Source organism: Oratosquilla oratoria, chromosome 33, assembly GCF_046742065.1.
Source record: "Oratosquilla oratoria isolate Oo_2021 chromosome 33, ASM4674206v1, whole genome shotgun sequence".
Taxonomy (NCBI): Eukaryota; Metazoa; Arthropoda; class Malacostraca; order Stomatopoda; family Squillidae; genus Oratosquilla; species Oratosquilla oratoria.
In genome coordinates, this window is record NC_134809.1 from 46316226 (window position 1) to 46378032 (window position 61807).

Genomic DNA, 61807 nt, shown 5'->3' on the forward strand with positions numbered 1-61807 from the left:
CTTCAATTTCTCATTCTCCTCCTTTACATTTCCTAACTGTCTTTTTAGGTCCTCTATTTCTTCAGTTAAGTTTCTGTTAGCCTTCTCTAGTTGTTCCAACCTTTCAATTCTCTGGAAAATTGAGTCAACATTACCTAACTTACGTTCCAAGTCCTCGATCACCTTATCAACTCTCTCCTCTAGTCTTATCAGTCGGGGGGGAGGGGGGGTTGTGTCCCCCCCACCCTCTTTAAATCCCTGGAACATATTCTCGTCACTTTCTACTGTATTGCTCCGCTCTATACTTCTAATCTTTACATTTTTATTAGACATTTCATCCTCACTCAGTCTTTTGTTTACCTTTCGCTTGTCTGGCTGGGCCAAGTCTACTCCCTCCTCATTTCCTTCCATTTCCCTCAGTAATCCCTCCCCTTTTCCTCTTTCCCTACTTTCCCACTACTCCACGAGCAATTTCCCCCCCACCCTGTAAAAACACTAGGCACTTCTCTTTGCGTTGGGATCCACAGACTTCAGTTTTCTTCAGAACGTCATCCAAGCCGTCCATTCGCTGAAGTGTGTGTGTGTGTGTGTGTATTTACCTAGTTGTATTTACCTAGTTGTATTTTACGGGAAGGGGAGCTATGCTCGTGAGGTCCCGTCTTCATATCTCATTTTATCTAAACTATTTTTAAATTCATGTATTGTTTTTGCACACACCACTTTCTCATCTAACTTGTTCCAACTGTCTATTACTCTGTGAGGAAAGCTGTTCTTTTTCAAATCTCTTCTATAGCTGTCTTTTTTTATTTTCTTTCCGTGTCCTCTTGTATTTCTGTCATCCCATTTTATCAGATTCTCTCTATCAATAATTTCTATGCCTTTCATGATTCTGTAAATAGCTATCAAATCTCCTCTCTCTCTTCTTTGCTCTAGTGTCTGTAGTTTAAGTTTTTGTAGTCTCTCTTCATATGATAGTTTTGAGAGTGTTGGTGCCAATTTTGTAATTGCTCTTTGTATTCTTTCAAGTTTTTTTATACATTTTTTTTGTACTTGGTGACCATATCGTTGCTGCATATTCCAATCTTGGTCTTATCAGGGTGATTAGGATTTTCCTCACCATTTCTTCATCCAGGTATGTAAATGCCACTTTGATTGTTCTTATTAAATTATAAGTTTCTCCAAAAATCTTATTTATATGTTTCTCAGGTGACATATTATTCATAACAATGACTCCCAGGTCCTTCTCATTTTCTACTTTTTTTATTCCTTCTTCTCCCAAATTATATGATCCTGTTATTCTGTTTTTGTTTTTTCCAAATTCCATTATACTACATTTTTATGTATTGAACTCCATCTCCCACTTCCTACTCCATTCTTGTACTTTATTTAGATCTCTCTGTAGTGATTCACAATCTTCTTCAGTTTTCACTCTTTTCAGTAGTTTTGCATCATCTGCAAAGAAGCTCATATAGCTTTCAATTCCTTCATCCATATCATTAATATATATTGCAAACATTATTGGGGCCAGAACTGTTCCCTGCGGGACACCGCTTATTACTTCATTCCATTTTGAGTGCTGGTCTCTTATCACTACTCTCATTTTTCTTTCTTGCAAAAAGTCTTCCATCCAATTTAGCAATTTACCTTGTATTCCTCCTTCATATTCTAATTTCTTAAGCAACTTCTTATGTGGTACTTTGTCAAAAGCTTTTTTTAGGTCTAGAAATGCACAATCAGCCCATCCATCTCTTTCTTGTATTATATCTATTAGCCTTGAATAGAAACATATTAAATTGGTGACGCATGATCGTCCTTGTCTGAATCCAAATTGCCTTGGATTTAGTACGTTGTTTTTTTCCAAGTATTTTACCCATCTACTTTTGATAATTCTTTCACAAATTTTTGCTATTGTACTTGTTAGAGAGACTGGTCTATAGTTGGTAGGTTCTTCTTTATTTCCTCCTTTATATATAGGTACTATATTTGCTTTTTTCCAATCTTCTGGAACTTTTCCTTCTTTTAAGGAACTGCTTATTATGCTATGTATTTTGTCTGCCAGTTCATTCCTGCATTCTTTCAGAATCCAGTTTGCTATTTCATCTGGTCCATGCGATTTTCTGACATCAAAATTACCCAAGTGTGTCAATATTTCATTCTTTGTTACTTCTATTTCTTCCATAGGGGGGACTTTTTCTTTCCACTCAATCTCTTCAGGTTGTATATTTTCCTTTGTAAACACTGATTTAAAATGTTTGTTCATAATTTCTGCCATTTCTACTTCCTCAGTGTATTCAACTCCTCCTTGTCTTAATTTCTCCAAGTCTTGTTTGTTTTTCAGTTTATTGTTTACAAATCTGTAGAATAGTTTTGGTTGATCTTTACACTTTTCTATAACATCTTTTTCATATTTTCTTTTTTCCTCTCTGCACTTTTGTACATATTCATTTCTATAACCAGTATATATTTTCCATTTTTCAGGTCTTCTGTCTTTTTTCCATCTGGTCCAGGCTTTGTCTCTTTTGTCTTTTAACTCCCTACAGCTTTTGTTGTACCAGCATTTTACATATTCTTTTTCTTGTTTTTGTCTTGGGACATACTTTTCCACTCCTTTTTTGTAAATTTTTGTCAAAATATTCCATTTCTCTTCCACTGATGTTTCTTCTTTGTATATTTCTTCCCAGTTTTCTTGTTGGAAGAATTCTCTTATTTTATCAAAGTTTGTTTTTTCATACATCATTCTTCCTTTTCGATATTGTTCATTTCTTTTCATATATTTTTCTTCATTAAGTTCCAGTTCAATCAATATGTGGTCACTTTTACCTATTGGTGTTTTATATTCAATCTTGTCCACTATTCTAGGTTCAGATGTAATTATTAAGTCTAGTCTCGATGGTTCTTCTTCATTTCTATACCTAGTGTTCTCTTGTATCCATTGTGTCATTGAATGGTCAGTAATCATCTCAAGTAGAGCATTTCCCCATGAGTCATCACCACTCTTTACTGTCATTTCTTCCCAGCAGATTTCTTTGCAATTAAAGTCGCCCATCATAACTATTTTTCCTCCGTCTTCCATTATTTTAGTTAATGTTATCTTTGTGTCCTCTAACATACTTTTATGTTCACTCTCCTCCCATGAGGCTGTTTTCGGAGGCACATAATTGATCACAAATTTTCTGCTCTTCTTATCTCGGTCTTCCACTTCTATCATAATCATCTCTACTGTATTCTTTCCATATATGACACCTTTCACGTTTATATCCTTCTTAGTCAGGAACATAACTCCACCCCCTTTTTTTTCTCTCTGTTTCTAATCCAATAATTGTATGCATCATGTCCTACACTGTTGGGTGGTAGTGGGCCTTTTAATTTTGTTTCTACAATTCCCATTATGTCCGGTTCTTTTTCTTTCAAATAATCATTCAGTTCATTCAATCCTGTTATTAATCCATCTATATTTGTGTAAGACGCTCTTAGTTTTCTGCCACTTCCATTGTGTTCTCTGTTTCCCTTATGTTTTTCTTTTGTATGTCGAACTGCTTTATTTTCATGTTCACTACTCTCTTTCCTCCTTATTCATTTCCCTTTTTATCCATACCTTTTTATATTGATCACTTGTTGCTAGTTTCCCTGTTTTGGATAGAATTTTCTCTGCCGTTGTTTGTGACCTGAATTTAATCTTAATTGGTCTGGTCTTATCTGTACTATATTTTCCGAGTCTGAAATTTTCCTCAATTTCCTATATAATTTCTGGTTCATCTTCCTGGACTAATTTTAATAAACTGCTTACTCTTTCATTTTCCTCCTTGATTCTTGCGGTTCTATCTGGGTTATGTTTCTCTTCCATTCCTGATATAATTATACATTTCTTTTTGTCAGCTAATTCTCTTACTATATTCTCCTTCTGTCTCATCACTTTAATAACTGAGTCTTCATTATGTTCTTTCAATTGCTGTTTGACTATGTCAGTGAATGAAACCTTATTCCCTTCTTGGGTTGTTCTCCAATTTTTAGCTTCTTTAGCTATTGTCTCTCTGTTTTCATTACTATTCTTCTTCAATTTCTCATTCTCCTCCTTTACATTTCTTAACTGTCTTTTTAGGTCCTCTATTTCATCGGTTAAGTTTCTGTTTGCCTTCTCTAGTTCTTCCAACCTTTCAATTCTCTGGAAAATGGAGTCAACATTACCTAACCTACGTTCCAAGTCCTCGATCACCTTATCAACTCTCTCCTCTAGTCTTATCAGTCGGGGGGGGGGGGGTTGTGTCCCCCCACCCTCTTTAAATCCCTGGAACATATTCTCGTCACTTTCTACTGTATTGCTCCTCTCTATACTTCTAATCTTCACATTTTTATTAGACATTGCATCATCGCTCAGTCTTTTGTTTACCTTTCGCTTGTCTGCCTGGGCCAAGTCTACTCCCTCCTCATTTCCTTCCATTTCCCTCAGTAATCCCTCCCCTTTTCCTCTTTCCCTACTTTCCCACTACTCCACGAGCAATTTCCCCCCCACCCTGTAAAAACACTAGGCACTTCTCTTTGCGTTGGGATCCACAGACTTCAGTTTTCTTCAGAACGTCATCCAAGCCGTCCATTCGCTGAAGTGTGTGTGTGTGTGTGTTTTCTCTCTTTGAACTGAGTTCTACTACTTTCAAGTATTTTTTTCACTGGCATTGCTGCTGTCTTTTTCTGAGAGATGATGCTTGTTAGTCGGAAGGTCCATTCCGTGCATTCCCCATTGAAAATAAAGTGCCAATTTGAGCTTCTCCGATTCGTATAGGTGCCGGAGGGCCAGCGCCGATGGAGTGCAAGTGGTCAAGGCTGCTTTCCGTTGCTGCGCAGTCCTGGCGTCTTCCGGTTGATAGCGCTAAAAAAATAAAAATAAAAAATAAAATAATAACAATAATAATAATAAAAATAATAATAATAATAATAATAATAATAATAATAATAATAATAATAATAATAATAATAATAATAATAATAATAATAATAATAATAATAATAATAATAAGAATAAAAAGGGGGGGGGGCGTCAGCGCCATAGATACCGTACTCGAAAGTGTTCAACACCTGTTCAGAGAGAATAAGAACAACACATCCTCCTTCGCGAGAAGAGAACAGGAGAGATGGTATTCTTGGTTTCAGCTCAGACTTTAGCCAAAAGGCATGTGGGGTGGTCACTCATGAACTGGTTTGGTATGTAACTGTCCTGCAATTCTGACTTGTGTACAAGTCGCATGTAGAAAAGAGTGTGGGAATAACCTGCGATCACGGCAATAGTAATGGTAAAAAGCAGTCAATTAATAAATCAACCATACCAAGTCCACTGCTGAACATAGACCTCTTTCATAGTATTCCATGACTCACACGACTATGCCAGCATCTACCACGTCACTCCTGTAAACTTCTCTATCTCGTCTCTCCACCTTCTGTCTGGTCTCCCTCCTTCACGGTTTCCATCTCGTGGCGTCCACTCAATAACACACTTGTTCCATCAATCATCAGTCGTTCGCGCTAACTTACCTGCCCAATTCCACTTCCTCCCTTTTATTGCCTCCACAATATATGTAGCCAAGCCCTTTCTTACTTAATTATTGTATATATTTATTGTATATGTATCTCCTTTATTGTATATGTCATACTTCATTATTATACATGAGTACTTAATATCAACATATATCTATTGTAAATGTTTTGTATAAGTAAGCCTATGTAGTCATTACAATATAAGTGTCCTATACATAATTATATAACCGAATATATATACGTCATTAGGCGTACGCTAAACGCGTATGCGTCTATGCCAATTGTACACGTCGTAGAATTAAGGAACTAAATATATGTTACCCTTAACCATTTTGCATGCATATTCATCATTATATGTAATTGTTCTCTTGTTGCTGTATATTTCTATGTATATACCTAGATATGTTAGTATGTATTGTTTTGCCCAATCTTTTTCCCGCCTGGCAACAAAGTAACAGAAAGTAGGCCACAGGCGCGTCTTATGCCCAGCTAGGCCCCCCAAGCATTCGCTTGTGACAGATCACTTCCTGTCTTACTTGTGTGTAGATCTCCGCAATAAACTTCTACCAAAATACTGCGTGTTTGGCACTTACCACAGTGGTGACCTCCTGGAGTGACAGTGCCCAAGTGACCCTAATACCCAGTGCTCCATACCTAAGTGATTTAGGGTCATACACATTACGTGGTTAAGTGCCTATGCGTATTCATAAACTGTGACTCGTCACGCGCACGGAACTACGCATTTACGAACTTCAAAGTGCGCAAGAAATAATCGGAGTGTGCGGCATTGTTAACAGTCCTGATCTACACGCAACACGTATACGATACGCAACACGTATACTGGGAAACATCCGACAACAACAACATGAATTCCCCTTCTCCGCCTACAACCACTGTAGCTACTTCAACAACGACAGCAGCAGCAGGAAGCACTTCTTCCTCTACGCATTCCACGACTTCCGCCGCCGTCGCTGTTCGACCCCCACCATTCGACGAAGCATCGCCGGCAAGATGGTTTACGTTGCTAGAGGCGCAATTTGCACTAGCTAACATAACCGTCCCCCAAACTAAGTTCAACCATGCACTTGCGAACTTAACCATCCCTGTGCTCAACCAGCTCGACGACGATGTCGTTACTTCCGGTGACTACGACCGCTTGAAGAAGGCGCTAATCGACGTCCTTACCAGGTCTCCGCCGGAACTCTTCGATGCCTTGGTCCACCAGAACAATATCATGTATGATAAGCCGACGACCTTCCTACGAGAACTTCGCACCATAGGTAAGCAACTCGGTGTCGACGACGACTTCATCCGCCTAAAATTTTTACGTGCAGTGCCAAGTGACATACGACCACTACTTGTTACACATGCCGGTTCCCTAGATGAGTTGGCCCGTGTCGCTGACACTCTCATGGCCCATGGCCACGGAAACAAAGGGATAAGTGCGTCATCGGTGAACAAGCCTGTGCCAAGGGCTCCACGTAGTGATAGTGTGCCAGTGTTTCGTAGTGGTAACCCCACTACACGTGTTTCAACACCCACTACCTTTCCACTCGGATTAACTCCCTTCTATGACGGTCAAAGACCACGAGTGTGCCGTTACCACCTCTTCTACGGCAACAGTGCTAGAGCGTGTAAACAATGGTGCATTCTATCCCACACTAGTGCTAACGTGTTACCTAGTTCACGCCCCAGTTCACGACCTAACTCACGTTCTTCATCCCCAGGACCTCAGCTTAACACGTCGGGAAACTTGATGGGCAGTCTGTAGAAGTATCCCTTGCAACCGCAGGACTGCCTCTCGTCATTAGTGCCACTATAGGTTGCAAGAACTATGAATTCCTTATAGATACCGGTTCTCAAGTCTCGCTCATTCCCTATGACCCAAGTTTAACTCCACTGCTCCGTTCCACGGTAGTACAACTTACTACTGCTTCCGGTACCCGTATTCGTACGTACGGCGAAGTCGACGTGGAACTTGGGATTCGACGTATCAGACGTTCTCTCCCATGGTCCTTCGTCGTTGCTGATGTTGTCCGCCCAATTCTTGGTGCCGATTTTTTAACCCATAATTCACTAGTAGTTGATTGTAGAAATCGCCTCCTCTCTGATCCTTCCACTGCATGCACCATTCCCCTTAAGGCTTCTCCTCTCCCTATCTCTTCACATGCGGTACATTATGGGGATATTGATTCAAGAGCCATTGCTCTTCTTTCAAAATTCCCCGTACTTACCGCGCCCCGACAACTGTCTGATCCTCCACCAGTAGAAACTACAACCTATCATCATATTGATACAGGTGATTCTTCCCCTATATCCTGTAAATTAAGGCCATTGACAGGTGAGAAGCTCAAAGCTGCTAAGGATGAGTTTCAATTTTTGCTTAATGCAGGGATCATACGACGCTCCAACTCACCTTGGGCGTCCCCACTTCATTTGGTTCCCAAGAAAGAACCACATTCCTGGAGACCTTGCGGAGATTACCGAGGTATAAACAATATAACTGTAAATGACAAATATCCCATACCACACTTGCGCTCTCTCACCATGTCACTTAAGAATAAGGTTATATTCACTAAGTTAGACTTACAACGTGCATATCTGCAAATTCCTGTAGCTGAACAAGATATTCCTAAGACTGCGATATGCACGCCATTTGGTTTATTTGAATTTTTGTACATGCCCTTTGGATTGAAAAATGCTGGAGCCACATTTCAGCGCTTTATAGATACCCTCTTAGCTAACGTAAACAACACGTTTACGTACCTTGATGATGTACTGATTGCTAGTGAGACCCTTGAAGAACATATTTCAGATGTTCAAACTGTTCTCTCTATTTTGGCTCAGCATAACATGCGACTTTCTCTTGACAAATGTCAATTTTTCAAGTCAAATCTTACCTTTCTCGGTTACGAGATTAGCTCACAAGGGATTAAGCCACCTAAAGACCGTACCACGGCCATTTCCGATTTCCCTTTGCCTCAGACTTCACAGGCTTTGCGCCGTTTCATGGGTATGATCAATTTTTTTCGGCCCATGATTCCTAATTTTGCAACCGTAGCCTATTCCCTTACTGAGCTTCTTAAACAATATCCTTCTTCAAAGTGTCTCACTTGGACTGACGCAGCAAAGGACTCCTTCAATAATTTGAAGCAAGCCTTACTGGACTGTCCAACCTTAGCTTACCCTTCCCTATTACCGACAAACTACCAACTCGTGACTGACAGTTCAAGCCTAGCCGTTGGCGCCGCTCTCTATCAAGTTATAGACGGCGAGCCAACGCCCCTAGGATTCTACTCGAAGAAACTCTCTGACACACAACGCATCTATTCCACCTACGACCGCGAGTTATTAGCTGCTTACCTCGCAGTTTTGCATTTCAGGACTCTCATTGACGGACATACAGTTACCCTATTTCTTGACCACAAACCCCTCGTAGCTGCCTTTTACTCTAAATCTCTTGCTAAAACTGACAGACAACAACGACAACTCTCTGTTCTTTCTGAATACGTTTCTTCAGTCGAGTACATTCGTGGCGAAACTAACGTCATCGCTGATTGCTTATCTCGCACGTCATGCGCTGTTACACTCGACGCTTTTGACTTAAGTGGCATAGCTCAAAGTCAGACAACAGATGACGAACTGGAAACTTTCAAGCCTAGACTCTCTAAATTCACTTTACCCTCTGATTTAACACTCTGGTGTGATACCTCTACTAACACTCCTCGACCTTTTGTTCCATTACCCTTACGTAATGACGTAGTCTCTTCTTTGCATAACCTTTCTCATCCTGGTGTTCAGTCCACCTCTAAGTTGGTCAAACAACGTTACTTCTGGCCACACATTGACAGAGATGTAAAGACATTTGTAAGACAATGCCTTAGGTGTCAACAGTCTAAGACTACCCGTCACACTTCCTCTCCTGTTTCTCCTATATCTACTCCTACTGACCGCTTCCAGTCAGTACACATCGACATTGTAGGACCGTTGCCCCCTGCTACTCTTCCTAACTATCCTTACCCTCTCCCTTACAAATACTTGTTGACTTGCATTGATCGAGCTACTCGTTGGACTGAAGCAATTCCCCTCATTGACACTACTGCCACTTCTGTAGCAATCTCTTTTGTGAATGGCTGGATATGCCGTTTCGGTGTTCCACTTCATGTCATCACGGATAGAGGTTCCCAATTCGAGAGTGAACTTTTCTCTAAGCTTTCATCTATCATTGGTTTCCACCATATGCGTACTACTAGTTATCACCCTCAAGCTAACGGCATGATTGAACGTTTCCACCGTTCTCTGAAATCAGCTCTCCGCGCTAGGCAAGATAACTGGTTTTACTCCTTACCTATCGTCCTTCTTGGCTATCGCATGACACCTCACGTCACCAAATTTTCCCCATTTACCGCCGTTACTGGCGCTCACATGTTATGCCCTTCTGTCGCCATTACTCAGGAACACACCCACTCCTCGGATGACACAACCATCCTTCGTCTTATCAAGGAAATGCAGTCTGTCAATTTCCAAGATCTTGCATCCGGTGACTGCCATACACCACCTCCACCCTATCTCCCTCACGACCTTCACTCTTGCTCTAAAGTTTGGTTACGAGTCGACAGAATTCGTAAGAGTTTGGAGGCTCCGTACTCTGGTCCATATGACGTCATTCGACGTGAACCTAAGTACTTCATCCTTAACCTACCTCAAGGCGAAACCTCAGTTTCCATTGATCGTTTGAAACCAGCTTTCCTCCCTGTTTCTCCTCGCCCTAAGACCCGTCTCCATGTAACCCCAGACATACCCTCAACACCTTCCACTCCTCCTCTTCCTACTTCATCCACTTCTGACACTTCAACTGTCATCCCACCGAATCCCATACCACCCACAAATGCCAATGACCTCGGCCACCCTATCACATCTTCCCCTCCCTCCCACCCTCATACTTCCGCTCTCCCATACAAAAGTCGCTCAGGCAGGGCAGTCAGATTTCACAATAAATCTGATTTTTACTACTACTAAAGACTTTCTTCACTGACGCTACTCTCTCAAGGGGGGAGTACTGTAGCCAAGCCCTTTCTTACTTAATTATTGTATATATTTATTGTATATGTATCTCCTTTATTGTATATGTCATACTTCATTATTATACATGAGTACTTAATATCAACATATATCTATTGTAAATGTTTTGTATAAGTAAGCCTATGTAGTCATTACAATATAAGTGTCCTATACATAATTATATAACCGAATATATATACGTCATTAGGCGTACGCTAAACGCGTATGCGTCTATGCCAATTGTACACGTCGTAGAATTAAGGAACTAAATATATGTTACCCTTAACCATTTTGCATGCATATTCATCATTATATGTAATTGTTCTCTTGTTGCTGTATATTTCTATGTATATACCTAGATATGTTAGTATGTATTGTTTTGCCCAATCTTTTTCCCGCCTGGCAACAAAGTAACAGAAAGTAGGCCACAGGCGCGTCTTATGCCCAGCTAGGCCCCCCAAGCATTCGCTTGTGACAGATCACTTCCTGTCTTACTTGTGTGTAGATCTCCGCAATAAACTTCTACCAAAATACTGCGTGTTTGGCACTTACCACATATCTCTCACTCAATTCTCTTCCGGTCTCTCAGCGTTATTCCTTCCTCTGTGCATTCTTTGGCTTGTCACTACCGATTGTAATTGCTTTTGATTTGAATATTTCTCTGGTTTTACTCATATTCATCTTCAAAACTACTTTGAAAAAAATTCCTAGCTCAGATCACAAATTTCCTTGTTCAGATCACTTAATTTTCTTGTTCAATGTTATAACGGAGCGACGTATCACTTACCTTGTCCGCGTTAATGCCTGGTTTGTCTTCTTTGTTTAATACGACATTCGTCTCTGGATATTCTTTCACTCGTATCGCCACCTAATCCTACGCTAGCTAAGTTCTAGCTACATATTTCTTCTACTGCGGTTTCTCAGTCGCCATGGCAACTAAGGACTTACCCTTCTGTGTCCTTGTGAGAAGTCTAGCACGGACTATTAACACATCCATGCTCGCAGACACATCATTATCTATTTCTTGTAGCCCAGGTGATACGTGGTCAGGGAATGCATTCACAAACACCATTCTGACTAATTGCTCTAAGCCTTGTCTTTAAATGTTAACAAGGCCGCTAATCTTCTAATTTCGTTGGCAAAAACGTTGACCCGTTCGCCAGCCCAGCGCATTCTTTGTGGCCGATTAAACGATTCGAACGCACCCTCAGCGGACGCTTCCTTCCCTTTCAACTTCTCTGCATCTGCTTGATCACTAATTTTTATTTCTAGGTAGATGGTCAATGCATTGCCTTCTAGGTTAAGGGCAATATAGCTCGCGATATCTGTGATACCGGTTAATGTTGCCACTAATTTTGTCTTTTTGTACCACGCGGCGACGTCTCCATTCCCATCAAACGGTTTTAGAGTTATGTTGCTCATTTTGAATGGTTTCTTCATGCCAGTCGTCTCGGTCATGCCTAGATAGCTTGTTATAACGGAGCGACGTATCACTTACCTTGTCCACGTTAGTTCCTGGTTTTTCTTCGTTTCATACGACACTCGTCTCTAGATTCTCTTTCACTCGTATCGCCACCTAATCCTACATTTTCCTTCTAGTGCACCTCAAATCACTGGCGCCTTCTCCTCATACAAACTGGCCACGCACACCAGCCAACGCCCCATTCGCTCTCCTTCTAGATTGTGACATATGACCCCGTGCCGGGGTGCCAACTGTACACCCGTACCACATTCAGATCACTTAACTTTCCTTGTTCAGATCATTCAGCCTATTTAGTATGTCTACTGTTTCTGAAATGAGAATGATGTCATTCGCAAATCTGTGTACTTACTCGTATATATTATTAGGTTTCTTCACGCATATAAGTGAGGTAGCCATACCCCCCTATCCCACTCCCATCCGTCACCCATTTCCCCTTCATCTTCGCTCCTTGTGGATGCAGGGTTGTAGTGACGCGCCGCTGGTCAAAACCAGACGCCGTCACACAACTTGAGCTTATCTTTTATACTCGCTGTAGTTGGCAAGCATATTTCGCAAATACGTTCCGGCTAGCCAGCGGCCAGCCAATCAGGAACTCGGAAAGCTGTCCGGGTTCCCACCAGCCTCCTTTAAAAGGTCAGCGCTCGCAGAGGTCAGACGTTCCTCTCCTCTCCAGCTCTCAACAAGCGCCCAGCAATCTTCGCCGGCCGGTGGCGGCGAGGAGACTTTTCTCCTTTGCTGCTGCCGATCTGGCACAAGGCTGACCTCTTCGTTGACGTCAGCAGGTGGGTTTACACCAAAAACAAATACACACATTTCCCAAGTCACGTAATTCTCTGATTTCCGCCCGAGCGGATGGTCTTACCTAGCTAGTCCACTAGTTCTCTCCCGGGCATAAATCCGAGCAGCAGTTCTCTCCAGCAAGCCGCCTTCGAGACTAGTTCTCCCCAGCAAGACGCCTCGGGACCAGTTCCATCTAGCAAGTCGCCTCATTCCCTCCTGTGGCCCTTCGGCCTTCGCCCACAGCCACGACGCTTGATGAGGCCCTCACTCCGGACCTTCTCCCAACGAGACCTCGCCCGTGACCTCCGAGCCTATTACCTATTTCAATTACACGGGAGGTTACGAGACTTCTTATAGAGCTCCCATCTCAACTCCAATCGTAAGATATGGATTAATAAATATTTTCCAATTTCTATTTCCGCAGTTTCATCATCAATGTCTCCTTTCATTCACTTACTTTCTTTTAGATGAAGATTTTCTTGTTAAAAAAAAAACTGATCCAGTTTGTCCTTAAAGGCTCCTATGGAGGGGGCTGTAACTACCTCCACCGGAAGACCATTCCAATCATTGACCACTCTTACACTAAATGAATTTGCCCTCACCAGAGTTCTCCAGTGGCCTCGTTTCTTGAGCATAACCGTGTTTGACCTGGTACTATTTTCATTATACTCAAAGAAGACGTTATAGTCCACATTCTCCATCCCTGACTTGTCCATAACGAACCAAACCACGACAGGGTCATCCCTGTACCCAGTCCACTGCACAAGTCAGAAACAATGCAACAAGAGCCATCTGCTTCATTTACATGACAACTCTCTCCTCGCTCCCTATTGCTAAAAGAAAGATTAGGAGAAACCATTTGGTCGGCGTCATTTTATATTGCATTCACACGTATCTCTTGCATTCTCCCAAATCTAAGGTTATTAGAGTACCCCCTATTATCTCCAAAACTTTCTCTTCTCAATTCAGTCCTGTGAAAGTATATTCTAAAGCATATTGCAAATAGCCTGAGTGAAATTGTATCTTCTTGTATCCTAAGTTGATTGTACCGTCCTATGTTTAGACCTCCTGTGTTGTGCTTCTCTATCCCGTCATTGCTTATCAAGCAGACTAAACGCAAAAGTTTTTACTACAATATACGACAGTGTAAGAATTTCCCTTACGCAATTTTCGTCTTGAGCCATTTGTACATAACAGTAGACACGGGAAGATGTTGCTGAACACTGGGTAGGTTGAAATTAATTGTAAATTTGTTCACTATATTACTTACTATGATGCATGCGAAATATGGGTAGATTGTCATATGGCACATGTATTTGTGAATTTACAGGCCAGGAAAAACAATGAAGACAGATAGACCAATGACTTTGTGGTCGGCGGTAGTTACTGGGTCATTGCCCACACCCACAAAAATTTAAGGGCGTGATGTTTAGTCGTATTTGTAGCAATTACTAAGTATCGAGTGTTATCATGTGTTGTTATACTATAAGATTACTCTATAAGTAAGCCGAGGAGCACACATTTGGTTTTAAAATATGAAGACTGGCTTCAGCCTTCATTAAGTTGAAGATGAATTCAATTCCCAGCATGATAATCATGATTAGGCCTCAGGCTTAGACTTGTTTGAAATAAATGTGAGAGTTAAATACGGCAGATATTTAGTTCGTAATGACTGTTTTGAGAATAATTGCAATTATTAAGTTAGAATTATTGGTATTTTTTAAGAAGTGCACACCTGTGTAATAGTTACATAAAATTGAATATTCATTTGTAAATTATAATACATCAATGTAACATGTTTTTCTTGGCAGAAATTAATAACAAATAGTTGCTAAAAGTGATACACTAACAAACAGTTATGGCATCTGCTTGAGATGCAATCTTTGATAGATGTAGAGGCTGAAGAAGTGTACACAACAACAACCTCTAGAATTACAGGTACTGCTTTACTAAATGCAGGTTAGGTAGGTAAGGTTAGGTCAGAATAGACAAATTTATCATACTTCAATTTCTTTAACCTCCACATCTATCAAAACAAAGATGACACACACACATGGCTAGTCTTACTAAAATCACAAGGAAGCCTTCTTCTCGTCATCACAAATGGTAGGGTTTGATGAATGCTGGGCAGCAGAGGTGGACTGAAGAGAACCAGGGATAGATTGGAGAGGTAGCGGAGGGGGGACCTGATCAACTGATGTAGGGAGGGCTGGGTGGGAGGGAGCGGCAGGTTTGAAGGAGCTGGAAATGGTTAGATTCAAACTGCTAAAAAATTTTAGAATAGATACTTGTGTATCTAAAATACCCAATTTTAGTAAAGCTCAGTTCATAGGATTATGTTAGGAGCTTCAGCTTACAGATTGGGAGGCAAAATTAATTGAAAGACCTGTAGATCAGATGTGGGAAATATTTCAAAATATGCTTACTAAGATGATTCATACTTGCATCCTGTTTAAGAAATACAAGTGCTCGGGTGCACCTAATGACTATCAAAGTTATGTAGTAATTCAGATTTAAAGACAATAAAAAACAAAAATGACAATACAAAATGAATATCGCTGATAAATCCAAAGAGAATTCCAATGAATTCTATAGTCACATTGGCCCACTATTATCTGCTGACAGTCAATTTGAGAATTCAAATGAAGGAATGTGTGATATTTTAAACAACTATTTTATCTCATTATTCGTAAACAAAACACTTCAAAATGAACTCCAAACTGAAACCTGTGAAAAATCTAGGGTGAATTTACTATGGTAAATATAACAAAAGAAAAAATTGAAAGTTGTATAGAGAAACTCAAAGATGATAAAACACCAGGGCCTGACGGTTGGCATCCAAGAATCTTAAAGGAAATGAAAAATGAGATTGTTGTTCCATTAGAAATTATTTTCAAAAAATCCATCATATACAGAGATGTCCCAAGAGAATGGAAGCTAGCTAACATTACTCCAATATTCAAAAAAGGTGACAAAAAGAAACCAAATAACTACAGGCCTATAAGCTTAACTTCATTCATAGGGAAAATGATGGAAACTATAATCAGAGATGCTATCAAACATCATTTAGAAAGTAACTGTGATAAATGATAGCCAGCATGGATTCAGATGGAAACATTCTTGCAAGACTAACTTACACAGTCATCTTGAATTATGACAAAAGAATATAAATTTCATATAATTAGACTTTGCAAAAGCTTTTGATGCCATCCCCATGAAAGGCTACTTACTAAATCAGCTTCACACGGAGTAAGTGGTAGCTGATTAAGTTGGACTAGTAATTAGTTGAATGATCAAAAACTGAGTTGTTATAAATGGCAAAATTTGTAGATGGAAAAATGTTATGAGTGGAGTTCCTTAGGGTTCTGTTCTTGGGCCACTTCTATTCATAGTATATATAAATGATATAGCCTACGGAACTAAAATCTATTGTCTCCAAGTTTGCTGATGATACAAAATTGCATAGAATGACAAATGATCACTTAAATCAGTTAGATATTCAAGAAGATTTAGATAAATTATAGCGATGGTCTGAAAAGTGGCTAATGAAATTTAACACAATGCAAGGTTATGCACATAGGCAAAAATAACAGTATGATTACAAGTTATTTGGAAATTAGTTAACAAAAGTGGATAGTGAAAAGGATCTCAGGGTAATTATCAGTAACAATCTCAAATCGTCCGATCAGTGTATTTCAGCCTCTGAGAAAGCAAGTAAGATTCTAGGACTGATTGCACAATCTTTTGACTTCACAAGTCTATCTCTCATTAACATACATTCGTATACCAAAGGATCTTTTCCCCCTTATAAGGGAGGTAGCCAAAAAACAAAGCCATAAAAACCACTCCTACCCATTCCATCCCTATCACACCCAAGTCCCCTCCACCCTCTTCCCTGCCTCTTATCTTGGCACCTCTCATTAACAAGCTATATAAATTGTTAGTTCGTCCACATTTGGAATATGCTGTTTCCATATGGTCACTGAATCTCATTAAAGACATTAACCCCTTCCATACGGTGCCGCATACGTAGGCGGCATGAGGAGCAAGTGGATATGCGACGCTGCCATATCAGCGTCTTGATTATATTTATTGTAGTTGCCCCTGCGTTTTGACATTCTCCCTAATCTGCCCTTAATCACATTCTCTATGGTTTTCAAAATTCACGGGTGAAAGAAAGAACGATCGATATAAGCGGTGACTATATTTTATGATGCGAGTATTATTGTAACACGTCGTATGGCTGGCATGGGCTGCTGCCCGCGAGATTTAAGGCCCATACTGAAGAGGTTAACAGATTGGAAAAAGTACAATGGCAAGCCACAAAACTGATTCCAAATACATACATTAATGCTCTATCTATCACCCATCTACCACCCTCTCCCATGTGTACTTATGTTTGACTTTCTTCCAAAACACTGTATTTGCTATCATCAACTCTCTCTCTAGACACATCTCCACCATCAACTCTCCAATACGATTCTTTCCTGGAACTCCACATTTCCCAACCACTCCGTCAGTTGGTTCATTTCCTACCCTAGCATTAACCTCTTCACTCCGGGGCACATCGCACGTCTGGTAGCATTAGCTGCCCGACATGCGATGTTGCGTCATAATAATAGCATTATAAAAAATAAAGTCAGTGCTCAATCGTTTCTTCCCTTTCACCCGTGTATTTTGATAACCATAGAAAATTGATGAAGCCAGTTTAGAGAGAATGTAAATTACGTAAGTACGACTACAATAAATATAATCAAGATGGCGACATCGGCATCATCACGTACCCACTTGCTCCTCATGCCACCTACATAGGCGTCACCGTATGGAAGTGGTTAAGGTCTCCCAATACTATTACATTGACATTTCTCCCTAATCCCTCTATGCATACATACATACATGTACCAAAGGCTTTTTTCCCCTTTACACGGGGGGTAGCCAAAAAGAAAAAGGCATAGAAATCCCTCCCACCCATTTCATTTCCCATATACTCCACTCCCCTCCACCCTCCTCCCTCCCTCCTATCTTGGCACCTCCTGGATGACAGGTCATCCCTGCATCCTGTCCACTGCCCTGGGTCAGAAGCAGTGTCGCAAGACACAGCACATCCACAACAAGGCCGCTTCATAAACTCGACGACCCCCCCCCCTCCGTCCCCTCATGCAGAAAAGGAGAAGACGGGGAGAAATCCCTTCGGGCTGCATCAATTTTTTTTTCTCATACATACATACTTCCTCATCCCCCACCCACTCCCCCTCATGCATCACAGCCTCATCTATACACAACCCTTCTCCATTCACCCCTATCTTCTGTCCTCTCCCTCTATGCACTCATTTAAATCTATCCAAAAAACCTCCCTTATACACTCTTCTCACTACCAGGCCCATATGCACTTACAAAAACCCACATCTCCTTTACCAGTTTCACCTTCATCTACATTATCCTTGATTCCAAATATCAAAAATAAATCATACGAAATCGACTAAAACATATGAATCTATTTTCCATACAAAAGCTTAGACCCAGAGGTGACTTGATACAGGTCTTTAAGATTCTAAAGGGGATTGACATCAAAAGTGACAAAAATTTTATATTGAATGAGAATCTGACAAGAAATAATGGTCTCAAACTGTCAGGAAATAGATTTAATTTGGAAGTGGGTAGAAACAACTTTGCCAACTGGGTAGTTAATAAATGGAATAGACTTCTGCAGAGGCAGTGCAATGTAGTTCAGTTCGAAGCTTTAAGATTCGTTTAGATAAACATCTAAGCAAGATGCTGTAATAACTGCCATTTATTTCTTATTATTTGTTTTGTTATTATTTGTCTGTTTATTTACTTGATTTTTATTTATTATTAGTTATCTGTCAAATTATTATTTGCTATTTACTTGTTTGTTATTTAACTATACATAAGCATTTATGTATTTTATTTATTACCAGTGTTATATTATCATTTTTATTTTATTTATTTAATTTATTTTGTATTTTATTTATCATTATATATATATTTTTTCACATCCGACCAAGCTATGGACCAAAAGGTCTCCTGTCGGCATGCTCAGGCTTTGTAATCCTTTTTTTTTTTTTTTTTTTTTTTTTTTTTTTTTTTCCTCCTCCTCCTCCTCCTCCTCCTCCTCCTCATCCTCCTCATCCTCATCATCCTCATCCTCATCCTCCTCCTCCTCCTCCTGGCCCCAAATATATTTCTGTAGACCTTGAAGGCAATTGTTCCACTTCATGCTGGGTTTGGGTCCCTTTCCTTTATTTTTTTATGGTTGCATCTAGGCCAGAGAGTGTATAATCAAGTGCCTACATTGAAAAATGCATGTGTGATATCAATTCAAAAGGATCATTTAAATGAAATATTGGACATCGAACCATTGAATAGTGAGGGAAACCTGTAGTCTTGGGTATTTGGGTGTGAATGTGGTGGGAAAGGGAGGAGTGGAGGTAGAATGTAGATTGAGAGAAGCAAGTAAATGCCTTGGGTGATTAAAAAGTGTAGTGAAAAATAGATATTTGGGAATGGATGCTAAGAGGAGATTGTATGGAGCAGTGATTGTACCGACAGCACTGTATGGGGCAGAAACATGGAACATAAGAGTGGAAGAGAGAATGAGTTTGAATGTGTTTGAGATGAGATGCCTGAGAAGTATGATAAGGGTTACTAGACTGGATAGAGTGAGAAATGAGGAGGTGAGGAGGAGAAGAGGGGTGGAAAGGGAGTTGGGAGATAGGGTTGATGAAAGAGTAATGAGATAGTTTGTACACATGGAAAGAATGAATGAGGAAAGATTGGTGAAAAAGGTGTGGAAAGCAGAGATGGAAGGAGTGAACATGAGGGGACAACCAAGGATGAGATGTATGAATTGGATAAAAGGGGCATTGGGAAAGAGGGGAATATCTGTTGAGAAAGGATGGGAGAAGATAGGAGTGAATGGAGAATGGTTGTGTATGCATGAAAGGGAGTGGGTTGGGGATGGGAGGGTGAGGGAGTATATGCGAAAAATAAAATGACGCAACCTGAAGGGATTTCTCCATGTCCTCTCTTTTTCTGCATGAGGGGAAAGGGAGCGGGGGTCACTGATTAAATGAAGTGGCCTTGGTGTGGATGTGCTGTGTCTTGTGACAATGCTTCTGAACCAGGGCAGTGGGCAAGATGCAGGGATGACCCGTCATCCAGGGTGAGCCAAGATAAGAGGGAGGGAGGAAGGTGAATGGGAGTGGAATATGTGGGAATGGAATGGGTCAGAGTGGATTTTATGCCTTTGTTTTTTGGCTACCTCCCTTGTAAGGGGGAAAAAGACTTGTACATCACATAGGTGTGCACTTCTAAAAATTTACCAAATTATTTTCCTGAAATGTCCTTCACATTAATGTGACTTCCATTTTTAGAACATATCACTTGTTTTAGAGATACAGACCATTATACTATCATTAATGTGGGAAGCATGGGAGACTAGGGTTTTTGGGGAGAACATGTGCTCTTCTGGCAGGATGCCAGGCAAAGCAACTACTGTCTAACCCAGTGTCCAACATAGTTGCAACTATGCAGTGATGTAGTTGCAGCTGGGTTCAACCAATCATTGCAGTGGTTAGTTGGATCCAATTATCTGCATACCACTATATGGTGTAAGCTAGATGTATAGATCCAACCAATCATGGCTATTGTTGGTTGGACCTATCCTTTGGGCAGTCCATACTGTATAACTGTCCCATCAGGCCACATGATTTGCTCCCCATCCCCACCACTCCTGTGTTAAGTTCAGTCAAATAGATTGTTAATCCATTATAAAGGTAAATTGAATAATTTGTGATAAAAGAAATTGTTGGTGATGTATTTTCCTACATTTAGCTGAGGAGGGGTTTGGAGTGAGCAGATCTTGTATCTAGACAACCACTATAATGTAAGAGTGCCTGATTGTACAGGTGGCTCTTCCTGAATGCCATTCTTTTCAACAGACCACAGCATATTGGGGCATGAAATACAAGTATGTTTTATCACATACTACCCCCCATCCATCAAAGTAGTAGTTCAGACTTCCATGCAACAGCATTTCTAATATGCTATGTTTGGCTTGAAATTATCTTGTTCAGAATGGTCTACTGTGATCATTGGTGATCATAGATATGTATAGGCTTGTTTGTATTTTTTGCACTTACCAAAAGTAATTTGAAGAAAATTTTTACCCATGATAAATAGTAGGGAAATAGGAAGTGGTGATTCCCACCCTATGACCTGTCATCCATGTACCCTAATAGTACTGTGTGCTTATCATACCTGGTCTTAAGGTTTGCTATTGATGGAACCATTACTACACACTCTGGTGGTGAATTCCAAACTAGTTCCCCCTCATCATGGTTCTCCATTGGTCAGATTACTCAACTTCGTGGAATGGCCTCAAAGGTTATTTCTGTTCAGCTGGAAGAACCTTGTGTAGGAAACGTCCTTGTAGCCTTGTAGGAGCTTGAAGGTCTCGATCATGTTGCCTCTCATTCTCCTCTTCTCAAGGGGCTGTAAGTTAAGACAGACAGTGCAACATATAGGGGAGCTGGGTGAGGCCCAATATCATTTTTGTTGCCCTCTTCTTTACTCAGTCCAGAGCCTGGATGTCTCATTTTAAGTAAGGAGACCACACCTTGGCTCTATAGTCCAGAATGGGATGAACCAGAGAGAGGTAGAGTGGCAACAAGATATCCTTTGTGAGCACACGAAAGTTCCTCTTGACGATGCCCTCTCTTCTGTTTGCCTTGGCCTCTACTGTTACTACATGGACTTGAGGTCGTTGGTCACAACTATTCCAAGGTCCTTTTCCTAGGTTTATTTTTCCAGCATACCATCATTCAATTGGTAGTGTGCTTGTTGGTTACTGTGGCTTATATGTATGATCTTACATTTGTGTTAAATGTAAGTGGTCACTTACTGCTCCATTCCTTCAGGTGTTTCATGTCATGTTAGTAAGCCTCTGCATCTTCCTTGGTCTTCAAGGTTCTGTATATCTTTGCATCATCTGCAGACAAACTGGCTGTTGACTCAAGGCTTTTAACAACATCATTGATATACACCAGGAAAAGGGCTGGTTTCAGGATTTAACCCTATGGTACTCTACTTAGCACTGGCAGCCAACCCGAACACTCCCTCCTGATGCATACCTGGTGAAATCTGTCTGTGAGAAAGCTCCTGACCCAGTCCAGAACATTGCTCTCCACTCTTAAGGCTCCTAATTTGACTAACAACCTCACATGGGGAATTCTGTCAAACACCTCCTCACAGTCAAGGTAGTTCACATCCACACACTGATTGCAATCCACAGCATTAACCATGTTGTTCAGGTAACACAGCATATTGGTCAGACAGCTCCTTTTATTTCTAAAGCCATGTTGTTGATCATTTAGAAGTGCATTGTCTGTGAGGTGCTGCACAATACTTGCCTTGGCAATCTTTTCCATGACTTTGGGCACTGTGCTGGTCAATGACACTGGTCAATAGTTTAGTGGATTCATCCTGCATCCTTTCTTGTGTATAGGTGAAATGTTGGCCTTCCTCTAGTCATGTGGTATATCACCAGTCCTCAGGTACATTGAATGTATATCTAAGTGATGCACAAAATGCGTCAGCACACTGCTTCAGTACATATGGCAGTATTCCATCAGGTCCCGGAGCTTTGCAGTCATTTAATTCAGAGAAGTCTTTCCTGACATCTTTCTTTGTTATACTGATGTCACATAATTTGGCTCCTGAGAACACTTGGCTTGGTTCCTATCGTCCAGAAGTAGCCCCCAAAAAAAGGGGGGGGGGGATCGTGAATGGGATTGGAGTATGTTGGGATGAAATGGGTGGGAGTGGATTTATGCCTTTGATTTTGGCTACCTCCCTTGTAAGGGGGAAAAAGCCAATGGTCTGTATGTACAATCATGTTATGATTGAAAAATGGATCTAGGGCTTTCTATTATTATTGTTGTGATGATGATGATGTTGTTTCCCATTTGTTTTTAGTCATTCTAACATGTAAATTACATACATATACCAAGGCTTTTTTCCCCCTTACCAGGGGGGTAGCCAAAAAGGACAAGGCATAAAAACATTCCCACCCATTTCATCCCCGAAAACACTCCACACCTCTCCACCCTCCCTCCCATCTTAGCACCTCCTAGATGACGGGTCATCCCTGCACCCTGTCCACTGCCCTGGGTCAGAAGCAGTGACGCAGGACACAGTACATCCACAGCAAGGCCGCTTCATTAAATTGGCGACCCCCCCCTCTCCGTCCCCCCATATAAAGGAGAGGACGGGGAGAAATCCATTCGGGCTGCGTCAAAATTTTTGCTCACACACACTACCTCACCCCCATTCCCCCGTCTAATCCACCTCATGCATCACAACATTTTCCATATACAACCATTCTCCATTCACCCCTGTCTTCTGTCCTCTCCCGTCCTTCCTCAACCGACATTCCCCTCTTCCCCAAAGCCCCCTTCACCCCATCCATCCATCTCATCCTAGGACGTCCCCTCATGTTCACTCCCTCCACATCTGCCTTCCATACCTCCTTTACTAGTCTTTCTTCACTCATTCTTTCCATGTGTCCAAACCATCCTAATACTCTTTCATCCACCCTATCTCCCAGCTCCCTTTCCACCCCTGTTCTCCTCCTCACTTCCTCATTTCTCACTCTATCTAGCCTAGTAACCCCCATCATACTTCTCAGACACTTCATCTCAAACACATTCAAGTTCCTTCTCTCTTCCTCTCTCATGTTCCATGTTTCTGCTCCATACAGTGCTGTTGGCACAATCACTCCTTCATACAGTCTCCTCTTAGCATCCATTCCCAGATTCCTATTCCTCATTACACTTTTTAAACCACCAAGGCATTTACTCGCTTCTCTCAATCTACATTCTACCTCCACCTTCACTCCACCCTTTCCTGCCACATTTGCACCCAAATATCTAAAACTATCCACTTCCTCCGGTTGCTCTCCCTTAATGCTCATTTCCAGATTACTGCCACTTTCACCCCTTGTACATCTCATCACCTTACTTTTACCCACATTTATCTTCAGCTTTCTTCTATCACACACTCTCCCAAACTCTGTCACCAGCTTCCTCAATCCCTCCTCCGATCCTGCCACAAGCGCAGTGTCGTCCGCAAACAACAGCTGGCTCACCTCCCACTTTTCTCCATTTTCCTTAACCATCTCCAATCCTTGACCCACTACCCTTGCATTCACCTCTCGCACCCCTCCATCCATGTATAAGTTGAACAGCCAGGGTGACATAACGCATCCCTGACGAAGTCCCACCTTTACCTCAAACCACTCACTCTCTCCATTTCTAATCCTGACACAAGCTCTACTACTCTCATAAAAACTCTTGACAGCTCCCAGAAGCTTTCCTCCTATCCCGTATATCCGCATAACCTCCCACAGTGCCTTTCTGTCTACCCTGTCGTAAGCCTTTTCCAGATCCATAAAGGCCCAGAAAACATCCTTCCCCTTTCCTATAGCTTTCTCACATATCTGTCTTACCACAAAAATCTGATCTACACAACCTCTACCTATCCTAAACCCACACTGTTCCTCACCAATTACTCCCTCTGTTCCTCTCCTAATCCTCTCAATCAAGATCCTCCCATAAGCCTTCCCAACTACACTTAACAAGCTAATCCCTCTGAAACTACTACATTCACACTTGTCCCCCTTTCCCTTGGAAAGTGGAACTATAGAGGCACTCCTCCAGTCCTCTGGCACTCTACCTTCTCTCCAGCAAACATTAAATAACCTCACCAACCAGTCCACCATCACTATACCTCCTTTTTTAAGACATTCTGCATGGCATCCATCCAGACCAGGTGCCTTACCTGCTTTCATCATCTTAACTGCTGCTTTCACTTCATCCTTCCTTATTTCTCCTCCATTTTCCTCACTCATCACTCTCATTTTCTTAGCATTTCCCACTGCAACTATCTTTCCCTCCCTATCCTCCTTCACATTTAGCAACTCCCTAAAATATTCTGCCCATCTTCCCCTTACTGCCTTCCCCTCCAATATCATCTCTCCATCTGCACCTTTTACCTTTTCTTCTCTATTTGATTTGCCTCCTCTTCCTCTCTTAATTTCTTTCCAAAACATCTTTTTATTACTTTCAAAATTTTCTGTCATACTCTTACCCCATTTTACATCTGCTCTCCTCTTTGCCTCCTTTACCTTTTTCTTTACTTCTCTTTTCTTTTCCCTGTACTTCTCATATGACTCCCTCGTCCTACTTTGTAACCAATCTGTGAAAGCTCGCTTCTTCTCTTCTACAACCTTCTTTGTTTCCTCATCCCACCATTCACTACCCTTCCTTCTATTTCCTCCTGACCTTCTTGTTCCACACACCATCCTTGCACACTTTGTGACTCCCTCCTTGAACCATCCCCATTCCTCCTCCACACCTACCTCCACTCTATCCTTCACTCCCTCCCACTCCTTCAGCTTCCTCTTGTACTCCTTCTCCTTTTCCTCTTCGTTTAGAGAGTTCACTCTAAGCACCTCCCTACCTTTTGTCCCTTTCCTCTTCCTCCATCTGTCCTCCACTCTCAACTTACCTTCCAGAAAATTATCTGATATTCCCCCACCCTCTCCCCTTAGCACATGTACATCCCTAACTCTTCCTATCATAATCCTATTTACCACTACATAGTCCATTAAAGCTCTATCTACCACCTTTCCCTCCACCACCCTCTCCCATGTGTACTTATGCTTGACTTTCTGTAAATTACAGCTGACTTAAATCTCCAAGTCTATGAAAACCCAAGAAACATCCATACCTTTTGCTAAAGCATAGAATTCATATGGCAACAGTTTTCTAGAATGTGTCCCTTGCATACATGGAGGGATTGATGTACCTTTTCCATATCTTTTTACCTTCCCTTCCTGTCTATGATTTTACCGCCCTCCTGCCAACCACCTTTTCCCCTCAACCACCCTTTATACCTTTACTCCCCTCCCTCTCATTTATCTTACTGTGCAGTTCCTCTCCCTCCCTCCCACCCTCCTACCACCTTTACCATCTACCATCGTGCTGCTAATCTAATGTCTCCCTTCACCCTACCACACTAGTCCCAAGTTAACTGTATTTTTTTTTTCTTCCTTTCCAGTCATTGGCTACACCCACCAACATATTAGTAATTTCCCCCATTATAAATTTATATATATATATTTATATATATATTTATATTTATATATTTTTATATTTATATATTTATATATATTTATATATTTTTATATTTTATATTTATATGTATATTTATATATATAAATTTATATATACATGCACTGTTATGAACAAGAGTATATGTATTTTGTTAGAAGTAACCAGTGCTTCTATCCTAGTGGACAGTATCACAATGAAGAGGTGGAGTCAAAGAGATGGTAAAGGAGAGATTTAAGTAGGATAGATGAGTGGAGGTATATTAAAAGTTGAATGGTATCATCATTCATTTTTAAGTGGAGGTTAGCCTCCAGTCACAGAGAAATGCAGCATGACTGAGTTATAAAGATGACTTAAAATCCCTAAAATATTGACTGAATTATACAACAATGCAACAGGAGTGGGATACTAGGATACTTGTTAGCTGTCAGTAAGTCATACCTAAAACATGAAGTCGCTAGAAATTGAGGTTAATGGGCCTCCTGTAAAGATAGGAAAGCATGTATCTTTGAGATAAGGATGATAAGGACAAAGGTTAAGAGGCAGTGATGATCAAAATACATTGTGGCTCTTTACAGGCCTGCTTATGGATACTCTCTTAACTCTTTCTGTTTCCCTTTCCTTCCTCAGTCTCTCCCTCCACACCTACTCTGTCACCCTTTGTAATAAACAAATGCAGGACTTCATACCTTTTGAAGGTATTTGTGAGTTGAAGCTGAGAAGTATGATGTACCAATATACCATTTCTTGTTAAAAAAATAATAAAGAAAATATATATAAAATCATGTTTGTTTTAAATTGAGCCACCAGAATTCTCTTATCTTCTCGTTCCCGTAGGGTTGTTCCCAAATTATGGTTTTCCTCTTCCTGGAAACCTGCAGCCCCAAAGTGGGTGGCATTGGTCTTTAGGCCCTCTCATAAATTTCTCTGGAAAGAAATATTGGGCTCTTACTTGTCTGGTATTATTGTAATACTGTTTCTTTGTCACCTGCTTATAATGTTAGGTGGGAGAAGTCACCAATTGTCAGCTCTCCTTTGTGAAAAGATAGAGGAAATATAGTCAGAGTTGATAAAAATCTTGGCTTACCTGAAGCTCAAGTGTCAGTTCTTTGGGGCTTCACCTCTAAATGTTTGTGGGAGGGTGCTGGGTTTTGAAGATGGGTGGTAGGGTGATAGTCTGACATCCACCATTTGACCACCACTTGGAGTTACCTGTCATCAGCCCACACGATATACAGGTCTCATTATTCAGGTAGGGTAGTTATCATTTAAGAACTATTATTTATGAATATTTTCTGCATTTTCATTTGCAATTGAATATTTCAGAATGGGAGCATATGTATTTTATAATTATTACATTTTCATTCTTATGAAGTAAAGTATTAATCTGTACTTTCCTTCCTCACCTTCCCTTTCCTCTCCCCTGTTACACCCTCCAACAGCCTTTACAATCTTATCTCTCCATAAGTCTTGTAGTCTCAACAGTGTGTGACAAAGATAAGATCATGATAGAAAACACAGGGTAAGTGTAGTGTTTGCTCCAATTTAAGAAAACTAATTATTTTTCTTTTTTTGCCAGTGATAAGATTTACTTAAAGCCATTTATTTTTTATTTTTATAAATGTGAATATGTTTTGCAGTGAAATACAGTGCTCATCACGGCATTATGCCAGGTGAGCGCTGCAGCATAATGCCATGACAAAAATCAATGTCTTACCATACAGAGAGGTCTTTTTCCATCATGGCATTATGCCGGGTACCAGCCATTAGCATGACATTACTGCTTCCCAACAAACACCACATACTGACTCAGTGGCTACCGTGATGAGAGGAAGTGTTATGTCTTTGTTCTCTCGTTTGCCCCATCTTTTGTCTAGGTTTCCTTTGGTTTCTGGGCTATACCTTGGTGACTATGGGTAAAAAGAAGTCATTAATGCCTGAAAATATAGCTCAGATCGTAGGGCTTCACAAAGATGGACTCCAGATAAGAGAAAAAGTTGTAAATGTTGGTGTGAGTGAGCAATCTGTGAGAAACTATGTGAAGCATTTCAAGGCCAATGGTAGTGTCAAGTTACTGTCTGCTAAACCTCAGGCTGGCCTTTCAAAGAAGACATCCATATGTACTTTGAGTGCCCAAAGAAACAGCTAGAGAGTAAAATTACCTTAACCCCTTCCATACGGTGCCACACACGTAGGCGTCATGGACTTAGATCTCGGTGGCAGCAGCCAATGCCAGCCGTACGACGTGTCGTAATAATACTCGCATCATAAAATATAGTCACCGCTTATATCGATCGTTCTCTCTTCACCCGTGAATTTTGATAACCATAGAAAATGCGATTACAAAAGAATTAGAAAGAATGTCATTATGGAGGGGCAACTACAATAAATATAATCAAGACGCCGATATGGCAGCCTCGCGAATACACTCGCTCCCCATGACGCCTACGTGTGCGGCACCGTATGGAAGGGGTTAACTGCTAGAACATAAAAAAGAAAAAGAAAACACGTCTGCTTTCTGAGGTTTCCATAAGAACAGTCAATAGGCAGATGGCTGAGCTGGGCTACAGTAGCTATTGGCAAATTAAGAAACCCATCCTTACCAAACAGCAGAAGAAACAGGCTGGATTTTGCTCTTAAATATCGTAGTTGGACTCCTCATGGAGGGACGAAGCCACCTTCACTGTCACCTGTAACCATGGCAGACATGTGTACCGGGCCAGAGATAACCCACTAGACCCACAGTACACCTGTGGGACCAAATACCCAGACTCGCTCATGGTTTGGGGGTGTTTCACTACTCAGAGTGTTGGTGAACTCGTAGTGCTCCCCAAAAACCAGTATATGAACCAATATGATTATCTGGAGGTGTGTGATAATTTACCTGACGCATTTGACAAGTATGGGGTACAGTATTTATACAGGATGGTACACCGTGTCACACCTGATCTGTAGTTGAGTGGCTTAAAGACTGTGATGTGAGCATCTTTAATGACTGGCCAGGCAATTCCCCTGACCATAACCTTATTGAAAACCTGTCGTCAATAGTGAAGCGAAGTTTGATGGGCAAGGATATTAGAACTATTCCACAGCTCGAGTCTGCTGTACATACAGCATGGATTAATATACATCCCCAGACCCTCAGGAATTTGTGTGGAGTCTTCCTAAATGGCTGAGAGAAGTGGTGAAGTGTAAGGGAGGCAGCACCAAGTATTAGAACCTTGGCAACTGTGCAAATATATTTTTATGGTACGTGTTTGTGTTTTGGTAAGTGTGTGTGGGGTGGCTGGCATAATGCCGTGATGAGCACTATACTTGTTTTGTAATTTTTGGTTTAGTTTGTATGAATGTCTTTCTTCTGGTACTTAAAGATTAATGGAAATTACTCGAACAAATACAGTTATTGTTTAATTCCCATGTTTAAGAGAGTGTTCAAGAATTATGAGTTTGAGAGGGTTATATGTAAAGAATTTGTTTGATGTGTACTAAGCATGTACTTGAGTGGAGCAAAAGACAACACATGAATTTAGAATAGAATTAAATTTATGGCAGTAAAGGAAGGTGGGCATGTGATTTTGAAGCGTTGTAATTGGAGGAGCCAAGATAAGAGGGAGGGAAGGGGGTGGATGGGAGTGAAGAATGTGGGGATGAAATGGGTGAGAGTGGATTTTATGCCTTTGTTTTTTGGCTACCTTCCTTGTAAAAGGGAAAAAGACTTTGTATTTACCGGTACCTAGTTGTATTTTACGGGATGAGAGTTATGCTCATAGTGACCCATTTTCGTATCTCTCCGCATCTGCATCCAGTTTATTGTATGTATGTATGTAATTTGGGAATGTAATATTTAGTAGATAGATATAGCGTTCAATACATAAATGGCTCAATTGATTGCTATGGTTAAGAGAAGGATGTTGAGGATGCTTTCTTGGAAGACCCCTCCTTGTTGATTGTATGGAGAGCACAGGGATATTCGTGTGCATACTTGAAAAGTTATAAATTCTTATTTTTGTGCTGAAATTAACACATGTCCCTATATCTTGGTTTAGAAAAATATGTGCATACTGAAATTTGCAGACTCAATTTATTGTGCAGAAATTAATGCAAGTTGTATTCCAGATTTTTATTTGAAAAAAGTAATAGTAACCCCATAAAAATAAAGAATTTCATGCTCCCAGTCACCTGCTCCCACAGGACTTAGGAGTGTATGTACTTAGTTGTAGTCAGACACAGCCAGGATCAAGTTGTTTGAGGAAAGAGAGAAAGTTTTTCCCAATTTGGGATGGGATTCTTGGCAATTTTATAATAGGATTAAGTGCATGAGTGTTTGGGTTTGTAGGATACAATTGTTGATATGGGCTGTTTTAGTGGAGGTTGATGGAGAAGGAGTGGGTCACTGTCATCAGGGGTCTTTTGGTGACTATGGGGCATAGTCAAGTTTGGTTTTGGAAGGGACAGTGTATTTTTGATGAAGGTGTATTTACCTAGTTGTATTAAATGGGAAGGGGAGCTATGCTCGTAGTGACTCGTCTTTGTATCTCACAACATCTAGTTTGTACCACTCAATGTGGAAAACTGTTCTTTCTCAGATCTCTTCTACAACTATCATTTTTGAGTTTCTTTTCATGTCTCCTTGTTTTTCTTTTATCCCACTTTAATAAGTCTTCTCTGTCAAAGACCATGCCTTTCATGATTCTATAAATGGCTACTAAATCTCCTCTTTCTCTTTGTTCCAGGGTTGGTAGTTCCAGTTTAACCAATCTTTGTTTGTATGTCAATTTTGAAAGTGTTGGGGCCATCTTTGTCATTGCTTTTTGGATTCTTTCTAATTTCCTTGTATTCTTTTTTGTATTAGGTGTCCACAGTGTTGCAGCATACTCCAATCTTGGTCTTATTAGTGTGACTACTATTTTTTTTTACCATTACTTCATCCAAATAGCTAAAAGGCACCTTTATTGATCATAGTAAATTGTATGTTTTTCCCGACTATTTTGTTTATATACTTGTCTGGGGACATGTCTTTAGTGGTAATTACTCCTAGGTCCTTTTCGGAACTATCTTTACTTCCTTAGTACCAATTCTATATTATCGTGATTTTCCCACTTTTTCCAAACTCCATTATACTATGTTTCTTAATGTTGAAGTTTATTCCCATTTATATATATAGCAAACATCGGAGCCAATACTGAACTCTGAGGGACTCCACTTATCATTTCTTCCCAGGTTGTTTTTTTTTTAATCTCTGAGCACCACTCATTTTTCTCCCATGCAAGAAATCTTCATCCATTTCAGTAATTTTCCTTGTACACCTGTTGTTTCAAGTTTTCTTAATAGTTTTTTGTGTGGTACTTTATCAAACACCTCTTGTAAATCCAGGAAGGCACTGTCTGCCCATCTGTCCCTTTCTTGCATTATATCTATTAACCTTGAATAAAAACGAATCAAGTGTGTGGTACATGATCTTCCCTGCCCAAAACTGAACTGTTTTGGATTTAGGATATTGTTCTCTTCCAGATGTTTAGACCTACTTTTGATTACTTTTTCACAAATTTTAGCTATTGTACTTGTAAGGGAGACCAGTCTATAGTTTGTTGAGTCTTCCTTGTCTCCCCCTTTATATAATTGGCACAATATTGGCATTTTTCCAGTCTTGTGGTACCTTTCCTCTGCTGAGTGAGCAATCTATTGTCATATATTTTGTCTGTTAGTTCATCCATACATTTTTTTAGTATCCAGTTTGCAATTCTGTCTGGGCCATGTGATTTTCTGACATCAAGGCTCATTATTTGGTCCCTTATTTCTTTCTGTGTCACAATTATTTCTTTTATTGGGGGGATCTTTTATCCCCCTCCTTTATCCCAACTGTGTCTATTTTCATTTGTGAATACAGATTTGAAATATTTGTTCATAATTTCAGCCATTTTTACATCTGTATGTTTCATATTCCCTTGATGTTTCACTATTTCCAGTTTATTTTTTTATTTACATATATGCAGAATAATTTAGGTTGATCCTTACATTTGTCTATTATGTCTTTTTCATGGTTTCGTTTTTCTTCCCTGCATATTTTTACATAATCATTTCTTAGTTTGATATATTTTCCTTTTTTTTTTTTTTTTTTTTTTTTTTTTTTCCATCTTTTCCAAGCTTTGTCTCTTTCTTCCATCTTTTGCCTCGCTACATTTTTTGTTGTACTAGCACATGTATAGCTTTTCCTGTTTTTGTTATGGTACATATCTATCCTGTAAATGTTCTAGCCGTAGGTGGGGAAAATCAAAATCCCAAAGACTTATCGAGAAGTCTATTTCGAAAATGATTCCTCTGGCAGACCTTCCTTGTCTGCTTTCCTACCACCTCAAAAGACTGACGGCTGTCGCCTCTCTCGGGTGGTGTACATCTCCAAATTTCTTGCATCAGCAATAATGAATGGTGCACGGTATCTAATATCATTACATTTATTACAGTGATATAAGTCTTGGATACTATTTTATTTTACAATGGTTAGAATGTTTAGTTCTTTCTGCTCATAGATATATTATGGTTATTAATATAGGTTACATAGTATATTGGATATGGGTAAAAGGTGTTCTTAGGAATCAGGGGTTCTTCACGGTTTGGTCAAGTGAAGGAAGAGGTTGGTGGTGTGTGTGTATGTATATTCGTATGTGTGTTGCTGTGTAGTTTTCCATTGTGTTGTAATCTGTGAGATTATGGTTACAATCCACTCCATTATAAATTTCTTTTAATATCATCCATTTCTCTTTCAACTGTGTTTCTTCATTAAAGAAGTTTTCCTGGCTCACTTTTTGAAAATTTTCTGAGTTTCTCAGAATCCATTTTGTTATACATCAGTCTTCCTTTTCTGTGTTTCTCATTTCTTCCCAAATTTATTTCCTCTTTTATTAATAATTCGAGCTCAAGTAGTATGTGGTCACTCTTCCCAGTTGGTATCTTGTATTCTATTTTATCCACAATTTCAGGCTCAGACATAAATAATAATTTTAGTTGTGACATTCATTATTTCTATATCTCGTATTCTCTTTTACACATTGAGTCATTATGTATTCAATGGTTATATCCAGTAGTATGTTTCCCCAAGGGTCCTCTCCACCTTTCATTGTCATCTATCAACATATTTCTTTAGAGTTAAAGTCACCCATAATTACTAAGTTTCCTCCTTTCATTATTTCATTTAATGTAGGCCTTGTGTCTTCCAACATTTTGGAATGGTCACTCTTTCCAATAATGTGTTTTCAGGGGCACATTTATCACTACAAATCTTCTACTTTTCATGTCACTATTTTCAACTTTTATCATAATCAACTACACATTATTATTTCCTTCTGTAATCTTTGTCACATTCAAACCTTTTTTAGTAAAAAACATGACTCGTCCTCCCTGTTTTTCCTCTCTATTTTTAATCCAGTGATTATATACACCTTGTCCAATACTATTTCATGGTAGTGGACCTTTTAATTTGTCTCCACAATTCCCATTATATCTGGTTTTTCTTCTGCCAGATAATTGTTTAATTCGTTTAATCCTGAAATGTCATATGTATAGGTTACTTTTTTTCTTCTTTTTCTGTTTCCTGTGTGGTTATGTGTAAGGGGGATGATTGATGGTCTGTTGAACATTTTAATTTTATTGTACTCGCCAATAATGAATGATTATGATGATGAAATTTGCTGCACCATACAATGAGGATAATTATGGTGACACTGATGTATGGCACAGCTTAACTGCTGCTTTACAGCAGTTCAGGCAATTCCTCCTCTTCAGGCACTTCAGGAGGAGGTTTTGTTTCTTCAGGAGGAGGTGTTGTTTCTTCAGGAGAACCAGGAGGTGGTGTAGTATTTTCTTCAGGTGTGGCTTGGTTACTTTTCTTGACCTTCATTAGGAACATAGTTATTGGCATCTGGCTTCGTTGTTTTTTCATAGTGGTGAAAAGGGTTTTGTATGTTAACATGGATGAATCAATTGCATTTGAGAACTGTAGTGAATGAACCATGTAAGGGTCCCATGATTTAGCTTTCTCTTGCAGTTCCTTTGCTGTTTGCATGAGTTCAGCCAACTGTTCCAGAGTCAGATCCTCATCCTCTTCCTCTTGTAATGGGTCTTCCTGGTCTTCTGTTTCTTCTTCTTCTGCAGACTTCATCAGCTCTGCCAAATCTTCATCTGTCAGAGGCTGAGAGTGGGTATCAATGAGTTCATTGAACTCCTTGTGAGTTACATCATCAAAGCCATCACCCCCAATTAACTGTGCCAGTTCTACCTTCTCATGCAGAATCATAACCTTTTTCTGGTGCTTAGGTTCCTTTCCAGAAGCTGGAGAAGATGCAGGGTGTTTTGGTGGCATTATAGGGTGTAAATAATACAGGGGTACAGTAATTATGTATATGTAACACACCAAAAACTTAAATTCACAATTCAAACAATCACTTATAGGGTGTAAATAATACAGGGGTACAGTATAATTACATATAACACACCAAAAACTTGAATTCAAACAATCACTTTGAAAACCTGTGCACAACTGAGAGAGAGAGCTGTTTAGCCTCTCGTGCATGAAGATGCTTGTGATGTCATGTCGTCTGCAGCCAATCAGCAGGAAGGAGAAACGAAAGCTTGTAACTGACATTGTTATTTTAAAATTATTTACCAGTTATGCTGTATCGTCTCTCTTTTGTGATTTTTTATTTACTGACATTGTTATTCTAAAGTTATTTACCAGTTATACTGTATCATCTCTCTTTTCTAATTTTTTATTTTATATTTACTGACATTGTTATTCTAAAATTATTTACCAGTTATACTGTATCATCTCTTTTCTAATTTTTTTTTTTTTTATATTAACAGACATTGTTATTTAAAAATTGTTTACCAGTTAGGGTGAATGTGAACATTTTTCTGCTAAAAAATTGCCTAAGAAATTCACGAAATTGCCGAAATTATGAAAAAAAACACTTTGAGAGCAAAAGCCGCGAATGGTGAACCGCGAATAATTTGAGGGTATACTGTATATATATATATATATATATATTGGGGGCTGTATTTTAGAATGGAGGGGACTGGAGAGAATGAGAGTTTATGTGGTGGGATCATGGGATTATAAAATGATGTGGTGGGCTAGTGCAATGTAGGACAGAGTTGTTTTAGAATGTGGAGATCAGAGAATGGGAGGTTGTGTAGTAGGCTTTTGTAGGACTTGCAGATGTAGACTCTCAAATCAATTGTCTAAATCCAGCCTGAATGGTACCATACAACTTGAAAATACTGAATGATGTCTAAATGAGTCTCTGAATGTAAATTATATTTTTGAAAAATGTGACAGTTCTTAGTTTTATGCAACTTTTGATTTTCATACTGTTACTTTAATTTCTGATCTGCTACATTGTACATGTTGTATATTGTTATAGTTTTTGGAAGTACTAGATAACTGGTAGTTTCCAGCATTTAGTCAAAAGGGCCTAGAGCACCTGATCAGATGTATTGTTTATACAAGTTTTATGTTTTGTTGCTTTATGTTAATCCAAATAAATGATAATGAAGCACCTTAATCCCCAATGTATTTGGACCAGCACATATGCCCTGAACTATTCTAGATGATGAAAGTTGAAGCAGCCTTGGTTGGTCAAGAACAGAGGTGAAAATTACAAATTGCTTTCAGGAAACTTGCAGGGAGGACGCTGTTCATCACAGGAGCTAGCCGAGGTATTGGGAAGGCCATTGCCCTTAAGGCTGCTCAGGATGGCGCCAATATTGTTATTGCAGCCAAAACAGCTGATCCACACCCCAAGCTCCCAGGCACCATTTTCACTGCTGCTGAAGAGAGTATGTGTGCTTTGTATTTCAGTAAGATTAGGACAGTGTATAAAACATGCATTGATGATTAGAAGTTTGGAGTTAATATAAAGTAAATTTATATTTTTTGAATACATAAAAGGTAAAGGGAATATGTGTTTATAATACAATTGCAGTAATGCCTCCTGCATATGCTGTATCAGTAATCTCCTATATATATATATAATATTTTTACTGATATCATTAGAATTTTACCCATAAAAAGTGGCCTTAACTAACTTCCCCAGTTGTGGGACCCCTCAAATGTAGTAATCTCAGATTGCCTGTGGCTTGAGACTTCCAGTCATAGCTATAAATCACCCACCTACTAACATTTTCAAACGTTGGCCACTACCTAGGATCAGTTCCTGCTTTATCATTACAGTGTAAACATTGTGTGTGCACTGCATTTCTCACTTATGCTGTAGGCCATGTTTGCTTTTGTGGTGGTGCCCTACATAGAGCAGGCCTTGCCATTGCTCTGCCTGTTCATGTGCATTACCATGAGCCCACCTCCACTCAAGAAGAAGAAGAAGTGGGTAGAGATGGAAGGGTGTAAAAAGTGCCATATCTTTCATGGAGTTTTCTTTGGCCCAGTTAGAACTGAATCCTTATAAGCCCTGGAGTGCTGATGGTGTGATCAAAAGTGTGCTGGTCTTGAACTCGCTTAATTGTGGGTTCAAATCCCACACTTTCTGATTCCTAACAAGAACTGTTACCTGCTCCAACAGTCCAAGTGCATTGGGCAAAGATGATGGCTTCGGTTACAGCTACCCACATCCTGGCATAGGCTTCTCACCTTCTATGTCATTTATTGTAGATTTTTGTAATTAATTTGACAAAGGAACTTTAGGAATGAACACATGACTGTAGTGAACAGTTTAATTTTGTATATTTTGAAATTAAGACCATTGAACCTTTTTGTTATTTTGACAGTTGAAGCTGTTGGAGGGAAGGCTCTTCCATGTGTTGTTGATGTACGAGATGAAAGCTCAATTGCCTCAGCAGTGGACACTGCTGTGAAGCAGTTTGGTGGTATTGATATTGTCATCAACAATGCAAGTGCAATTAGCCTTACTGGTACACTTGCCACCCCAATGAAGAAATATGACTTGATGCATCAAATTAACACTAGAGGAACATATCTTGTGTAAGTTTGCTTTGTTGTTTTCATGTCAAGAAGGGTTGTTATAGGGATGAGAAGAATGTTAAACTTCAATAACTTCCATCTGGCATTAGTCAGAACAATTTTCTTACATAAACCAAGGGCTCAGTGACCTCAGCTCACTCTGCTCAGTGACGTCAGCTAGAGTCTGCTCATTGACCTCAGCTTGAGTCTGCTCAGTGACCTCTGCTCAGTGACCTCAGCTCAGTCTGCTCAGTGACCTCAGCTCAGTCTGCTCAGTGACCTCAGCTTGAGTCTGCTCAGTGACTTCAGCTCAGTCTGCTCAGTGACTCCAGCTCAGTCTGCTCAGTGACTTCAGCTCAGTCTGCTCAGTGACCTCAGCTCAGTCTGCTCAGTGACCTCAGCTCAGTCTGCTCAGTGACCTCAGCTCAGTCTGCTCAGTGACTTCAGCTCAGTCTGCTCAGTGACCTCAGCTCAGTCTGCTCAGTGACCTCAGCTTGAAAACTCGTCTTCTGCCGAGGCACCAGCTAGTGAATACCTCTTAACCCCTTCCATATGGTGCCGCCTACATAGGCGGCATGAGGAGCAAGTGGATACGCGAGGCTGCCATATCGGCGTCTTGATTATATTTATTTTAGTTGCCCCTGCATAATGACATACTCTCTAAACTGTCTTCATCACATTTTCTATGGTTATCAAAATTCACGAGTGAAAGATAGAACGATTGATATAAGCGGTGACTATTTTTTATGATGCGAGTATTATGACGAAACATCGTACGTCTGGCAGCTAATGCTGCCCGCGAGATTTTGGCCCGTAGTGAAGTGGTTAAGTTTATTACTTTTTGTGAAGTTTATATCTTCGAATAGTGACAAGTGATTGTGTTGTGTTTTTGTAGTTGTATATGTATAGCACTATACAGTTACAGGTATAAGATAGTGTAGTGTTCTAGTAATTTAGAATCAAAACAGTAGTCTGTTGCTGTACTCCAAAGGTAGGAGTAATAGTATAAGGTAAGCAGAGTAAGCTTTGTGTATTTAGTTTATTTAGTAACCGCTTTTATTTTCTTTTGTTGTTTTGTATTTTCTCTTCGTTGTTTGTATTGCCGAAGGATAAGCAGAATGGTTTGTAAATGTTGTGTGAACCTGGAGGACCATCTCAGGAAGTGTGAGGAGGAAATTCGTCTTCTCAAGAGTGTGCTCTGTGTGCAGCCCTGAGAGCATTCCACCCCTTCTACTTCTGACACTGCCATGAGCGAGTGGGGCTCTGTGGGGTCCCGTTTGTTGAGCCTGCATTTGGTGAGCGGGTGCCCTGCAGAGCAACTGCTGGCTCTAGCCAATTGTTTTACTCTGCTGAAGGATGAGGTGGCTGAAAATCAGGAGTTCTTGGTGGTGGGGGACTGTGGTGCAAGGGTATGACGACATCCTACAGCAGAAGCCTAAACGATGTTGCAAACTTGTATGTCAACCGGGCCATGGGATCGCCGATTGTACCCAGACCATCAGGGAGCAAAGGCGGACGAACATGGTTACGATTGTTCATACGGGAAGTAACAATGTGGGTAGGGTGAGATCAGAGGAACTTGTTCGGAATTACAAGGTCCTTCTTCAGGAGATGAAGGAGCGTGGGAGCCATCACGTAGTCTGTGGGATCCTTCCAAGGATCTATGCTGGCATGTGTTGGAACAGTAGAGCCATAGGGATCAATGAGAGGATATCACGATTGTGCATGCAACTGGGATACCACTTTCTTGATCCTTGGTATCTCTTTTCCAGGCGTCATGACCTTTATGCTTCTGATGGGATCCACCTTACTCGCAGAGGCAAAGATGTTCTTACAAACCTTATTGTCTGAGTTTGTAATGAACTAGTTCCTTTTTTGGGATAGGAACTCAAAGGGAAGGGGAAATAGAGTGTATTGGGGAAAATAGAGTAGGGTATAGTAATAATGTAGAGCAATATGTCAGTGTAGGACAAAATATTTTAGGATATAATGTTGGTAGAGGACGAAATATTACACTAGTATGTAATGTCAAAGGACAAAATATCACTATGAGATGTATCAATAGTGGAGGACAAAATATCAAGATGGGATATAATGATAGTGAAGGGAAAAATATCACAGTGGTATGCAATGATAGTACATACATTTACATATACCAAAGTATTTTTTCCCCTTACACAGGGGGGGGGGGGTAGCCAAAAAGAAAAAGGCATAGAAACCATTCCCACCCATTCCATCCCCTACATATTCCACTCCCCTCCATATTCCACTCCCCTCCACCTTCCTCCCTCTCATCTTGGCACCTCCTGGATGATGGTCATCCCTGCATCTTGTCCACTGCCCTGGGTCAGAAGAAGTGTCACCAGACACAGCACATCCACAGCAAGGCTGCTTCATTAATTCAGCGACCCCCCATATCTGTCCCCTCATGCAGAAAAGGAGAAGACAGGGGGAAATCCCTTTGGGCTGCGTCAAATTATATCTCGTACATACTTCCTTACCCCCCATCCTCCACCCACTCCCCCCTCATGCATCACAGCACCATCCACACACAACCCCTCTCCATTCACCCCCATATTCTGTCCTCTCCCGTCCTTCCTCAACAGACATTCCTCTCTTTTGTAATGCCCCTTTTACCCCATCCATCCATCTCATCCTAGGATGCCCCCTCATATTCACACCTTCCACCTCTGCCTTCCACACCTCTTTTACTAATCTTTCTTAACTCATTCTTTCCATGTGTCCAAACCATCCTAATACTCTTTCATCAACCCTATCTCCCAACTCACTTTCCACCCCAGTTCTCCTCACCACCTCATTTCTCACTCTGTCCAGCCTAATAACCCTTATCATACTTCTCAGACATCTCATCGCAAACACATTCAAACTCCTTCTCTCTTCCTCTCTTATGTTCCATGCTTCCACCTCGCACATTGCTGTCGGCACAATGACTCCTTCATATAACCTCCTCTTAGCATCCATTCCCAGGTGTCTATTTCTCATTACACTTTTTAATCCACCAAGGCATTTACTCACTTCTCTCAATCTACATTCTACCTCCACCCCCACTCCCTTTCCTGCCACATTCACACCCAAGTATCTAAAACTATCCACTTCCTCCAGTCTCTCTCCCTAAATGCTCACTCCCAGCCTGCTGTCACTCTCTCCCCTTGTACATCTCATCACCTTACTTTTGCCCACATTTATCTTCAGCCTCCTTCTTTCACACACCTTCTCAAACTCTGTCACTAACTTCCTCAATCCCTCCTCAGATCCTGCCACAAGTGCAGTGTCGTCAGCAAACAACTGGCCCATTTCCCACTTTTCTCCATTTTCTTTAACCATCTCCAACCCCTGACCCACCCCCCTTGCATTCACCTCTCGCACCACCCCATCCATGCATAGATTGAACAGCCAGGGCAACATAACACATCTCTGATGAAGTCCCACCTTTACCTCAAACCACTCGCTCTCCATTTCTAATCCTAACACAAGCTCTACTACTTTCATAAAAACTCTTGACTGCTCTTAACAGCTTTCCTCCTATCCCTTATATCTGCAGTACCTCCCACAGTGCCTTCCTGTCTACCCTGTCATAAGCCTTTTCCAAATCCATAAAAGCCCAAAAAACATCCTTACCTTTTCCTATAGCTTTTTCACATATCTGTTTTACCACAAAAATCTGATCTACACAACCCCTGCCTGTCCTAAAACCACACTCTTCCTCACCAATTACTCCCTCTGATCCTCTCCTAATCATCTTAATCAAGACCCTCCCATAAGCCTTCCCAACTACACTCAAGCTGATCCCTCTGAAACTACTACACTCACACTTGTTCCCCTTTCCCTTGTAAAGCGGAACGATACAGGCACTCCTCCAGTCCTCCAACATTCTACCCTCTCTTAAACATACATACATACATATACCAAAGGCTTTTTCCCCCTACATGGGGGGTAGCCAAAATGAAAAAGGTAAAGAAACCGCTCCCACCCATTCTATTTCCTATATATTCCACTCCCCTCCACCTCCTCCCTCCCTCTTATCTTGGCACTTCTTAAACAAACATTAAATAACCTTACCAGCCAGTCCACCATAACTGTATCTCCTTTCTTTAGACATTCTGCATGGCATCCATCCAACCCAGGTGCCTTACCTGCTCTTATCATCTTAACAGCTGCTTTCACTTCATCTTTCCCTGTTTCTCCTCCATTTTCCTCACTCATCATTCTCATTTTCTTAGCGCTTCCCACTGCAACTACCTTTCCCTCGCTATCCTCCTTCATATTTAGCAACTTCCTAAAATACTCTGCCCACCTTCTCTCTGCTTTCTCTTCCATTATCATCTCTCCATCTCCACCTTTTACCTTTTCTTCTTTACTTGATTCACCTCCCCTTCCTCTCTTTATTTCCTTCCAAAACATCTTTTTATTACTTTCAATTTTTTTTGTCATACTCTTACCCCATCTCACATCTGCTCTCCTCTTTGCTTCCTTTATCTTATGCTTAACTTCCCTTCTCTTTACTTCGTACCTCTCATACGATTCCCTCGTCCTATTTTGTAGTCAATCTATGAAAGCTTGCTTCTCTTCTACATCCTTCTTTGCTTTCTCATCCCACCACTCACTACCCTTCCTTCTATTTCCTCCCACCCTCCTTGTTCCACACAACATCTTTGCACACCTTATGATTCCCTCCTTCAATCATCCCCATTCCTCCTCCACTCCTAGTTCTAATCTATCCTTCACTCCCTCCCACTCCTCTCTCAGCTTCTTTTTATACTCCCTCTCCTTTTCTTTCTCATTTAAGCAGTTCACTCCGAGTACCTCCCTACCTTCTGCCATTTTCCTCTTTCTCCACGTATTCTCTACTCAATTTACCTTCCAGAAAATGATCCGATATTCCCCCACTCTCTCCCCTGGTCACCACTATATAGTCCATTAACGCTCTATCTGCCACACTTCCCTCCACCACTCTCTCCCATGTGTATTTATGCTTGACTTTCTTTCTAAACACTATTTGCTATCATCAACTCTCAAGATACATCTCTACCATCAATTCTCCACTACAATTTTTACCTGGAACTCCATACTTCCCAATCACTCTGTCTATTGGTTTGTTTCCTACCCTAGCATTAAGGTCTCCCAATTCAACTACATTGACATTTCTCCCTAATCCCCCTATGCACTCATTTAAATCTACCCAAAAAGCCTCCCTTTCCTCTATGCTCTTCTCACTACCAGGCCCATACGCACTTACAAAAACCCACATCTCCCTTCCCAGCTTCACCTTCATCCACATCAACCTTGAAGAAACCTCCTTCCACTCCACTACATGCTTACCTATCTCTTCACTTACTAGTATAGCCACCCCTTCTCTCCCTCATCCCCTCTTCACTCCTGAGAACCTCCCAACTACACTCCCAAACTCACACTCGCCTCTTCCTTTCATTTTAGTTTCACTCAAAGCCAGCACATCCATCTTTCTCCTCACAAACATACTGCCTATCTCTTCCCTTTTACTCTCATCTGTACCACATCCATGCACATTAAAAGACCCAAACCTTAGGGTACTGGTTAGAAAACTCCCAGACCCTCTTATGCCTTTACTTTTTTAGGAATTTGTGATAGTGGAGGACAAAATATCATGGTAGGATATAATGTCAGTGGAGGACAGTATATAATTTTAGGAAGGGATGCTGGACAGAATGTCAGTAAACAACAGGTGGCTGGTGTGGAATGCGGTGACATAGGGGGGAAAAGTGTACATAGGAGATAGAATGATCATGAGGGACCAGATCTCTGTGATGGGGCAAATGTCCATGAGGCATTGAATGTCAATGAAGGACCAAATCTTAATATAGAGCAATGTGTCAATAAAGAACAAAATCATAATGTAAGGTATGATGTTGAAATACAAAATGTTTCAAAAAGAAATAATCATGAGTTTCTTAATACCATGTACTTTAATGCTCATAGCATGGTTAAATGGTAAAGAGTTTGAAACTGGATTTAATATTGCTGGATTTAAACACTTTCATCAGAACAGAAACCACAAGAAAGGTGGGGGTCTTCTCTTGTACATTAAAAACAATGTTCATGCCTGTGTTTTAGAGAAAGTAAAACAAGATACATATGATAGTTTGTGGGTAGAATTAACCCAAACAAATGGACAAAAAATGAATGTAGATGTAATATATAGGCCAAAAAAATTATCATTAGCAGATGATAAACTGTTGTTTCAAGAACTGTCTAGGTTTTGTAACCAGGACTTATTGATAATGGGTGATTTCAATTTTACTGACATTGATTGGATGACCCTTGAACATGGCCATATAAGTAGTCACTTGATAGATTTTCTTGGTGACAATTACTTAGTTCAGCATGTAAAAGAGCCCACAAAGATAAAAGAGACAAAGATAGAAGAGACAAAGCTTGGAAAAGATGGAAGAGCCAAAAAAAGGCTAAATGGCAAACATACATTAACCCCTTCCATACGGTGCCGCACACGTAGGCGTCATGGACTTAGATCTCGGTGGCAGCAGCCAATGCCAGCCGTACGACGTGTCGTAATAATACTCGCATCATAAAATATAGTCACCGCTTATATTGATCGTTCTCTCTTCACCCGTGAATTTTGATAACCATAGAAAATACGATTACAAAAGAATTAGAAAGAATGTCATTATGGAGGGGCGACTACAATAAATATAATCAAGACGCCGATATGGCAGCCTCGCGAATACACTCGCTCCCCATGATGCCTACTTGTGCGGCACCGTATGGAAGGGGTTAAACTGAGAACTGAATACGTAGACATACGAAGAGAGGAAAAAAGAAACTATGAAAAAGATATAATAGCAAAATGCAAAGATCAACGTAAACTATTTTACAGATATGTGAATTTTTACACTGAATGAGAAATAATGGTCTCAAACTGTCAGGAAATAGATTTAATTTGGAAGTGGGTAGAAACAACTTTGCCAGTCATGCAGTTGATTAATGGAATAGACTTCCTGCAGAGGCAGTGCAATGTAGTTCAGTTCGAAGCTTTAAGATTCATTTAGATAAACATCTAAGCAAGATGGTGTAATGACTGCCATTTATTTTATGTGGATAGGAGGTAAAGGGAACACAGGCTGAGGGAAATACTTTTATTCCTGACTAGTTTCGCCTGAGTGGCTTCTTCTCTGAAGAAGCCACTCATTCAAAACTAGTCAGGAATAAAAGTATTTAACTCAACCCATGTTCCCTTTACCTCCTATTCACATTTGTCACAATGTATACACATTTATTTTATATTATTTGTTTGTTATTGTTTGTCTGTTTATTATTTGCTTGATTTCCATTAATTATTATTTATCTGCCAATTTATTATTATTTACTATAGTCGAACCTCGAAAGCCTGGACCCTCATATGACCGGTCAAAATGAACAAAGGGCCGACTTTTCAAGCAAAGTTCCCTATTTGTCCGGTAGGTGGCAGCGACGGCCGTACATGTGTACTCAAACCCTGCCCAGTCAAGCCGCCACTAGGGCTACCATTTCATAGAATTTTGTACCAAAACGTAGTAAAATAGCGGCATGTGGCAACTGCACAAGGACATGAGGAATTTTTTTTCTACATATCAGCGGGCTGTTAAAAACATTCAAAAACTCAAACTTTTGTTTAAAAATCATAGAACCAGTTATCAAATAATAAATGGTACATCAAAATTACTTTTATTGGTAATTGTGTTACTTATAAAATATTATACCCCAAAAGATATGTTTTTACCATGTAGAAAAAAATTCTACGCTAAAGTTTCGGCTTTCTTTTAGCGATAATAATATAAAAAAAATTATATCTTACTGAATATGTTAGGGCATGGGGGCCTTACATACATTCAAGAATAAGAAAAAACTAGAACCAGTATTTTGTCAAAGTTTGACAAGTATATCTTGCTATGAATGTCTGCACACGCCCGAGAAAAATGTATGCTCCGGTATGGCAACACTCCCATTCTACATGGCAGTGTAGAAAACGCGGCAACCCTGGCTGCCGCCACTGTCCCGCATGCATACCTTCCGATATTTACAGTGTACGGAATAAAAAATAGAGTACAGTACACTGTATATACAGTACATTTACATGCCTGTATTACAGTTGTTATTACAGAATTATTAGTATTATAGCATTATTATTACAGTATTGTTATTATTACAGTGTTAGAGTATTATTCTTATGTGTTTCTATGCCATATCATACATTACCTATACGTATACCGGAATGGAAATCTACGGGTGTTAGGGCGATATTTTCGATGACCGGACTTTTGGCATGACCGGACCACCCTTTCCCCCAATTAGTCCGGGCTTTCGAGGTTCGACTGTATTTACATGTTTGATTATTATCCAACTATACCTATGCATTTAATTATTTTATTTATTACAGTGAGTCCTCCTTATACGGTAATGCTTTATCCGGTAAATTCACAGTTACGGTATTTGGTAATTACTACCCTCATTTCTATTTACGGTAAGAAAAATTCACAGATACGGTATCCACTCGTGTTTTGGAGGTAAAATTAGATATTTTGAAGAGGAAAGAGCTGGGAGAAGGTGAAGGTACGTCTGCCATAAGTCAAAACTTGGGTTCAGTATACAGTAATTTAAATTTGCGGTAAGGTTTTCAGGAACGCATATGTACCATATAATGAGGACTCACTATATTTATATTATTATAATTTTTATTTTATCTTATTTTATTTTTTTTATCATTATTATATATTTTTTTTTTGCATCCGAACTAGTTATGGACCAAAAGGTCTCCTGTTGGCCTGCTCTGCCTTTTTAATCCTTTGTAATCTTTTTTCCCACTTATAAGGGAGGTAGCCAAGGTCAAAAGGCATAATTCCATCCTCATCCATTTCATTCCCACCCACTCCGCTCCTACTCCCTCCATCTTTTCTTGGCTCCTCATGGATGTTGGGTCATCCCTCCATCTTGATCATTGATCTGGGTCAGAAGCATTGCAGCAAGACACAGCAAGGCCATTTCATTTAATTGGTGACTTCTCCCCCCCTTCATCCCCTTGTGCAGAAAAAAAAGCATCATCCATACACAACCCTTCTCCACTCTCCCCTTTCTTCTGTCTTTTCCCTTCCTTCCTCAACACCCCTTTTACCCCATCCATCTCAGCCTCAGTTGCCCCCGCCTGTTCACTCCATCCATCTCTACCTTCCAGACTTCATTTACTAATCTTTTTTCACTCGTCCTTTCCATGCATCAAAACCATCCTAGTACTTTCATCTACCCCATCTCCCAACTCCTTTTCCACCCCTGCTCTCCTTCTCACCTCCTCATTTCTCACTCCATCCAGCCTAATAACCCCTACTATACTTCTAAGACGTTTCATCTCAAACATATTTAAACGCTTCCTCTCCTATGTTCCTTCATACAATCTATTCTTAGTATCCATTCCTAAATGTCTATTTGTCATTACAGTTTTCAATCCCCCAAGGCATTTACTTGCTTCTGTCTACCTACATTCTATCTACACCTCTCCACACAATTTTCTTAGATATGCTAAATTTGGTTCAATATGCTGTTCACTCCCTGTCCAGACAGCAGCACAACATAGCCTTCTTGAATGATATGTGAGCCAGGCTGGAGACCATTGCCAGTTACCAGGAGACTGTAGGTTTCCTGCAAGAATGGCCAAGGTGATGGATTGATTGATTACTTTAATACACAAATCATCACTATTTTAAGTTCGTATTAATAAATCATGAGAGAGCATTTCTTCTGAATGGAAAATTTTCTTGAATGAAAGGAAGTGTGTATCATACAGGGTGTGGCATAAGTAATGCCCTTTGTTTAAGTGAAACAAAATTAAAACCTTTTTAACTATCCTTTATTTTTTTTAACATGAATGTATTCCACAGGTTAATAGATTAATATGATATATTAGCAAAATTAATAGAATGCTTATTGGGTTCAATAATGGTCAATACAAATAAAATCAAGCCAACTTTGAAAAAAAAAAAAGATAAAAGTTACAAAAGCTGTGGACATTTAAAAATTAGTCATTTATTTGAGATGTTCAAAATGTTCCCCTTCATGCTCCATACAATTTTGAACTCTACCAGCAACACTTTTACAAACTTTTTGACACACTTCAATGGTAATTTCATGAAATTTTTCTGAAATTGCATTCTTTAATTCTGGAATTGTTTTTGGCTTAAGATTGTAAACCTGATCTTTCAATACACCCCACAAAAAAAATTCGGTGGTGTTAGGTCTGGTGATCGTGGTGACCATTCAATTGGTCCTCTTCGTCCTTTCCATCTACCTTCAAAATTTTCATTTAACCATTCCCTAACTCTTATCCCATAATGGGGAAGTGCGAACACTCCTATCACTTATTGCTAACTCTGCAGAAAGACGCCTACTGGATTTTTTAGGAGAACGCAACAACGATTCTTGTAGTTCATTGGACTTTACTAAGCTTGTTGCAACAATTGGCCTGCCCGCTCTTTGAGCATCACTTACACTTCCTGTGGATTCAAATTTTCTAATCAAGCTTGTGATATTTTGGCTTTGCACCCTTGGGATGTTAAATTCAACTGATAACAATCTTGCAGTTTCAGCACCATTTTGTTTTGATAGTACAATTGAATAGCTTTTACTCACTGTTCCTTTTTTATCTCATGGTTGTATAAAATATCTGAAAAAATATAAATTTAGCAATTAATTAAAGAAAATATACATTATAAGATTAAAAAGTAAAAAGGGCATTACTTATGCCTCACCCTGTATGAATATGGTACAGCATAAACCTTGTAGCTATGTATTCCACCCACTGCTTATGCAGTGTATCACGTCCCTCTGATATACATCTATCTCATGTACCTGGTAGGAAATTCTCACCATATACCAAGCTGGAAATGTATGACTTGTATTCTTATCAAAGTCAGAGGAAGGATGAAAAATTGGAATTGTCAACAGAAAAATTTATTACCATGAAATATTGAAACACCAAATAATTATTTAATTACCATCACAAAAATGGGAGTGGAAAAGGAGATGATAGATAGGGCTAATGAAAGATTATTGGGATGTTTTGGATACATGGAAAGAATGAGTGATGAGAGATTAGTAAAAAAGGTGTGGAAGGCAGAGGTGGAGGGAATGAACTTGAGAGTACGACTGAGGATGAGATGGATGGGGTGAAGGGGGCATTGAGTAAGAGAGGAACGTCTGTTAAGCAAGGGAGAAGGCATGAGGTAGGGATGAGTGGATAATTACTCTGTATGGATAATACTGTTATGTAAGGAAGGGGGTGCTTATGTGTGAATGATATTTTGATGCAGTCCAAAACGGAAGGAAATGGGTGGGAATAGGTGTGTGCTATATTAGCTACCTTCCTTATAAGGGAGAAAGAAGCTCTTGGTATATAGAGAGGTAGACAAAGGTATTCAGCGAGGGAGTGATTAACAGGTAGAGGTGTTGGGTATGCATGTAGAGAGTTCTGGTAATTCTAGTCAACTGGGGACTGGAGAACACACAGGCATCGTGTAGTTGTGAAGAGAGTCCTGATGACTCTATTTGGCTGGGGACTGGGGAAGAACATACACAGGCATCATGTAGTGGTGAAGAAAGTCATGACGATTCTATTCAGCCAGGGAATAGAGAAGAACATACACAGGCATTGTGTAGTTGTGAAGAGAGTCCTAATGACTCTAGCTAGCCAGGGACTGGAGAAGAATATACACAGGTATCATGCAGTTATGAAGAGAGTCCTGATGGCTTTAGTTGTGTGGGATCTAGAGAAGAACATACACAGGCATTGTGTAGTTATGAAGAGAGTCCTGATGACTAATCAACTGGTGACTGGAGAAGAACATACACATTCATTGTGTAGTCATGAAGAGAGTCCTGACAACTGGTCAGCCAGAGCTGGCAAAGAACATTTACTGGCTGATAGAGGAGGGAGCCACTTCCTCCTTGGTTGACTATATATTTCATCCTTTCACAAAAGCATCTTGCATTACCTTATATCCCTTTTCTTGATTATATCACCAACTGCACACCTAAACAGTGTGTCAGGCACCCCAGTATAGGACATATTTCAGACATTCAAGTAGGACGTTTGGAACATTGAATTGAATCTATTTTTTACAACTCCCCTCTCTCTCACTTCACACCATCACACACCACCCCACAATGCACATCATTATTAGATGACATTAAATATCCTTCAACACAATATGCAACGCATTACATATATGCATACATAAGAGATAATATATATATAGACTATACACACAAGATTTGAATATTCACACAAGGTTGTTGACAATGACAGACATGAAATGTTTTATTATATTCACACTAGGGCATAACACAGTGCATGTGATAGTCTTCCTGTTCATGATACAATTGATCTACACATACATATACTAATGGCTTTTCCCCCCTTACAAGGGAGGTAGCCAAAAACTGACATAAAATCCACTCCTACCCATTCCATCCCCACATACTCCACTCGCATTAACCCCCATCCATTCAATCCATCCATCTCATCCTTGGTTGCCCCCTCATGCTCACTCCCCCTTCCTCTGCCTTCCACACCTCTTTTACTAATCTTTCTTCACTCATTCTCCATGTGTCCAAATCATCCCAATACTCTTTCATCAACCCCATCTCCCAACTCCCTTTCTACCCTTGCTCTCTTCCTCACCTCCTTGTTCCTCACTCTATCCAGCCTAGTAACCCCTGCCATAATTCTCAGGCATTTCATCTCAAAACATTTAAATTCTTCCTCTCTTCCTCTCTTATGTTCCATGTTTCTGGCCTATACAATGCTGTCAGCACAACCACTCCTTCATACTATCTCATATTAGCATGCATTCTCAAATGTCTATTTCTCATTACACTTTTTAATCCACCAAGGCATTTACTTGCTTCTCTCAATCTACATTCTACCTCCATTCCTTTTCCCACCACATTTGCTCCCAAGTATCTGAAGCTATCCACTTCCTCCAGTCTCTCTCCCTTAATACTCTCTTCCAAGTTGCTGCCACATTCTCCCCTTGTACATCACATTTCCTTTCTTTTACCCACATTTATCTTCAACTTCCTTCTTTCACACACACTCCCAAACTCTCACTAACTTCCTTAATTCCTCCTCAGATCCTGCCACATGCACAGTGTTATCAGCAAACAACAACTGACTTATCTTCCATTTTTTTTTTCCATTTTCTTGAACCATCTCCAATCCCCAACCCATTACCCTTGTGTTTACCTCTCACACCACCCCATCCATGTATAAATTGAACAGCCATGGCGACATAACACATCCCTGGTGAAATCCCACCTTTACCTCAAACCACTCACTCTCCATTTCTAATTCTAACACAGGCTCTACTCTCATAAAGACTCTTGACTGCTCTTAACAGCTTTCCTTTTATCCCATATATTTGCAATACCTCCTACAGTGTCTTCCTGTCTACCCTATTGTAACCATTTTCCAAAACCACAAAGGCCCAAAAACTATCCTTACCCTTTTATACAGCTTTCTAACATATCTGCCTTTCTTAAAGAGATTTTGTGTGAGGAAGCTGATATTGATAAACTTTTTGGGTTTTTAAAAGAAACAAATATTTTCAATGAAATTTAGATCTCTATCAAAACAACTTCTACTTTTTATCTATTCATTTTTTAACCAAATTTAATGATTTTATAATTTTATCAAATTTTAATCTTTTACCCACTCTTCACCAATCGGTCATGACGGCGCTGAATGACCTCCTTGGTCCCAGTGCCTGGCCACTGGCCTAAATATCATACCATAACCATAACATATCTGCCTTACCACAAAAGTCTTATCAGTGCAACCCCTACATGCCCAAAACCCACACTGTTCCTCACCAATTATTCCCTCTGTTCCTCTCCTGATCATCTCAATCAAAACCCTACCATAAGCCATCCGAACTACACTTAACAAACTGATCCCTCTGAAACCACTACACTCACACTTGTCCCCTTTTCCCTTGTAAAGTGGAACTATACAGGCACTCCTCCTGTCCTCCAGCACTCTACCCTCTTTTAGACAAACATTAAACCTCACCAGCCAGTCCACCATCACTGTATCTCCCTTTTTTAGACATTGTGTAGCCCCAAAGGGGCTACAGAGAGTAGGATGCCTAGTCTTATCCCCATCCCATTTTTGTTGCCTTTTCTGACTCAAGTGGGAAAATCTCGGTGGCACTATTCTTTTCCCCCACACTCAGAAATGGAGTGGATGTTAGTCCAACAGTCCATTGCCTCAGGTCTCATGCAGGGTACCCACCGCTTCCAGGTGACCAGCAATAGACCACAAGTTGATCAAGGTTCTGGACCCTTGGAGTTACACCTGTGGGTAGAGGTAGGGAAAGAGTATGGACTTCAGAGAAGTCTGATGAATATATATGACATATAAAGGGTGTTATAGACTGTGCAGTGTGGACATTCATCTTCCTCTGTGACATAGCTACTTACAGGCTCCACATGTTGATGCCTAGAGTGGATGTTGTTTGTTCTGGCAACCGTTTCAAAGGGATCATCAGTGTATACTTGCACTTGGTCAAACATTTCCTTGCCCTCTGCCACCTCTCTCCAAGACCCATTGACATCTTAGCCTCCATCTGGACATGTAGCCATGAGAAGCCTTGGTCTCTGGACTGTGCTTCTCTCCACCTGTTTACACAAGGAGAACGGTCATGTTGTGACTAGTCCCCTCTAACTACTACTACTAAGAGGCAGTGGCATACAGTCTCACTAATGCAATGCAGACTACTGTCCAAATTTTCCTCCTATAGGGATGAATGGGAGAGCCCAAGGACTATTCCTAATTGCTATGGTGCTGCAGGTTTTCATATAGTAATGTTCAAGGCAATGATTATTATTATAACCCACTATAGGCTGTTTAGTTCTATTTCTTATGAACTGGTCATTTATATAGTGTTTTTGCAGGTCCAAATTGTGTGTGCCTCACTTACTGAAGAGTATCAACCCTCACATCCTCAATATATCACCACCTTTGAGCATGTCACCACGCTGGTTTAAGGATCATGTAGCATACACTATGGCCAAATATGGGATGTCCATGTGTGTGCTTGGTATGGCTGAAGAATTCCGACAAGATGGAATTGCTGCTAATGCACTGTGGCCAAAGACAGGTGTTGTGTATTTTCCTAATTATATTTCATTGTAAGGCAGATGTACAAGAAGTTTAAGTAAGGAATAAGGATATCTTCTTGGGTTTTATGGATTTGGAGAAGGGATGTAACAGTGTTGACAGAAAGGCATTATGGGATGTGTTAAGGATGTATGGAATAGGAAGATATCTGTTGAGGGCAGTCAATTTTTTTTTACATGAAAGTAGACCTTGTGTGAGGGTAGAGAATGGAGAGAGCCATTGGTTTGAGGCAAAGATAGGGCTGCATCAGGGTTTTGTAATGTTACCATGATTGTTCAATGTTGCATGGAAGGGGTGGTGTAGGAGGTAGGTGCAATGATGATGAGTAAGAATTTAGAGCTAGTGAAATTGGAAAGAGGTGGGAAGTAAACCAATAGTTTGTAGGTGACACTACTTCTAGCTTGATCAGAAGAGGGAATGAAGCAGTGTCAGAGTTTGGGAGGGTATATGAAAGAAGAAAGTTGAAAGTAAATCTGGGCAAATTTATGGCAATAAGATGTACAAGGGTGACAGTGAATTGGCAAGTTTAAAAGGGGCTGCAAGAATTGCTTAGGGCCACATGTAGCAGGGAAAGGAGGATTCAGTGTGAAGATGAATTCTAGAGCAAGGAGGGGGCTATAATGAAGTGTCATGAGAAATAGGTATCTACAGATGAACCCAAAGAGAAGACTATGAGGGGGGGATTGTGCTGATGACACTGTATGGAACAGAGACTTGGAATTTCAATGAGGCAGGAAGGAGCCTAAATGTGTTTGAGGTGGATCTTTAAGAAGTGTGGTAGGGTTTACAATGGTGAATAGAGAAATCAGGTGAGGCACCTAGGAGATGCAGTGGATCAAAGAATGCTGGGATGGTTTGGGCATGTGGACAGAACGAATGAAGAAAGACTAGCAAAATGAGTATAGAAGGCAGAGGTGAATGGATTGAGGGAAAGGGATATTGAGTGCAAGAGGAATGTCTTGAGCAGGGGAGGGAGAGTGGAAGAGTTAAGTGTTAGTGGAGACTGGTTGTGAATGGGTGAGAAATGTATGCAGCCTGAAGGGACGTGTTCTTGTTAGTATCTTGAGATGTAGGCATATGTTAAGTTATACCATGAAATAGATGCATTAATTTCCAATTCAAAAAGTCTTTTGTAAGGAAGTACTGCCCTAGCCCTCTCTGATAAGATTGTGATATCAAATGGCATCAAGCCTTTAAGTAGATAATAATTTTATTTTTATTTTGTTTATTCTTTTTTAAACAGCTATCATCACTGCTGCCATGGAGATGCTTGGTGGAAAAGAGGTGGGAAGCCAGTGTCGTAAACCTGAAATCATGGCAGATGCAGCATATGTAATCCTCTGTAAAGACTCCCATAGCTACACGGGGAACTTTGCAGTTGATGAAACAGTTCTTAGAGCTGAAGGCATCACAGACTTTGATCATTATGCTGTAGAGCCAGGTGGGTTTTTTCTTGTATAGATTAAGATTAATTTTCAAGTTCAAATTGATATCTCTTGTAACTGTCAAGTTAGGTTGTTATAATGTATGTTAGGGAGGACTTTTTATTTTACATTTTGTATTGCTTACCCTGTCTGGGTTATTAGCTGCATGTTATTGTGGTAAAGTAGCATGCAGCTGATACTTTAGGGTCTATATGGAGTGCCTCTATGGACAAGGGTCACACATCATTTTGTCTGTGATAGAGGAAATTTCTGTTCATAAAGAAATTATGATACTTTATTATACTGCGGCTACCCCTCCGTTATGCTGTCCCCATACCCCTTTTTTTTTTTTTCTTTTTTTTTTTCTCTCTCTCTCTCTTTCTCTCTTTCTTTCTCCCTAACCCTGTGGTGGAGGACAAATAATACTGCCACCAAGTCTTCCCACTTGAGTCATACCCCAAAGGGGATATTCCTAAAAAGAGTAAGGCATAAGAGGGTCAGGGGAGTTTTCCAACCAGTACCCTAAGGTTTGGGTCTTTTAATGTGCATGGATGTGGTACAGATGATAGTAAAAGGGAAGAGATAGGCAGTATGTTTATGAGAAGAAAAATTGGGTGAATCTAAGTTGAGGGAGGGGCATGTGTGAGTATGGGAGTGTAGTTGGGAGGTTCTCAGGAGTGAAGAGAGAAGGAGGGAGAGAAGGGGTGGCTATACTAGGAAGTGAAGAGATAGGTAAATGTGTAATGGAGTGGAAGGAGGTTTTTTTTAACCACTTCCATACGGTGACGCCTACATAGGCGTCATGAGGAGCAAGTGGGTACACGATGATGCCGACATCGGCGTCTTGATTATATTTATTGTAGTCATACCTGCGTGACCCTCATTCTCTCTAAACTGGCTTCATCATATTTTCTATGGTTATCAAAATTCACAGGTGAAAGAGAACGAGCGATTGAGCAGCGATTTTATTTTTTATAATGTGATTATTATGACGCAACATCGCACATCTGGCAGCTAATGCTGCTAGTCGTGCGATGTGCCCCGGAGTGAAGGAGTTAAGGTTAATGTGGATGAGGGTGAAACAGGGAAGGGAGATGTGGGTTTTTGTAAGTGCATATGGGCCTGGTAGTGAGAAGAATGTAGAAGAAAGGGAGGCTTTTTGGATAGATTTAAACAAGTGCATAGTATTAAGAGACCTTAATGATAGGGTAGGAAATGAACTAATAGACAGAGTGGTTGGGAATTGTGGAGTTCCAGAAAAAATCATAATTGAGAGTTGATGGTGGAGATGTGTCTTGAGAGTTAATGATAGCAAATACAGTGTTTAGGAAGAAATCATAAATACACATGGGAAAGGGTGATAGATAGAGCATTAATGAACTATATATTGGTAACCAGGAGTATAGTAGGAAGAGTAAAGGATGTATGTTCTAAGGGGAGAGAGTGGGGGAATATCAGATAATTTTTTGGTAAGGTAAGTTGAGAGTGGAGGATCGATGGAGAAAGAGGAAAACAACAGAAGGTAAGGAAGTGCTTAGAGTGAACTGCTTAAATGAGAAAGAAAAGGAGGAGTACAATAAGAAGCTGAGAGAGGAGTGGGAGGGAGTGAAGGATAGATTAGAACTAGGAGTAGAGGAGGAATGGGGATGATTCAAGGAGGGAGTCATAAGGTGTGCAAAGATTATGTGTGGAACAAAGGATGGGAGGAAATAAAAGGAAGAGTAGTGAGTGGTGGGATGAGGAAGCAAAGAAGGGTGTAGAAGAGAAGAAGTGAGCTTTCACAGATTGGTTACAAAATAGGACGAGGGAATCATATGAGAGGTACAAAGTAAAGAGACGAGAGTAAAGCATAAGGTAAAGGAGGCAAAAAGGAGAGCAGATGTGAAGTGCTAAGAAAATGACCATGATGACTGAGGAAAATGGAGGAGAAATAATGAAAGATGAAGTGAAAGCAGTTGTTAAGAGGATGAGAGCAGGTAAGACACCTGGGTTGGATGGATGTCATGCAGAATGTCTGAAAAAAGGAGGTACAGTGATGGTGGACTGGCTGGTGAGGTTATTTAATGTTTGTTTAAGAGAGGGTAAAGGGGGACAAATGTGAGTATAGTTTCAGAGGGATCAGTTTAAGTGTAGTTGTTGTTGTCGTTCCCTAGACTGTCTGTCCGAGCAGTCCCGTCTCCCCAAGGAATGCCACAGCCGAAACTGGGTTTTCCCACAAATCCTTTATAGAGTGTATGTTGTGTAGTTGTGAAAGCTTATGGGAGGGTCCTTGATTGAGTGGAACAGAGGGAGTAATTGGTAAGGAACAGTGTGGGTTTAGGACAGGTAGGGGTTGTGTAGATCAGATTTTTGTGTTAAGACATATATGTGAGAAAGCTTTAGGAAAAGGTAAGGATGTTTTTTTGGGCTATTATACATACATACATATACCAAGGCTTTTTCCCCCTTACTAGGGAGGTAGCCAAAAAGGAAAAGGCATAAAATCATTCCCACCCATTCCATCCCCGAAAACACTCCACACCCCTCCACCCTCCCTCCCTGGAAAAGGCTTATGACAGGGTAGACAGGAAGGCACTATGGGAGTATTGTGAATATGGTGGGAAAGGGAGGACTGGAGGTGGAGGTAGAATGTAGGTTGAGAGAAGCGAGTCAGTGCCTTAGGGGATTAAAAAGTGTAATGAGAAATAGACATTTGGGAATGGATGCTAAGAGGAGATTGTATGAAGGAGTGATTGTGCCAACAGCACTGTACAGGGCAGAAACATGGAACATAAGAGAGGAGGAGTTTGAATGTGTTTGAGATGAGGTGCCTGAGAAGTATGATAGGGGTTACTAGGCTGGATAGAGTGAGAAGGTGAGGAAGAGAATGGGGGTGGAAAGGGAGTTGGGAGATAGGGTTGATGAAAGAGTATTGGGATGGATTAGACACATGGAAAGAACGAGTGAAGAAAGACTATAAAAGAAGTGTGGAAGGCAGATATGGAAAGATTGAACATGAGGGGTCAAACTAGGATGAGATGGATGAATGGGGGTAAAAGGGGCTTTGGGAAAGAAGGGAATGTCTGTTGAGGAAAGACAAGAGAGGACAGAAGATAGAGGTGAATGGAGAATGGTTGTGTATGGATGATGCTGTGATGCATGAGATGGAGTGGGTAGGGGATGGGGGGCAGCAGACTGGGAGTATGTGTGGGAAATAAATTGACGCAGCCTGAAGGGATTTCTCCCCATCTATTCTGCATGAGGGGATGGAGAAGGGAGGTTGCCGATTTAATGAAGTGGCCTTGCTGTGGATGTGCTGTGTCTTGCGACACTGCTTCTGACCCAGGGCAGTGGACAAGATGCAGGGATGACCCATCATCCAGGAGGTGCCAAGATAAGAGGGAGGGAAGGAGGTGGATGGTAGTGGAGTATGTTGGGGATGGAATAGTTGGGAGTGGTTTTTATGGCTTTGTTTTTTTGGCTACCTCCCTTGTAAGGGAAAAAAGCCTTGTATATGTATGTATTGCATATTATCTAAGGCAATCAATGATTACTCCCATTTGTTTCCCTCTCATCTTAACTCCTCTATGTTTTCAACAAATAAAGGTATGAATAAAGAAAAATTTCCTTCAACAGGTAAAACTTTGATACCAGACTTTTTCTTGGAGGAGTTTGACACAATGAATGCAGAACAGATGATCAGTGAAGCAGGAGGCAAGCCCAAGTTTGAAGAAGGCAAAGAGGTGGGCCAAGCAGAGGGAAAAGACCAAGCCGAAGGACAAGTAGCTCAGGTAAAAGCCACAAATTTTCTCCTCCTTCCTCCTTGAGAATGAATGATTTGTTAACTCTATTCTAGTGAATTGTCTATACACAACTTATTCCATTTTTCATATTTGAGGTACTTACACACTATACCATGGGACCTTTAGGTTTGGTTGCTTTTCTTACTTGCTTCTACCATGATTGCACATAAATCTTTTATATAAGCTATTGTGTTTTATTATTATTATTATTATTTGGTGGTGTTTAGGAAGAAAGCCAAGCATAAGTACACATGGGAGAGGGTGGTAGATGGAAAGGTAGTAGATGGGGTTTTAATGGACTAAATAGTAGTAACCATGAGAAGAGTAGGAAGAGTTTTGGATGTACATTTTTTAAAGGGAGAGAGTGGGTGATATCAGATCATTTTTTGATGGAAGTAATTTGAGAGTGGAGGATAGATGGAGAAAGAAAAAGGACAGAAAGTAGGGAGGTACTTAGAGTAAACTGCTTAAATGAGAAAGAAAAGGAATGTCCCTTCATTACACTTTTTAATCCATTGGTAAAATTGACAACTTGCCAATTACATATAAAATTTTGTATCCTGGCTTTGGTCAGAACCAGCTTGTCTTTCTCATACTGTCCTAGGAGTGGAGGAGGAATGGGGAACAAGGAGGACTGGAGGAAAAGTAGTGAGTGGTGGGATGATGAAGCAAAGAAGGTTGTAGAAGAGAAGAAACAATCATTCACAGACTGGTTACAAAATAGGATGAGAGAATTATATGAGAGGTACAAAGAAAAGAGAAGTAAAGCATAAGATAAATAAGGCAAAAAGGAGAGCACATGTGAAATGGGGAAAGAGTATGAAAAAGTTTGAAAGTAGTAAAAAGATGTTTTGGAAGGAAATTCAGAGAGGAAGAGGAGCCAAATCAAGTAGAGAAAAGGTAAAAGATGTGGTTGGAGAGAAGATAGTGGAAGAGACAGCAGTAAGAGGAAGATGGGCAGAGTATTTTGGGGAGTTGCTTTATGTGAAGGAGGTTAGGGAAGAAAAGGTAGTTGCAGTTGGAAGCACTAAGAAAATGACAGTGATGAATGAGGAAAATTGAAGAGAAATAAGGAAAGATGAAGTGAAAGCGTTATTAAGATTATGAGAGCAGGTAAGGCACCTGGGTTAGATGGGGGTCATGTGGAGTGTCAAAAAAAGGGAGGTACAGTGATGGTGGACTGGCTGGTGAGGCTGTTTAATGTTTGTCTAAAAGTGGGTAGAGTGCCATAGTGTCTGTATAGTTCCACTTGACAAGTGTGAGTGAAGTAGTTTCAGAGTGATCAGTTTGTTGAGTGTAGTTGGGAGGGTTTTGATTGAGAGGATTAGGAGAAGAACACATGGAGTAATAGGTGAGGAACAGTGTGGGTTTAGGACAGGTAGAGATTGCATGGATCAGATTTTTGTGGTAAGGCAGATATGTGAGAAAACTAGGAAAAGGTTAGGATGTTTTTTAGGCTTTTATGGATTTAAAAAAGGCTTGACTACTTTTAAGAGTAGTCAAGAGTTTCTATGAGAGTAATAGAGCCAGTGATATCTTATGTTGCCTCGGCTGTTTAATTTATACATGGATGGGGTGGTGTGAGAGGTAAACACAAGGGTAATGGGCCAGTGATTGGATATGGTTAAAGAAAATGGAGAAAAGTGGGAGATATCCCAGTTGTTGTTTGCTGATGACACTGAGCTTGTAGCAAGATCAGAGAAGGGATTAAGAAAGTTAGTGACGGAGTTTGGGAAGGTGTGTGAAAGAAGGAAATTGAATATAAATGTGAGTAAGGTGATAAGATATACAAGGGGAGAATATGGCAAGCAAATTGGAAGTGAACATTATGGGAGACAGTCTGAAGGAAGTGGATAGCTTTAGATACTTGGGTGCAAATGTAGTGGGAAAGGGAGGATTATAGGTGGAGGTAGAATGTAAATTTAGAGAAGCGAGTAAATGCCTTGGGGGATTAAAAAATGTAATGAGAAATAGGCATTTGGGAATGGATGCTAAGAGGAGATTATATGAAGAAGTAATTGTGCCAATAGCAATGTATGGGGCAGAAACATGGAAAATAAGAGAGGAAGATTTTAAATGTGTTTAAGATGAAATGCCAGAGAAAAATGGTAGGGGTTTACTAGAATGGATAGTGTGAAAAATGAGGAGGTGAGGAGAGTGGGAATGAAAAAAAAAAAGGAGTTGGGAGATAGGGTTGGCAAAGGAGTATTGGGATGGTTTGTCTGTTTTGCCATCATCCTTTCCTAGGGGGACGGTGTACAGGGAGTCCCCCCACCCCCCCGTCCTTAGAGACCAGCATAGTCACCAAAGTCCCATAGGAAATAGTTTGTGAGTGGCAGACTGATGGAGCCAACGGTATGGGCAGTGTTAGCTTGGCGCCTTGTTTGCATATGTCATCGCCTGAGGACAGGCTCCGGAAACGTCAAGTGGGACTAATGACCAAGCCAAAGGAGAGGAGGGGTGTTTCAGGACCTCCCATGAATACTGTATGGTGGCATTGTGGTCCCCTGGGGCAAAGGGTGAGATATGGTCGGAACTGGTGTTGTTGGTGCCAAGAGCAGCATCTGGTAGGCTGGCTCCAGATATTCACTCCAATGTGCCTAGCAGCTGCAGAGTGCCTATCCCTGTGATGCCCACACCTTGTCATGCAGCATGGCGTGGGCGCTGACAGGTGGCGGAGGGTGACGGGCCAGAAGGCACCATGATGGTAGGTGCATGTGTGCAGTTCCTACTGGGTGTCTGAGACAGTAACCATCAATGCCTCCTGTGGGCGGCAGTGGCGTCGCCACCTCCTGTGGTGACGTAATTGCAACAAGTGGAGCAGATGCCGGTGATACAGGCCTTTGCAAGTCAGCTGGGCTCCACGGAGGTGGCCACTTTGCGGAGGTGAGCCAGATGAAGTAGGAAAAAGGCCTACTTGTTTCGTAACGGCCTGCATAAGGGGCAATGGGTCCCATGCACTGGTGATATTTGAGGGCTGGTAAGGGCGAAGAAACAGTGAGATGAGGGCCCTCTTTGCACCACTACGTGTGCAAAGCGCAGCGTCACTATCAACAACCAATTTTTTGTTTGGTCCCCCCATTAATGCACACTGTGATTTGCACTGACACCTCACAGTCCCAGCGTTTTATTTCCACTTGTCATCTATTGGTCTTCATAGTTCCGGTCAAGTGCTCTGCTTCACTTTACATTGCCACCGATTCCACGTATTGTCCCCATGATTTCACTGTTGCATGTTGCAAGCATTATGCTACTCACTGTGCCATGTTTGTCATTATGTGTGGGCAACTGAAACATGGGGTGGGACAAATGGTTGAATCTTTTTGTGACAAGCGTTACAGGAGTGAGCATTGGATGCTCTCTGTATGGGAGACTGGTATAGACTGACGTGGGGGCAGCATCATTCTCCTTATGCAAATGGAGAGTAGGATGCCACATAAAACACGTATCGATGAAGGCCTAATGGCCATGACAATAGAGTCCTTGTACTGGGAAAGTGTCTGGTAGTAGGGTCCATGCTACAACACTAACTGTACAACCCTTTACAGTGCCCTTGTTGCATGCCGGGGGCACCTTATAGCTATACACCCACAGGTTTGGACACATGGAAAGAATGAGTTAAAGAAAAGCTTAGTAATAGGGTGTGGAAGGCAAAATGGTGGAGGGAGTGGACATGAGGGGGTGACCAAACATGAGATGGATAGGAATGGGGTTAAAGTGAGCATTAGGAAAGAGGGGAATGTCTGTTGAGGAAGGAAGGGAGAAGGACAGAAAGATCAGGGTTGAGTGGTTGAAAATGGTTGTGTTATAGAATGATGCTATGATGTATGGAAAGGAGTGGGTAGGGGATAGAGGTGGGTGTTTGAGGGAGTATGGTGAATGATATTTTGATGCAGCCCAAAGGGATTTCTCCACATCTCTTTTTCTTCATGAGGGGATGGAGAGAGAAGAGGGTCACCAATTAAATTGAAGTGGCCTTGCTTTGTCTTGCTTACATTGCTTCTGTCCCAGGGCAGTGGGACGAAATGCAAGAAGGAATGACCTGTTGATCCAGGAGGAGCCATAGAAAAGGAGGGAGGGATGGTGTAATGGGAGTGGAAGTATGTACGTAGGGAGAATGAAATGGGTGGGAGTGGATTTATGCCTTATGACTTTACCTACCATCCCTTGTAAGGGGGAAAAATCCCGTTGGTATATGTATTGTTTGAAATTCTGTTGCTTACCACATTTTCCATGGCAAACTATTTTAATTGGTAAATTTATGAACACCTTGTATTGTGGGTTCTTTCAATATTTTGCAGGGTGTTTGTAAGGATTGAAAGGCCTCTTGAGTCCAGAATTGAGTGGGAAAAGACCAAAGGCATTATGACGATTATTGAAAGTAACAGGT

General features: G+C 40.6%; 2 protein-coding genes across 2 annotated transcripts; one reads left to right on the plus strand and one right to left on the minus strand.

The window, feature by feature from the left end:
* Nucleotides 1-21229: 21229 nt before the first annotated feature.
* Nucleotides 21230-22278, minus strand: LOC143017982 (uncharacterized). The gene is made up of 2 exons (XM_076173021.1): nucleotides 21982-22278; nucleotides 21230-21343 (listed from the first exon to the last, which is right to left on the minus strand). Exons 1-2 carry the CDS (start codon nucleotides 22276-22278, stop codon nucleotides 21230-21232), a joined length of 411 nt encoding a protein of 136 aa, XP_076029136.1.
* A 5193-nt stretch (nucleotides 22279-27471) lies between these two features.
* On the plus strand, nucleotides 27472-60122 carry LOC143017983 (hydroxysteroid dehydrogenase-like protein 2). The gene is made up of 7 exons (XM_076173022.1): nucleotides 27472-27544; nucleotides 35690-35853; nucleotides 36799-37012; nucleotides 51986-52191; nucleotides 53455-53652; nucleotides 57251-57405; nucleotides 60069-60122. The coding sequence occupies exons 1-7, from the start codon at nucleotides 27528-27530 to the stop codon at nucleotides 60120-60122; spliced, it is 1008 nt and encodes a 335-aa protein (XP_076029137.1). The 5' UTR covers nucleotides 27472-27527.
* The last annotated feature ends 1685 nt before the right edge of the window (nucleotides 60123-61807 follow it).

Coding starts and splice junctions, on each gene's coding strand:
- LOC143017983 (XM_076173022.1), top strand. Junction 53,653..57,250: donor TCATTATGCTGTAGAGCCAG/GTGGGTTTTTTC, acceptor TTCCTTCAACAG/GTAAAACTTTGATACCAGAC. Junction 57,406..60,068: donor CCGAAGGACAAGTAGCTCAG/GTAAAAGCCACA, acceptor CTTGTCATGCAG/CATGGCGTGGGCGCTGACAG.
- LOC143017982 (XM_076173021.1), bottom strand. CDS start 22,278: ATGGAAAAGATTGCCAAGGCAAGTATTGTGCAGCACCTCACAGACAAT. Junction 21,344..21,981: donor TCACAGACAGATTTCACCAG/GTATGCATCAGG, acceptor CTTAACTTACAG/CCCCTTGAGAAGAGGAGAAT.